Here is a 72,089-nt window from a genome sequence, read left to right as displayed (position 1 = left end):
AAAATTGATACATGAGTATGTAATGTAAAAGTGAAGACTATGGGTAGCTAGGCATGATTTTAGAGTTATATAGAGTATATGTATGTTAGGTGAAAGTTTAGGTTAATTAAAGATTCAATTTATAAAGCTCACTTAGCCATATACATATACCCTTACCCTTACCTTAACCCCATTACAACCTTGAAAAGACCTCATGATGTTTGCATTGGTATATTAAATATTGTTGATTGGTTAGGTGAAAAACAAATTTTAGAAAGCATGACTAGAGAAGAGTAGAGTGATTGACCCTATACACTTGAGAGATTAGAGTGATATACACTACTGATGGTTTCAGTGGCTAAGAGAAGGGGGGTTGAATCTTAGCCCCCTTTTTGCTTAGAAACACTTGCTGGCCTTTGAAATAACTTCAGGAGACTTTTCTGTTTTTATCTCGTCCCTAGCCACAAGACTTTTTAGTTTTGTCTCGTCACTTAGCACGAGATATTTTTGGTTTTAGCTCCTGTGCAGTAGAAACAGAAATGGAGTAGTAGAGAAAGAAGATTACACCCAGATATATCCTGGTTCAGCTGCTAAGTGCAGTGCAGCCTACATCCAGTCTCCATCACAACAATGATGGAATTTCACTATAATCAACTTGATTACAAACTGTAAAGTGCTAACCCAACTTACAAGGGGATTCCCACAGAATCATGAAACACAACATAGATGAACAAAAGAACGCTAAGACATCTATGGCTTTTTCTTTTAATTTTGCACTCTCTGCCTTTTTCCGCTCTATGGCTTTTTCATACAAACCTCACTGTTTGCCTTTTTCCATGAGACTCAAGACATGACAAAATTAAACAGAAAAATTACAAAACTGAATACATTGAAGGAGAAGAGAAAATTGTTAGCTCAGGTAGCTCTGAGAATTCTGTGCCTTGCACTCTCAAACTTTCTCCTTGCTCCAAACAGTGGCTGTTCTCTCTTTTTATAGAAGAGGAAAGCCTCCACCTTTGAAGCCAAAAACCAAGCCAACTTCTTCTTCTCCAAGAAACAGAACCGGTTCGGCCAGAGAGAGAGAAGAGATAATCCATGCAATAACCAACATGCAATTACCTCTAGTCCTTTCTTGGTTATCACTCTTCATCAATCTGAGCTCTCCATCCTTGGCTTGCTCTCCAAGATGGATTTCTGGCCCTTGATGCTTCATGATGATGATGACTTCATCTGCTCCAATCTCTGCCTCTTCTATCACTTCGCCACTCTAGCTACTTCCTGTGGTGGTTGAGCAGAATCAAAGACAAGCCATGCCTCCAAGAATTTCTACCTTGCTGGCCGAATCTTCTTCTCCATTTTTGGTATGGAGAAGCTAAGATCTCATCACAAAATCTTACTACAAGTGATAAGAATCTCAGCCACTATATTTTTTATGTTTTCTTGCCATCGTTGTGATGGTCTTGTAGCTTGCCTTTCCTTATTTTTGATAGCTCAAAGTCTCCATGGTTTGCTGTGTAAGGACCGAAGAGAAGGAAAGAAATGTGAGAGAGAGAGAAGAAAGAGAAATTTGAACATTAACTCTTGGATTTTGATAAAGCAAATTAAATGTTCACTTCCCTTTGTTTCTTGGTGGCGTGCAGCATTAAAGAAGCCATCAAATTAATTGACAATTTCTCTCTCATAGTTCCCAAGGTCTGTAATAACTCTAATTAATAAAATTTGGATTCCATCAAAGGATAAAGGTGATATCCGTTGGAGCATGCAGCAACATAATCAAAGGAATGGGTTTCTTTTGTTGAATGAATAATAACAATATTGTGCCCCATTTCCTTTTAATTTCGGACCAAGCATATTTGGTCTCATACCAAGACTTTTAATTGGGCTTTTATCACAATTGCTGGCCCAATTAATAATACCATTATTTCAGCCACCATGATCTCAATAATTTAACATCAAGGCTGAAAGAAAATTATTCCAATGGGCTTGTTTAAATTTGTTCTTCTCTGTTCGGCCCATAAAGGAAACTGCACAGCAAAATTATTTTAATTAAACATATATTGATCAAGAATAAATTAATAATTTTGCTGTTAATAATGTTTGATCATCATCAATTTAATCAATCTCCCCCTTGATGACAAACATTATTAAAATTGAAATGGAAAGAAATTTAAAGATTTGAGTATAAAGTACTCCCTTTGAAGATTTGAATTTCTCCCCCTTTCTAATTGTCACGTGGCTCCCCCTTAATATATGCTGTTTTTACCAATGGAAGCACTAACCTGTAACAATTTTAATCAAGCCTCAAGTAACAATGTTATTCAACATATTAATTTTGAAAATGTTGAATGCTTGATTTATGAGCAGAATTGGATGATAATCAAAACTCATTTGTTATCAATAAATTGATTTTCTGCTCAAACTATAATCAACCAAAAAGTCTTTTGAAAATAAATTGCTGTTTAAAATATTTTCCATTCAAATAAGAGCAAAGTAATTATGATAAGGAAAATATTTTTAATCAAGCTTGATCCTTTCAAACCATAGCAATTTTCAAACTTCATGTTTATATCACAGTTTAAAGGAACTGCCAAAGACAATTCAAAACAGCAACCTAAACAACAATAATTTTATCAAGGTAAGTCAAATGTCACACAACAAACATTTTACCAATATAAATATTAAATTACAAACTTCAAAGCTTCAAGCATCAACTCAAAACAGCAAGCATCAATCAGATACATTATTAACATCAAACACATAACAAAATATTGAAACTTAAAACGAGAGAGGTCATGAATCCAAACAAAAATTTCATCCATGTTTTGTTAATTTCAATTTTCAGCACTTTCTCCCCCTTTTGGCATCAAGGGGCACTACAAAATAAATGAGAACAACATACAAAAGGCAAAATATTTGTTTTTCACCAAAACACAATGGTCCAGTCAGCACACATGCATTTGAGCAAATGACAATCAAAGCTTAACTCGAAATTAATCCACTAACACAGAGTGTTCAAAACAGAGCCAGATCAGAGCATAAAACAAAGCAAAACAAGTTAATGAAACATAACAGTTTTAATTCAGCCATTTTTCTCTTCTCCTCCTTTTGTCATTAAGGAGGGACCCTGCAAAGCAATGCAATCCATAATAATTCAAGCATAAAACAAAACAGCATCGAGTTAAGTTTGGTACAGTCATCCAAGACACATGAAAATAGTTCCCCCGAGTCAAATACACATAGAGCAAAATAACAGAGCATTCAGCAGCAGCAACAGGTAACCAAAACTCAACATGTTCAAAAATATTTCTTGCCAAATAATTCAATCAAGCAAAAATATCCAGCAACATAAAGTTCAGCCAACATATCAGATCAAATAAAAATTGGCAGGCAATAATCATCAGAAAATTCAGAGTATCATTAGATCAGTCATTCTCTTTTTCTACTATCCTCCCCTATTAAGATATGATGTGATAATCTCCAAAAATTATTATTATTATTATTATTTTTAATAAAAATATAATGAAGAACTCAAACGGGCCAGAGTCATGGAGTGGGTAAAAAAATTTGGTTGGGCCCATGATTATTAATATCAGAATCTGTCTCCCCCTGTATCAATGCCAGTTCATCACGTCCTCAATTTTTTCTCCTGATTTCCTATGAGACAAAAACAAACAGAATCAAAAAATTTACAAATTCTCAACAGAACTTAATTCTATCATTCCCAAACTATTTCTCAAGGTACAGAATCTGTCTTCACAAAGGGGTTTTGTAAAAATATCAGCAATTTGGTCTTCAGATTTTACAAATTGAATATCAATAGTACCCTTTTGCACATGCTCTCTAATAAAATGATATTTTATCTCAATGTGATTGGTTCTTGAGTGCAAAACAGGATTTTTTGAGATGTTTATAGCACTCATGTTATCACAAAATAAGGGAATACTATTGATTTTTAATTTGTAATATTCTAATTGTGTTTTTAACCAAATTAATTGAGAGCAACATGCAGATGCGGATATGTATTCAGCTTTAGCTGTGGATAAAGCCACTGTGGCTTGCTTCTTGCTTGACCACATATTGAGTGAGCTTCTAAGGAAGCAACACATGCCTGATGTGCTCCGTCTATCCACTCTATCTCCTGCATAATCTGCATCACAAAACCCTACTGCACAAAATTCATCAGATTTAGGATACCACAAGCCATAATCACAAGTTCCCTTAATGTATCTAATGATGCGTTTAACAGCCGTAAGATGGGATTCTTTTGGGTGAGATTGAAACCTTGAGCATACACCCACACTTTGAACAATATCCGGTCTAGAGGAGGTAAGGTACATAAGTGAACCTATCATTCCTCTATACCTTGTTTCATCCACATCTTGGCCATCATCATCCTTTTCAAGTTTTGTATTAGGATGCATTGGTGTACCCATTGATTTGGAATTTTCTAGGACAAACTTTTTGATAAGTTCTTTTGCATATTTTCCTTGGTGAATAAAAGTACCACTAGGAGTTTGTTTAATTTGGAGGCCAAGAAAGAAAGTTAGCTCTCCCATTAAACTCATTTCAAACTCGCTAGTCATGAGTTTTTCAAACTCTTCACACAAGGATACATTGGCCGATCCAAATACAATGTCATCAACGTAAACTTGAACAAGGAGTATATCATCATTAGATACTTTAATAAATAAAGTAGTGTCGGTGGTACCCCTTTGAAAATGATTTTCCAACAAGAAGCACTAAGCCTTTCATACCAAGCTCTTGGAGCTTGTCTAAGACCATAAAGAGCCTTAGTTAACTTGAAAACATGATTTGGAAACTTTTTATCCTCAAAACCGGGGGTTGTGCCACATACACTTCTCTATCAATAAAGCCATTAAGGAAAGCACATTTAACATCCATTTGAAACATTTTGAAACCCTTATGGGCAGCATAGGCAAGAAGCAACCTAATTGCTTCCATTCTCGCTACCGAAGCAAAAGACTCATCAAAATCTATACCATCTTCTTGATCGTAACCTTGGGCCACTAATCTAGCCTTGTTATGAACAACTTGTCCATCCTCACCAAGTTTATTTTTAAATACCCACTTAGTACCCGTAACTTTCTTACCATCTGGATGAGGTACTAGTGTCCAAACCTCATTCTTGTCGAATTGAGCAAGCTTTTCTTGCATTGCTTTAACCCATGATGGATCTTCAAGAGCTTGTTTGACATTGTTGGGCTCCATTTGTGACAAGAGAGCAAAATTGCTTGGTTCGGATTGTCTTTTGGTTGAGGATCTTGTTGTTACTCCTTGAGAGGGATCACCAATTATGAAGTCATGAGGATAACCCCTCATAGACTTCCATTCTCTAGGCTTCCGAAGTGGTGTTGAGCTTTGATGAGTTTCTGGTGGTCTCACTGTTTCAGTTTCTCGTGTCTGCTCAGGAGATAAAATGGAAATATCTCCTCCAATCTGACGAGACAAGACTGGACTGGCAGATTCTTCATTTTGAGCAGATTTGAGATTTTCTTCACTTGTTCCAGCCTCTTCACCATCTGAATCATTATCTATCACAGCACTGGGAATTAAGTTAGAATCACAAAAAGTAACATGTATGGATTCCTCTATAGTTCTATATTCCTTGAGATAAACTCTATAGGCCTTGCTTGTGGTGGAATATCCAACAAACATTCCTTCATAAGATTTTGGATCAAATTTTCCAAGGTTTTCTTTATTATTAAGTACAAAGAATTTGTATCCAAAAACATGAAAGTACTTAAGATTTGGAGGGGTTCCTTTCCATAGCTCATAAGGGGTTTTCTTCAACCCTTTTCTAATGATTGTCCTATTCAAAATGTAACAAGCTGTATTCACAGCTTCAGCCCATAAAAATTTAGGAATCTCATTCTCACAAAGCATAGCCCTAGTCATCTCTTGAAGGCTCCTATTCCTTCTTTCAACCACCCCATTTTGTTGGGGGGTTCTAGGGCATGAAAAGTTATGAAAAATTCCTAAGTCATCACAGAATTTTTTAAAGTCTTGGTTTTCAAATTCTCTTCCGTGATCACTTCTTAAATGGGCAATTTTTAAATCCTTTTCATTTTGAATTTTCTTGCAAAGAGTGGAGAAGGCATGAAAGGCATCATTTTTATGAGCAAGGAAAAGTACCCAACCAAATCTAGAGTAATCATCTACCACCACAAGACTATAGTGTTTACCTCCTAAACTTTGAGTTCTTGTTGGTCCAAAAAGATCAATATGTAACATCTCTAATGGCATTTTGGTTGAGATTCCATCTTTAGATTTAAAAGAGGATTTTACTTGTTTGCCCAATTGGCAAGCATCACAAGTAAGATCCTTATCAAATTTGATTTTTGGAATTCCTCTAACCAGATTTTTCTTAACTAGCTTAGAAATTTGGTACATGCTTGCATGACCCAACTTTCTATGCCATAGCCATTTTTCAGAATCAAGAGATGTAATGTTCTTTTAGATCCTCAAGAGTCAATCCATACACATTATTACATCTTTTAGCTTCAAATAAAATATTCCCAGTTTTCTCACAAACAACTAAACAAACAAACTTCCTAAAAATAACCTCAAAGCCTAAATCACACAATTGACTAACACTAAGTAAATTATGTTTCAAACCATGTACAAGAAGAACATTATTTATACAAGATGAAAAATTTTTACCAACTTTCCCAACAGCCACTATTTTTCCTTTTGCATCATCACCGAAAGTGACAAGTCCTCCATCATATTCATCAAGCTTTATGAAGAAGGTTGTCTTTCCGGTCATATGCCTAGAGCATCCGCTATCCATATACCACATATTTTCTTTCCGTTTGGATGCTAGGCACACCTACAAAACAAGCTCAAGTGACCTTAGGTATCCAAATTTTCTTGGATCCTTTCACGTTAAACCATCTCCTATGTCCTAAGCCATTGTAATAAAAAACAACTTTATAAACTTTATCACCAATCATTCTTTCACCAAAAAAATATTGAATAGGAAAGTATCCATTTCGATTGCATAGTCTACAAAATCTTGGAGTTGCTGTTTTGTTAGAGTAGGTGGGGTCTTGAAATCTTGTATCATTAGAAGATGATGCAGAGTTTTCAAAATGAGATTTTTCAGCAGATTTATAAAACCCCAACCCAGCCTTGTCATAAAGAGGCTTTTGACTAGCCAAGATTTGATTCAGATTTTCAGAACTTTGGGTGAATTTGGCTAAGTCTTCCTTAAGCCTTTTAACCTCTTTAAGTAATTCTTCATTTCTTTTAAAACAATCTACATATGCAAGAACGGAATGATCACTTTCACAGCTCTTAATTTGGGCTTTTAACTGCTTATTTTCTTCAACAAGATCACAAGCAGTTTCGGCCTCCCTTACTTTTTCTTTAAGAAAACTGTTTTCAGCTTTAAGAATGGTGATTTGTTGTTCAAGTTCTTGATTTTCCAGCAGAAAGCATCTTATTTTTTCAGAAAGGTGGTCTATCATAAGATGAAGATCTTCAGTGTTAGGAATATGAAAGACTACCTGATCTATGTGATCTTCCATGAGACAAGGTTGTGACTTGGTCTCGGATTCTTCATCATCATCATCTGAGTCATTTTCCAAATCTTCCCATGAAGCCATCAGTCCCTTCTTCTTTCCTCTTTTTGGCTTCTCTTCCTTCTTCAACTTGGGACAATCAGATTTGAAATGCCCCATTTCCTTGCAGTTGTAACAAGTTACTTTGCTAAGGTCTTTCTTCATTTTCCTTGAGCTGCCGCCTTTGCCTTTGAGCTTCACCATTTTTCTGAATTTTTTTACAAACAACACAAATTTATTTTCAGATGAGTTATCACTGGATTCATCATCCAGAGGGTTAGTGACAGAAGAAAAAGCTATTCCTTTCTTTTTTGAATCTTTTTTCAAGTAGGTGTTTTCAAAAGCAAGTAAATTTCCTCTCAAATCATCATAAGTCATAGAGTCAAGACCACTACTCTCAGAGATAATTAAAGCTTTTGTTTCCCACTCTTTTGTGAGACATCTCAACACTCTTCTCACTAGCACAGATTCAGGATACTTGATTCCCATAGCATCCAAGCCAACAATGATGGTGTTGAAGCGTTCAAACATCTCATCAATGGATTCTCCTTCCTTCATTGCAAATATTTCATACTCTCTATTTAACATATCAATCCTGGTCTTTTTCACAATGGTTGTTCCTTTATGAGTAACTAGGAGTTTATCCCAGATTTCCTTTGCTGTTGTGCAACGTGATACCCGTCGGTACTCCTCAAAGCTGATAGCACGGTTGAGCAGATTGATGGCCTTGGCGTTGAGTTCCACCTTTTTTCTATCTTCATCCGTCCAACTTGCTTTAGGTTTAAGAGAAACAACTCCTTCGGCACTTGTAACATTTGGATATTGAGGCCCTTCCAAAATGATCTTCCACAGTCTGTAATCCACTGCTTGCACAAATATCTTCATCCTCTCCTTCCAATAGGTATAATTTTCCCATTGAAAAGAGGAGGTCTGTTGCTTGATTGTCCTTCGGTCAGATTGTAGGACACCACATTTGAGCCACTGTTTTCTGCCATGAGGATCTTTACTCCAAGCTGCAAAGCTTGATCTTTTTGAGACCAAGCTCTGATACCAATTGATGGTTTCAGTGGCTAAGAGAAGGGGGGGGTTGAATCTTAGCCCCCTTTTTGCTTAGAAACACTTGCTGGCCTTTGAAATAACTTCAGGAGACTTTTCTGTTTTTATTTCGTCCCTAGCCACGAGACTTTTTAGTTTTGTCTCGTCACTTGGCACGAGATATTTTTGGTTTTAGCTCCTGTGCAGTAGAAACAGAAATGGAGTATTAGAGAAAGAAGATTACACCCAGATATATCCTGGTTCAGCTGCTAAGTGCAGTGCAGCCTACATCCAGTCTCCATCACAACAATGATAGAATTTCACTATAATCAACTTGATTACAAACTGTAAAGTGCTAACCCAACTTACAAGGGGATTCCCACAGAATCATGAAACACAACATAGATGAACAAAGGAACTCTAAGACATCTATGGCTTTTTCTTTTAATTTTGCACTCTCTGCCTTTTTCCGCTCTATGGATTTTTTCATACAAACCTCACTGTTTGCCTTTTTTCATGAGACTCAAGACATGACAAAATTAAATAGAAAAATTACAAAACTGAATACATTGAAGGAGAAGAGAAAACTGTTAGCTCAGGTAGCTCTGAGAATTCTGTGCCTTGCACTCTCAAACTTTCTCCTTGCTCCAAACAGTGGCTGTTCTCTCTTTTTATAGAAGAGGGAAGCCTCCACCTTTGAAGCCAAAAACCAAGCCAACTTCTTCTTCTCCAAGAAACAGAACCGGTTGGCCAGAGAGAGAGAGAAGAGATAATCCATGCAATAACCAACATGCAATTACCTCTAGTCCTTTTTTGGTCATCACTCTTCATCAATCCGAGCTCTCCATCCTTGGCTTGCTCTCCAAGATGGATTTTTGGCCCTTGATGCTTCATGATGATGATGACTTCATCTGCTCCAATCTCTGCCTCTTCCATCACTTCGCCACTCTAGCTACTTCCTGTGGTGGTTGAGCAGAATCAAAGACAAACCATGCCTCCAAGAATTTCTACCTTGCTGGCCGAATCTTCTTCTCCATTTTTGGTATGGAGAAGCTAAGATCTCATCACAAAATCTTACTACAAGTGATAAGAATCTCAGCCACTATATTTTTTATGTTTTCTTGCCATCGTTGTGATGGTCTTGTAGCTTGCCTTTCCTTCTTTTTGATAGCTCAAAGTCTCCATGGTTTGCTGTGTAAGGACCGAAGAGAAGGAAAGAAATGTGAGAGAGAGAAGAAAGAGAAATTTGAACATTAACTCTTGGATTTTGATAAAGCAAATTAAATGTTCACTTCCCTTTGTTTCTTGGTGGCGTGCAGCATTAAAGAAGCCATCAAATCAATTGACAATTTCTCTCTCATAGTTCCCAAGGTCTGCAATAACTCCAATTAATAAAATTTGGATTTCATCAAAGGATAAAGGTGATATCCGTTGGAGCATGCAGCAACATAATAAAAGGAATGGATTTTTTTTGTTGAATGAATAATAACAATATTGTGCCCCATTTCCTTTTAATTTCGGACCAAGCATATTTGGTCTCATACCAAGACTTTTAATTGGGCTTGTATCACAATTGCTGGCCCAATTAATAATACCATTATTTCAGCCACCATGATCTCAATAATTTAACATCAAGGCTGAAAGAAAATTATTCCAATGGGCTTGTTTAAATTTGTTCTTCTCTGTTCGGCCCATAAAGGAAACTGCACATCAAAATTATTTTAATTAAACATATATTGATCAAGAATAAATTAATAATTTTGCTGTTAATAATGTTTGATCATCATCAATTTAAATTAGAGTTTTCCAAACTCATCAACTACTAGTAAGGGTTCAAGGCTTAATTCTATGTTCCCTGCTTTCATGAGCTATCTTCTTACAAGTTTACTTGCTTTTTATTGTATGATTTGAATTAGTGAAATCTGATTTATGTTTGTCTTGGAGAACTTGTTTGCTTTTAACCAAATAGGTAGAAATATCTTAGCATATAGTTGCATTAGATAGGTTGCATTTCATACATTCTATCATTCCTCTTCATCTTTATAGCTTCTCTTGAGCTTAGCATGAGGACATGCTATTGTTTTAGTGTGGGGAGGTTGATAAACCACTATTTTATGGTTTCTCTTGTGCTCAATTGAGTGGATTTTATCAACTCTTTACCCACTTATTCATACTATTTGCATGGTTTTACAACTCCTTCCTGATTTTGTGCTATGATTAAAAACATGCTTCTTTGATCTTATATTTGCTTATTATTAATCTTCTCTTATTACCATTAGATGCCTTGATATGTGTGTTAAGTGCTTTCAGAGATTATAGGGCAGGAATGACTTGGAGGATGGAAAAGAAGCATGCAAAAGTGGAAGGAGTACAAGAAGTTGAAGAAACTGCAAAGCTGTCAGCCTGACCTCTTCGCATTCAAACAGTCATAACTTGAGCTACAGAGGTTCAAATGACGCGGTTCCAGTTGCGTTGGAAAGCTAACGTCCGGGGCTTCGATTTGATATATAATATGCTATAGTTGCCCTGATGCTAGGCGACGCGACCGCGTGCTCCATGCGGACGCGTCGCAGTGACGGAAATTCAGCATGTTGAATTCGCAACCAGCGAATTCTGGGTTGTTTCTGACCCAGTTCTCGACCCAGAAAACACAGATTAGAGACTATAAAGTGGGAGAATGCATCCATTTATAAACAAGCTTTCAATATTCACAATTTTAGGATTTAGATGTAGTTTTTAGAGAGAGAGGTTCTCTCCTCTCTCTTAGGATTAGGATTTAGGATTTCTCTTAGTTTTATGAGTAGCTCTCAATCCCAGGTTCTTTATTTTTATTTATTTTCCCAATTTAATTTATGAACTCTTCCATGTTACATATAATTTTCTTAATTAATGTTATTTGAGGTATTTCAGATTTAAGATTGCTTTGCTCTGTTTAAGATTACTTTCAATTTAATTTAGATATTTTTCTCCCTTTTTGGCTTTGGTCAAGTGATTGATAGTACTTGAGTTATCAAACTCAGCAAGTGATTGAAATTGGCAGATTCTGCTTGAGTTAGGATTGCTCTAACACTAGTCTCTCCACAGGAGTTGACTAGGACTTGAGAATCAAGCTAATCAGTCCACTTAACCTTCCTTTGTTTAATAAAGGCTGACCAAGTGGGATTAAAACCCAATTCTCTTCACACCTGATAAGGATAACTAGGATAGGAATTCCAATTCTTATACCTTGCCAAGAGATTTTATTATTATTATTTTATTTTACTTGTCATATAACATATTCCCTCCTTACTTCCAAAACCCCAATTTACAAACTCATAACCAATAATAAGAACATACCTCCCTGCAATTCCTTGAGAAGACGACCCGAGATTTGAATACTCGGTTATCAATTTCAAAGGGGTTTGTTACTTGTGACAACCAAAACGTTTGTAAGAAAGGTTGATTGCTTGGTTTAGTAACTATACTTGCAACGAGAGTTTACTATAACCTCTAAACCATCAATCTTCAGTTCTTCATTGCTTCACTGGTTCGCATCTTTTTAGATGATTGATGTATCTTGTATGGCTTTTTTTCATGTTCGTTGTTGTATTTTAGCGAACTTTATTATTATAGTTTGACTATTTATGTTTTGGTTCGTTAGAACTTTATCATGATGTTGTACTTTGAAAACGGCTTTTCAATGCTACTTTCAGTAACTATGTTATTGTCCCCCACATGTATGCATTTAATTTGTAGAATTTTTTTTGCCTTGTGTTTTCAACAGACTTCTCGAATAATTTTTTCTCTTAATCGATCCTCTGTGGTGAACCAACAATACAAAACGTGCACATCCTCACTAATTCGAACTAGCACAATTCGAATTGACCAATGTGTAATTCGAAACACCCCAATTCGAATTACTACTAGTGCCGAAACGTGCATAGTTCGAATCAATGAGATTCGAATTATATAGGATTGCAATCTCATGCTAATTCGAATCAGCCTGTATTGAATTAAGTGAAGCTAATTTGAATTGCACCAATTCGAATTACGTAGAATGCATGGGTCTAAGTAGTTCGAATTGCACTAATTCGAATTACATTTAAATGGAGTTTGAATCGTGGTGATTCGAATTACATAGTAATGCACATTGGTTGATTGCTGAATCAATTTTTCTTTTAGCTTATTCGTGTAATATTAAACCAACCATGACTTATTTTGGTTTTTTACCCTATTTTTTATAAATAACAATAACCTTTTATATTTAGTAAACGATTTATCTATTAGATCTAATTTTTTGCGACAATATTTGAATAAATATTTGAAAAATATATAAAAAAATTCAAAATAAAAAATTTATAAAAGATAAAATTTCAAAAATGAAACGATTTTATTTTTCTAATTATGATTTACAAAAATTTGCATCAAAATTTAATATTTAAAATTATTTTTTAAAATATATACTTAATATCTAGTTTTTTTTATCATTTTTTAAATTTTTTGAGAACTTATTTATCGTTAATATCTTGCAGGATTTGTTTTGTCTGTTATGCGAATTTTTTAGCACCATTTTAATAATTTATTCTAGTATATAAATTGAATAGAAGTGAACTTGTCAAGAATCTTTTATTTAGATAATATAGTATATAGAATGAATTTCTTGAAGTTATGATATCTCAAAATATTTATTTTAAAAATACAAGAATTATATTTTTTTTATTTGAAAAAAAAAATAAATGTGGCTTTAAGTACAGCTGAAGGGTTACATGAATTTCTCGTAACTTTACTTTCTTATTTAATTATGGATAAGATTAAAAGATTAGCAGAATTTATTATTTTTTATTAATAGTTAAACAACAATATTTAAAAGTGTTTATTACAAATATGTTATTAAGCTATTAAAATAAAAATATTAAAATTGTGGTGAGAAATATTGGTCAATATAAAATAAAATTGTTGGCCTTAATATTTTTCTGTTTAATTACTTTTTTAGACATATATTACTATGTGGGGTTTTAGGATGTAACGGTACATATAAAATCAAACAATAAATGTATAAAAAATATTTTAAAATATAAAATATATTAAAAATAAATTAAATAATATATATTTATACATAAATATATGATATTTTTTATTTTACACATATTTTGTTTTTTGAGATGCAAAGTCGAATTAATAAGTGGTAAAATTGGATGGAATGGTAGTAGGGTACCAGATTGTTCTAGGTCCAAGTCAAATTAAGGACACTGAATATAAAAATGAAGCAGCTTTTAAATAATGTTATCCCATGTGTTTAATTAGGATACTTAATTATTAGTGGGTCCATAATTAATTGGATGGATCTAATCTTCACAAAGCCAGCAACTCCTCGTGACATATCACCAGAAAGATGGTTTGTCTCTTGTATTCATCTTGCATAAACCGAAACAGGACATGATTTGATGATGGTGAAATGAAAATGACAAAGGCAACAACCGTGTTAAGCTTTTTGTAGTTTGTGTGTCAATGTGTGTCAATGTTTTGTTGTATGACTGTCACTTGTCAAATAACTTGATTGTTACAAACATCACACACAGCAGTTATAGATTGTTGATAGATCCAGTTTCCACATTCTTAGTATGAGAGAGGCGAAAGAAGATAGCAGTAGCGGTGAGGATGGAAACAAGGAGCTTAGGAAGCCATTCCTCCACAATGGGAGTTGGTACAAGATGTTGGGTTCTAGACAGTCCAGCATCATAGGATCTTCAATTCAGGTGGTGCGAGATTCCTCTGTCTCCATTCTCTTCTGCGTCCTCATCGTTGCTCTGGGTCCCATTCAGTTTGGTTTCACGGTACATAAACATTCACCATCAAATTCTGCTCACTCTTTGGTATACACTCCGTAATGTTCTCCTTTTCGCATTGTACAGTGTGGATATTCTTCCCCCACTCAGGAAAGTATAATTAGTGATCTCAAGCTCTCACTTTCAGAGGTTTGGTTGGTTCTGTTTTCTTCTTAGATTTTATTCGGATCATGAAGACATCTAAACCGTTTTGCTTACTTGTGCTGTGATGGGGCAGTTCTCTTTATTCGGATCATTATCCAATGTGGGGGCGATGGTGGGAGCTATAGTCAGTGGTCAAATGTCTGAATACATTGGTCGCAAAGGGGTAAGAAACTAAATCATTATTCTTCGAGGTTGACTTTATACAGGAATGAATTGTGATGCTTTTGGTATGTTGAATGCAGTCATTGATGATTGCTGCAATCCCAAATATAATAGGATGGCTCGCAATCTCTTTTGCCAAGGTAAGTGTTAATAAGCAACTAAGTACTAACAGATTGGGGTTTAATACTTTAATGGATGTATTAATTTGTTGTTACTGATATAGGACTCGTCTTTTCTGTTTATGGGGAGATTATTGGAAGGTTTCGGCGTTGGTATAATATCTTACGTGGTAATCTTGATGTCCCTTTCACCTTTTTCTTGTTTGGACTTTGATTTCTAAGTGAAATTAGTGTACTATGAGTTTTCCTTTAACTTGTGTTTAGGTTCCTGTTTATATAGCTGAGATATCACCTCAAAACATGAGAGGTACCCTTGGATCGGTCAATCAGGTACCACTTACTTTTGCTTCTCAAAACTTCACTTCTTTTTTCTCACCTCTTACATTTATTATATATTATTATTTGAGATAAAAGTTGTGATATACTTGTTGATCAGCTCTCTATCACAATTGGAATAATGTTGGCATACCTCTTAGGCCTTTTTGTTAACTGGAGAGCACTTGCAGTTCTAGGTAAATTTCTAAAATGAATTCTTTTCTACCTTCTCTAAAATAAAGGATAATTTATTACTTGTAACATATTTAATTATTATTAGATAAAATAGGTTGATTTATCATACTTAATATTAATTCTTAATTTAACCTAAATTATAATAACTTAACCAATTAACCAAAGTATAACCTTTTTTAAACAATTTATAAGAATTATTAGAGAAGCTCCATTTTGTAATTATGACGAGCGATTAAATAAGGTCAAATTTGTTATTCTTTGTGATTATGAATCGAAGATAATAATACAATAGTCGATTAAAAGCTGAGTTTGGTTATTTTGCAACCGAAACAAAATCTGTTCTAGTATTTTACATTTTTTATTCTTCCTCTTGCTCCCCTTAATAAATGCATTTATTCAGTAAATTTTTAAATGTAAAGTCGTTTAAAGTTTAATTTCAACGGCAAAAAAATAGTGATGAGATTCCTAGAGTGAGAAATGCATTTAACTAACATTAGTTATAATTAGTTTATAAGTTCTTTAATTTGATCTTTGGTCGTTATCACTTTTTTTTTTTTAATTACTAAATGTGCATGATATTGCCAAATAAAATCATAGGGAGCTTATGATTTATGTTTAATACTATAGCTATATTTAAAAAAAAATTCAATTATCATAACTTAGGTTAAATTAGGAGTTAATGTTAATTAGGACAAGTCAACTCATTTCATCCAACAATAATTAGACATATCATAAGGGTAATTTATCCTTTATTTTGGAGAGTTTTGAGTAAAATTGACTAATATCTAATTATTTGTCATAATTCCAATCATGCCGAAAACTATGCCTTGTAACAAAGAGCATTTTTTGTTCCATTTTCAATTGCAGGAACTTTGCCTTGTACAGTTTTAATACCCGGATTATTTTTTATACCGGAATCTCCCCGATGGTTGGTATGGATCACATGTTGTCTGTTATACTAATTGAATTTTCGCAATCCTGAAAAAGGAAAGAAGAAGACAGTGTTATGCTCTAGATGAATATATTCATTTATTTTCTTCTGGATTGTTGTGGGAATTTAGGCCAAGATGGGGATGACAGAAGAGTTTGAGACTTCTTTGCAAGTGTTGCGAGGATTTGACACAGATATATCTATTGAAGTACACGAAATTAAGGTATTTTCTTACATCATAAGATTAAGATTCATGTGCATGCGTCACAGTAATAAGAGCATATTCAAAATATGGCTTTAGTCTTTTAGACTCAGTATACTTGAAGAACAAGAATAACTGCTGAACACACTTATATTTGTGTAGAGATCGGTGGCGTCGACCGGAAAGACACATACAATCCGGTTTGCAGATCTCAAGATGAAAAGATATTGGTATCCTTTAATGGTATGCTGTGTTTGTTCCCTTGTTCTGTGTTTGTCCCTTCCCTGAATATTCAAAATCTTATATATACTTGCAGGTAGGGATTGGATTACTAGTACTCCAACAATTGAGTGGTACCAATGGGGTGTTGTTCTATTCAAGTACCATCTTTGCAAACGCAGGTTATGTATCTTCTCTATGTACTCATCATCTCTTATTAATTGTAGGCCTGTTTCCTTCACTATAAAGTATTATTTTGTAACAGGAATTTCATCTAGCAATGCTGCTACAGTTGGACTTGGAGCTATTCAGGTTAGATACTAATTATTCATGTAAATATCAAATAAGAGATACAATTATCATAAATCATTACCAGCTTTGAATTCTCATGTTCATCAGGTCATAGCTACTGGACTGACTACTTGGTTAGTCGACAAAAGTGGCCGGCGGCTGCTTTTAATAGTGAGTAATTAATTGATCCTTCAATATTTTCATACTCTTTATTGTGTTATGATATGCATGATATGTGATTCTATATTTCTATTTCCTTTCTTTTCTTTTCTTCAAGGATATATCTCACATCTGTTATGCTCTGATATGCAGATATCTTCATCTGTAATGACAATTAGCCTTCTTATTGTTTCTATAGCATTCTATCTGGAGGTTGGTACTAGTAACTATATAAGATTGTGATTCGATTTTCATCATTTTATTGGGTATGTTTTTAACTAACTAGTTGATTTTATTGAAATTGTCAGGGGTTCACATCTGTGGATTCTCATCTTTACAGCATTTCAGGAATAGTTTCTGTTGTTGGGTTAGTGGTAAGCATGTTTTGTTGGCTACATTGAACATTTAAATTTATTTTCATTTGATATAATGTGTTTCAGTTTTTATCGGCTTGATCAATCATTTCTTTGTAGACTATGGTGATTGGTTACTCTCTAGGTGTTGGACCTATTCCTTGGCTTATAATGTCTGAGGTACATAGTAGGGTAGCTTAGTAATAATGTAAATAATTCTTTTTTTAAAAAAAAACTTGAGACAGAGAATGTCACATTAATATGTTTAATTATGATTCACTCAGATACTTCCAGTGAATATAAAGGGCCTTGCAGGGAGTATAGCCACTTTGACAAATTGGTTGACTTCCTGGATGATCACAATGACCGCAAACTTGCTTTTGACATGGAACAGTGCAGGTTTGTGACTTATGCATGTTTTAAGGTGTAATTCTCAGTATTAAGGTGTAATTCTCGTATGTATACCGAGGTAGAGCAATTTTCTTCACGCTAATTCATCATCACAAAATAATAAAAAAAAAATATAATAAAAAAAAAATCGTTGTAAAACAATAGAGTATATATTTTATTAATTAAATTACTAATTTTGTGGGTATTAACAAACAGGAACATTCGCAATCTACACCGTGGTAGCTGCTTTTACTGTTGCTTTTTCGGCAATATGGGTTCCTGAGACTAAGGGAAGAACTTTGGAAGAAATTCAGTTTTCTTTTAGATAGTTGGAATAACGTGCCTAGCTTCTTGTTATACTATTTGTTGGGCTACTCGGGTGAACTCTCTATTGGAGAAACTTAAGAAAGAAAGTAAGTGAGAGAACACAAAATGAGAAGACACCATATCTAACTCAAAATCTTAAAATATCAAGTTAATGATTCTCTCGTCTTATAAATTCCTTGTTTCTTTTTGTTTTCTTCCATGTAGAATTAATTTATTATACTTTTCATATTTGCTGCTTAACCGTTTCTATATTTTCTACAAAATTATACGTGATATTTGTAATTTTCAACATAGTTATATAGATCATGAAATGAGAAAACCATACAGGGACATTATTTGAAAAGAGAATTTACTAAACATTAAAAGTACAAAGAAAATGCATTTAGGTAGATTGGAATCCTCCAAAACAATGTTTAAAGTGGTAGCTAGATGCATGAAATATGACAACTTTGGACAAGTGATCTCAATCCCATTTATTTGAACAAGTTTAAAGAATCTCAATGGAATTTATTTAACTGTCTAGCTTGTTCAAGAGCCACTTTAATCTCTAAACATAGATAGAGCCGAAGATAGTTGTGAAATGGAAGATTAATTAGGAGTTGGGAATAAGAGGGAAGAAAGAAAATGGTTGAGAGGTATTGAATGCACAGGATCTCTCCATATGAACCAAGTGACCCGTATTCTTTATGCCTTCAAATGTTGTCTTATTTTCCAGCAGTATGTATGTCATGTCATGTACATACATGTTACCATGTCTTTTCAATCACCAGCTAATGAAGGAGGGTAAAACAATAATAAAAGTATACGCAGGCTCTATGCATATATGATTCTTACTCTTTCATGTTGTGTGCAAGCTCCTTTTTGAAGATCTTATCATTCTCACCCCACAAAAGATGAATTCGCTGCATGCAAAGGAAAGAGAACATGGAATTTATAGAGGGGTTAGGAGAATGAGAAATGAATAAAGAAGATTACCTGAGAAAAAATTGGGATGTTGATGTGTTTGTAGCTAATGAGTAAAGCCTCCAAGAGCTCACATCTTTTTTCCTTGTTGCTGAACATCACTTGCGAATTCATCTTATGTTATGCGTTGTCCTTTTCTTTTTAAGTTTTTCACTTTATATATAAACTTGTTCCGACTTCATTTATACTTAACACTTCTTTTCAACTATATAATTTAACACAAACGGATACATATTAAAATAAAAGAATTATTATTTGCACAATAAATATTTATAAATATATTTATAGTTTAATTTATTTTGAAGATGTATTTTATACTTTAATGTGTATTTTATATGGTTGTATTAAAAAACTAATCAATTTGTCATACACAAATTGTATTGATTTTTTTTAATCGCAGTAGTGATCACTGTTTGCAATTTGGAAGTTGTAAGGTATTAGGAGAGAGAGAGAGAGAGAGAGAGAGAGAGAGAGAGAGAGAGAGAGAGAGAGAGAGAGAGAGAGAGAGAGAGAGAGGACACCACATCTAAATCAAAATTTTAAAATATCAAGTTAATAATTCTCTCGTCTTATAAATTCCTTGTTTCTTTTTGTTTTCTTCCATGTAGAATTAATTTATTATACTTTTCATATTTGCTGCTTAACCGTTTCTATAGTTTCTATAAAATTATACGTGATATTTGTAATTTTCAACATAGTTATATAGATCATGAAATGAGAAGACCATACAGGGACATTGATAGAAAAGAGAATTTACTAAACATTAAAAGTATAAAGGAAATGCATTTAGGTAGATTGGAATCCTCCAAAATAATGTTTAATGTGGTAGCTAGATGCATGAAATATCACCACTTTGGACAAGTTTAAAAGATCTCAATCCCATTTATTTGAACAAGTTTAAAGAATCTCAATGGAATTTATTTAACTGTCTAGCTTGTTCACGAGCCACTTTGATCTCTAAACATAGATAGAGCCGAAGAAGTTGTGAAATGGAAGATTAATTGAGAGTTGGAAATAAGAGAGAAGAAAGAAAATGGTTGAAAGAGGTATTAAATGCACAGGGTCTCTCCATATGAACCAGGTGATCCGTATTCTTTATGCCTTCAAATGTTGTCTTATTTCCCAGCAGTATGTATGTCATGTTATGTACATTCATGTTACCATGTCTTTTCAATCACCAGCTAATGAAGGAGGGTAAAACAGTAAAAGTATACGTAGACTCTATGCATATATGATTCTTACTCTTTCATGTTGTGTGCAAGCTCCTTTTTGAAGATCTTATCATTCTCACCCCACAAAAGATGAATTCGCTGCATGCAAAGGAAAGAGAACATGGAATTTTTGGAGGGGTTAGGAGAATGAGAAACGAATAAAGAAGATTACCTGAGAAAAAATTGGGATGTTGATGTGTTTGTAGCTAATGAGTAAGGCCTCCAAGAGCTCACATCTTTCTTTCCTATTGCTGAACATCACTTGCTAATTCATCTTATGTTATGCGTTGTCCATTTCTTTTTAAGCTTTTCACTTTATATATAATTTAACACAAACTGACACATGTTAAAATAAAAAAATGATTATTTGCACAATAAATATTTATGAATATATTTATAGTTTAATTTATTTCGAAGGTGTATTTTATACTTTAATGTGTATTTTATATGGTTGTATTAAAAAACTAAACAATTTGTCATACACAAATCGTATTGATTTTTTTTTAATCACAGTAGTGATCACTCTTTGCAATTTGGAAGTTGTAAGGTATTAGAAATCGGAGAGAGAGAGAGAAAGAGAGAGAGAGAACACCACATCTAACTCGAAATCTTAAAATATCAAGTTAATGATTCTCTCGTCTTATAAATTTCTTGTTTCTTTTTGTTTTCTTCGATGTAGAATTAATTTATTATACTTTTCATATTTGCTGCTTAACCGTTTCTATATTTTCTACAAAATTATACGTGATATTTGTAATTTTTAACATAATTATATAGATCATGAAATGAGAAGACTATACAGGGACATTCCAGCAACCTGTATGTCATGTCATGTACATATATGTTACCATGTGTTTTCAATCACCAGCTAATAAAGGAGGGTAAAACAGAAAAAGTATGTGCAGACTCTATGCATATATGATTCTTACTCTTTCATGTTGTGTGCAAGCTCCTTTTTGATCTTATCATTCTCACCCACAGAAGATGAATTTGCTGCATGCAAAGGAAAGAGAACATGGAATTTATGGAGGGGTTAGGAGGATGAGAAACGAATAAAGAAGATTACCTGAAAAAAAATTGGGATGTTGATGTGTTTGTAGCTAATGAGTAAGGCCTTCAAGAGCTCACATCTTTCTTTCCTGTTGCTGAACATCACCTGCCAATTCATCTTATGTTATGCATTGTCCTTTTCTTTTTAAGCTTTTCACTTTATATATAAACTTGTTCCGACTTCATTTATACTTAACACTTCTTTTTAACTATATAATTTAACACAAACTGACACATTAAAATAAAAAAAATGATTATTTGCACAATAAATATTTATGAATATATTTTTAGTTTAATTTGTTTCCAAGGTGTATTTTATTCTTTAATGTGTATTTTATACGATTGTATTAAAAAACTAATCAATTTGTCATACACAAATCGTATTGATTTTTTTTAATCGCAGTAGTGATCACTGTTTGCAATTTAGAATTTGTAAGGTATTAGAAATCAGAGAGAGAGAGAGAGAGAGAGAGAGAGAGAGAGAGAGAGAGAGAGAGAGAGAGAGAGAGAGAGAGAGAGAGAGAGAGAGAGAGAACACAAAATGAGAAGACACCACATCTAATTCAAAATCTTAAAATATCAAGTTAATGATTCTCTCGTCTTATAAATTTCTTGTTTCTTTTTGTTTTCTTCGATGTAGAATTAATTTATTATACTTTTCATATTTGCTTCTTAACCGTTTCAATATTTTCTACAAAATTATACGTGATATTTGTAATTTTCAACATAATTATATAGATCATGAAATGAGAAGATCATATAGGGACATTGTTTGAAAAGAGAATTTACTAAACATTAAAAGTACAAAGGAAATACATTTAGGTAGATTGGAATCCTCCAAAAAAATGTTTAAAGTGGTAGCTAGATGCATGAAATATGACCACTTTGGACAAGTTTAAAAGATCTCAATCCCATTTATTTGAATAAGTTTAAAGGATCTCAATTGGATTTATTTAACTGTCTAGCTTGTTCACGAGCCACTATGATCTCTAAACATAGATAGAGCTGAAGATAGTTGTGAAATGGAAGATTAATTGGGAGTTGGGAATAAGAGGGAAGAAAGAAAATGGTTGAGAGAGGTATTGAATGCACAGGGTCTCACCATATGAACCAGGTGACTCGCATTTTTTATGCCTTCAAATGTTGTCTTATTTCCCAGCAACCTGTATGTCATGTCATGTACATATATGTTACCATGTCTTTTCAATCACCAGCTAATGAAGGAGGGTAAAACAGGAAAAGTATGTGCAGACTCTATGCATATATGATTCTTACTCTTTCATGTTGTGTGCAAGCTCCTTTTTGAAGATCTTATCATTCTCACCCCACAGAAGATGAATTTGCTGCATGCAAAGGAAAGAGAACATAGAATTTATGGAGGGGTTAGGAGGATGAGAAACGAATAAAGAAGATTACCTGAGAAAAAATTGGGATGTTGATGTGTTTGTAGCTAATGAGTAAGGCCTCCAAGAGTTAACATCTTTCTTTCCTGTTGCTGAACATCACCTGCCAATTCATCTTATGTTATGCGTTGTCCTTTTCTTTTTAAGCTTTTCACTTTATATATAAACTTGTTCCGACTTCATTTATATTTAATACTTCTTTTCAACTATATAATTTAACACAAACTAACACATTAAAATAAAAAAATGATTATTTTCACAATAAATATTTATGAATATATTTTTAGTTTAATTTGTTTTCAAGGTGTATTTTATTCTTTAATGTGTATTTTATATGGTTGTATTAAAAAACTAATCAATTTGTCATACACAAATCGTATTGATTTTTTTTAATCGCAGTAGTGATCATTGTTTGCAATTTGGAAGTTGTAAGGTATTAGAAATCAGAGAGAGAGAAAGAGAGAGAGAGAGAGAGAGCATCTAACTCAAAATCTTAAAATATCAAGTTAATGATTCTCTCGTCTTATAAATTTCTTGTTTCTTTTTGTTTTCTTCGATGTAGAATTAATTTATTATAATTTTCATATTTGCTTCTTAACCGTTTCTATATTTTCTACAAAATTATACGTGATATTTGTAATTTTCAACATAATTATATAGATCATGAAATGAAAAAATCATACAGGGACATTGTTTGAAAAGAGAATTTACTAAACATTAAAAGTACAAAGGAAATGCATTTAGGTAGATTGGAATCCTCCAAAACAATGTTTAAAGTAGTAGCTAGATGCATGAAATATGACCACTTTGGACAAGTTTAAAAGATCTCAATCCCATTTATTTGAACAAGTTTGAAGGATCTCAATGGGATTTATTTAACTATCTAGCTTGTTCACGAGCCACTTTGATCTCTCAACATAGATAGAGCCGAAGATAGTTGTGAAATAGAAGATTAATTGGGAGTTGGGAATAAGAGGGAAGAAAGAAAATGGTTGAGAGAGGTATTAAATGCACAGGGTCTCTCCATATGAACCAGGTGACCAGCATTCTTTATGCCTTCAAATGTTGTCTTATTTCCCAGCAGCCTGTATGTCATGTCATGTATATATATGTTACCATGTCTTTTCAATCACCAGCTAATGAAGGAGGGTAAAACAGTAAAAGTATACGTAGGCTCTATGCATATATGATTCTTACTCTTTCATATTGTGTGCAAGCTCCTTTTTGAAAATCTTATCATTCTCACCCCACAGAAGATGAATTCGCTGCATGCAAAGGAAAGAGAACATAGAATTTATGGAGGGGTTAGGAGAATGAGAAACGAATAAAGAAGATTACCTGAGAAAAAATTGAAATGTTGATGTGTTTGTAGCTAATGTGTAAGGCCTCCAAGAGCTCACATCTTTCTTTCCTGTTGCTGAACATCACCTGTCAATTCAACTTATGTTATGCGTTGTGATGAGTTTGGAAAACTCTAAATTAATATGTGTGATGACTAAACATTATTAAAATTAATTAATTGCAAAATTATTTGATCTGAATTTTTATTCAATACATTGATGATTATAATTTTGCTGCAGGTTTAATCATGGGCCGGAAACAAATGTATTGTGCTAAGCCCAATTTACACTCAGCCTTGGTTTTAATAACAAAAATAAATGTGGCTGTTTTAATGTTACTTGGGCCCAAATAATTTTCTGCTCTAAGCCCAAGTGGGTTACATGCTTTCCACTTGCTTTATGCATGTTCCAAATTTTATCAGGAAAGCAAATGTTATTAATGGGCCAAGATCAAATATTGTTGCTACCAAGCCCAATGTTGATGAATGTTTCCATGCCTTATTCGAATCCATGAAGCAAATGAAATGCCTAAATGCTTCCAACGGATTCCACTTCATTATTTTGAAGGATTTCAAATTTAATTAATACATTGGAAACATAAGAAAGAGAGAGAAGATTGATTTGATAGCTATTATGACACTACACGCTACTCAACAAAGGGAAGTGGGAAACTTGAATTAACTTTTACATTCTCTCTCTTTGTTCATTGATTATTGTTCAAACCCATTGAATATTTTCTCTTTCTTCTCTCTCACAACTCTTTCTCTCTTCGGTCTTTACTCAGAAAATATTGGCAGCCATGGAAGCAAAAGTAAGCTACCGAGATGAAGAGAAAGCAAGCCTAAAGACCATCACAATGATGGCAAGAAAACATACTAAAATAAAAATGAGCTGTGGCTAAGATATTCACCAAATGTGGTTAGATTTGGTGAGGTTATCTTGAGTCTTTCATGCTCAAAATGGAAGAAGAAGATTCGGCCAGCTGGAGGAGATTCTTGAAGCATGGCTTGTCTTCGATTCTGCTCAACCACCACAGGAAGTAGCTAGAGTGGCGAAGTGATGGTTGAAGGCAGAGATTGAAGCAGATGAAGTCATCATCATCATGAAGCATCAAGGGCCAGAATTCCATCTTGGAGAGCAAGCCAAGGATGGAGAGCTCGGATTGATGAAGGGTGATGATCAAGAAAGGACTAGAGGTAATTGCATGTTGGTTAATGCATGGTTATCTCTTCTCTCTCTATGTGGCCGAACCGGTTTTGTTGAAGGAAGAAGAAGTTGGTTCAGTTTTGGCTTCAATAAGTGGAGGCTCCCCTCTTCTATATTAAGGGTGGACAGCCACTGTTTGAAGCAAGGAGAAAATTTGAGAGTGCAAGGCACAGAGTTCTCAGAGCTACCTGAGCTAACAGTTTTCTCTTCTCCTTCAATGTATTCAGTTTTGTATTTTTCTGTTTAATTTTGTCATGTCTTGAGTCTCATGGTAAAAGGCAAACAGTGAGGTTTGTAATGAAAAAGCCATAGAGCGGAAAAAGGCAGAGAGTGCAAAATTAAAAGAAAAAAGCCATAGATGTCTTAGAGTTCCTTTGTTCATCTATGTTGTGTTTCATGATTCTGTGGGAATCCCCTTGTAAGTTGGGTTAGCACTTTACAAGTTGTAATCTGTTTGATTATAGTGAAATTCCATCATTGTTGTGATGGAGACTGGATGTAGGCTGCACTGTACTTAGCAGCCGAACCAGGATATATCTTGGTGTAATTTTCTTCCTCTCCTACCCCACTTCTGTTTTCTACTGCACAGGAGCAAAAACCAAAAATGTCTCGTGCCAAGTGACGAGACAAAATGAAAATGTCTCGTGGCTAGGGACGAGCTAAAAACGAAAAAGTCTCCTCTGAATCCATCAAGTGTTAACAAACAAAAAGGGGCTAAGATTCAACCCCCCCCTTCTCTTAGCCACTGAAACCATCAATTGGTATCAGAGCTTGGTCTCAAAGAGATCAAGCTTTGCAGCTTGGAGTAAAGATCCTCATGGCAGAAAACAGTGGCGCAAATGTGGTGTCTTATAATCTAACTGAAGGACAATCAAGCAACAGACCCCCTCTTTTCAATGGGAAAAACTATACCTATTGGAAGGAGAGGATGAAGATATTCGTACAAGCAGTGGATTACAGACTTTGGAAGATTATCCTCGAAGGGCCTAAATTTCCAACTACCACAAGTGCAGAAGGAGTTGTTTCTATCAAACCAGAAGCAAGATGGACCGAGGAAGATAGGAAGAAGGTGGAGTTAAATGCCAAGGCAATAAATCTGCTCAATTGTGCTATCAGCTTTGAGGAGTACCGACGGGTATCAAGATGCACAACGGCAAAGGAAATCTGGGACAAATTGCAAATCACCCATGAAGGAACCACCATTGTCAAGAAGACTCGGGCAGATATGCTAAACAGAGAATATGAAACGTTTGCAATGAAGGAAGGAGAGTCCATTGATGAAATGTTTGAACGTTTCAATGCTATCATTGTTGGCTTAGATGCTCTGGGAATTACACATTCTGATTCTGTGCTAGTGAGAAGAGTGTTGAGATGTCTCACAAAAGAGTGGGAAACTAAAGCCTTAATTATTTCTGAGAGCAGTAGCTTAGACTCTATGACTCTTGATGATTTGAGAGGAAATCTTCTTGCTTTTGAAAATACCTATTTAAAAAATGATACAAAAAAGAAAGGAATTGCATTTTCTTCTGTGACTAACCCCCTGGATGATGAATCCAGTGATAACTCTTCTGAAAATGAGTTTGTTTTATTTGCAAAAAAATTCAGGAAAATGGCTAAGCTCAGAGGCAAAGGCAGCAGCACAAGGAAAGTGAAGAAAGACCTCAGCAAGGTAACTTGCTACAATTGCAAGGAAATGGGGCATTTCAAATCTGATTGTCCCAAGCTGAAGAAGGAGGAAAAGCCAAAAAAGGGAAAGAAGAAAGGACTGATGGCCACATGGGAAGACTTGGAGAATGATTCTAATGATGATGATGAAGAAACCGAGACCAAGTCACAAACATGTCTCATGGCAGACCACATAGATCAGGTGTGCCTAGCATCCAAAAGGAAGGAAAATGTGTGGTATATGGACAGCGGATGCTCTAGGCATATGACCGGAAAGGCAACCTTCTTCATAAAGCTTGATGACTATGATGGAGGACTTGTCACTTTCGGTGATGATGCAAAAGGAAAAATTGTGGCTGTTGGGAAAGTTGGTAAAAACTTTTCTTCTTGTATAAATGATGTTCTCCTTGTACATGGCTTGAAACATAATTTGCTTAGTGTTAGTCAACTTTGTGATTTGGGTTTTGAAGTTATTTTTAAGAAATCTGTTTGTTTAGTTGTGTGTAAACTGGGAATGTTCTTTTTGAAGCTAAAAGATGCAACAATGTGTATGGATTAACTCTTGAGGATTTAAAGGAACAAAATGTAACATGCTTCACATCTTTTGAATCTGAAAAATGGCTTTGGCATAGAAAGTTGGGACATGCTAGCATGTATCAAATCTCTAAGCTAGTTAAAAGAAATTTGGTTAGAGGGATTCCAAACATCAAGTTTGATAAGGATCTTACTTGTGACGCTTGTCAATTGGGCAAACAAGTAAAATCCTCTTTTAAATCAAAAGATGGAATATCAACCAAACGGCCATTGGAAATGTTACATATTGATCTTTTTGGTCCTACTAGAACTCAAAGTTTAGGAGGTAAACATTATGGTCTTGTGGTGGTAGATGATTACTCTAGATTTGGTTGGGTACTTTTCCTTGCTCATAAGAATGATGCCTTTTATGCTTTTTCCACCCTTTGTAAGAAAATTCAAAATGAAAAGGATTTGAAAATTGCCCATTTAAGAAGTGATCATGGAAGAGAATTTGAAAATCAAGATTTTGAAAAATTCTGTGATGACTTAGGGATTTCTCACAATTTTTCATGTCCTAGAACCCCCCAACAAAATGGAGTGGTTGAAAGAAGGAATAGAAGCCTTCAAGAAATGACTAGGGCTATGTTGTGTGAGAGTGAAATTCCTAAATTCTTATGGGCTGAAGCTGTGAACACAGCATGTTATATTTTGAATAGAACAATCATTAGAAAAGGGTTAAAGAAAACACCTTATGAGCTATGGAAAGGAACCCCTCCAAATCTTAAGTATTTTCATGTTTTTGGATGCAAATGTTTTGTGCTTAATAATAAAGAAAACCTTGGAAAGTTTGATCCAAAATCCTATGAAGGAATGTTTGTTGGATATTCCACCACAAGCAAGGCCTATAGAGTTTATCTCAAGGAGCATAGGACAATAGAGGAATCCATACATGTTACCTTTTGTGATTCTAACTTAATTCCCAGTATTGTGAAGGATATTGATTCAGATTGTGAAGAGGCTGGAACAAGTAAAGAAAATCCCAAATCTGTTCAAATTGAAGAATCTGTCAGTCCGGTTTTGTCTCGTCAGATTGGAGGAGACATTTCCATTTTGTCTCCTGAACAGGCACGAGCAACTGAAACAGTGAGACAACCAGAAGTTAATCAAAGCTCTACACCTGTCCGAAAGCCTAGAGAATGGAAGTCTATGAGAGGTTACCCTCATGATTTCATCATTGGTGATCCTTCTCATGGCGTAACTACAAGATCCTCCACCAAAAGGCAAACCGAACCTAGCAATCTTGCTCTCCTGTCACAAATAGAGCCCAACAATGTCAAACAAGCTCTTGAGGATCCATCATGGGTTAAAGCAATGCAAGAAGAGCTTGCTCAATTTGACAAGAATGAGGTTTGGACACTAGTACCTCATCCGGATGGTAAGAAAGTTACTGGTACTAAGTGGGTATTTAAAAATAAACTTGGTGAGGATGGACAAGTTGTTCGTAACAAGGCTAGATTAGTGGCCCAAGGTTACGATCAAGAAGAGGGTATAGATTTTGATGAGTCTTTTGTTCCGGTAGCTAGAATGGAAGCAATTAGATTGCTTCTTGCCTATGCCGCCCATAAAGGTTTCAAAATGTTTCAAATGGATGTTAAGTGTGCTTTCCTTAATGGCTTTATTGATAGAGAAGTGTATGTGGCACAACCCCCCGGTTTTGAACAAAAGGAGTTTCCAAATCATGTTTTCAAATTAACTAAGGCTCTTTATGGTCTTAGACAAGCTCCAAGAGCTTGGTATGAAAGGCTTAGTGCCTTCTTGTTGGAAAATCAATTTCAAAGGGGTACCACCGACACTACTTTATTTATTAAAGCATCTAATGATGACATACTTCTTGTTCAAGTTTATGTTGATGACATTGTATTTGGATCGGCCAACATTTCCTTGTGTGAAGAGTTTGGAAAACTCATGACTAGTGAGTTTGAAATGAGTTTAATGGGAGAGCTTACCTTCTTTCTTGGCCTCCAAATTAAACAAACTCCTAGTGGTACTTTTATTTACCAAGGAAAGTATGCAAAAGAACTTATCAAAAAGTTTGGCCTAGAAAATTCCAAAGCAATGAGTACACCAATGCATCCCAACACAAAACTTGAAAAGGATGATGATGGTCAAGATGTGGATGAAACAAGGTATAGAGGAATGATAGGTTCACTCATGTACCTTACCTCCTCTAGACCGGATATTGTTCAAAGTGTGGGTGTATGTTCAAGATTTCAATCTCACCCAAAAGAATCCCATCTTACGGCTGTTAAACGCATCATTAGATACATTAAGGGAACTTGTGATTATGGCTTGTGGTATCCTAAATCTGATGAATTTTGTGCAGTAAGGTTTTGTGATGCAGATTATGCGGGAGATAGAGTGGATAGAAGAAGCACGTCCGGCATGTGTTGCTTCTTTGGAAGCTCACTCAACATGTGGTCAAGCAAGAAACAAGCCACAGTGGCTCTATCCACAGCTGAAGCTGAATACATTTCCGCATCTGCATGTTGCACTCAATTAATTTGGTTAAAAACACAATTAGAAGATTACAAATTAAAAATCAATAGTATTCCTTTATTTTGTGACAATATGAGTGCCATAAACATTTCAAAGAATCCTGTTCTGCACTCAAGAACAAAGCACATTGAGATAAAATATCATTTTATTAGGGAACATGTGCAAAAGGGTACTATTGATATTCAATTTGTAAAATCTGAAGACCAAATTGCTGATATTTTTACAAAACCTCTCTGTGAAGACAGATTCTGCACCTTAAGAAAAAGTTTGGGAATGTTTGATTTAAGTTTCATTGAAAATTTGTGAATATGTGACTCTGTTCAGTTTTGCTCGTAGGTTTGGACGAGATAAAAACGCAAGCTTGATAGAGGAGCTCTGTTCAAGGGGGAGGCAACACAAATTTAAATTCTCCTGGGCCCCACCTAATAAATTCTGACCCCACCATGGCAGTTTAGTTAGTTATTCCTTGAAAAATAAAAATCACAAAATCTCTTAGATTGTCTTTTCAAATCTAGTTGGAAGATACATGTTGTCAAATCATATCTTTTCCTTCCAACTAAATCCCTTGATTCAAGGAAAAACTCCCTCTTTATCACTTTTTGAAACTCCCATTTGGATAATAACCGTGCCATTATGGTCATTAACCTCCCATCATCTCTCTCCAATCCTCATTTATTGCACCTCTAACCTCCTTTCATCCTCCTCTCATTCGGCCCTCACCCCTTCATATTCAACCCCTCATTCATCCACCATGAAAAAGAAAACCGCTGTTAGGCGAAGTAGCCGAAGCCCCATTCCAAAAAACCCACCTTTCTCATCACCTCCAACCCATACACATATCCATCTCCATTCTACCTCATCCTCTACTCAGTCACCTCCCTCCAAGAAAACCGAAACCATGCGCCGAAAGGTTATTGCTCAGAAAACTTCAGGGAGAGGCAAGACAGGGAAGAACAAGCAACCAAGTGTTGAAGAAGATGAAGAAACATCACATACTACTCCACCTCCATCACCACCAAAAAGAACTACCCCTCATGCAAAAAGCTCCCAAAAGAAACAGAAAACCTTTGCTCTGCATGACACAAGCGAACCCCCCAATCTGGAATCTCTAGAGTTCAAAAACAAATTCCACAAAACTCATTCACATTTTGATCCTTCTCGCTTCCACTCATGTGCATTCTATGAATTTCACAAAGATGTTCTTCTGCAGCGCAATCTCTGCCCCTCTTACTTGGTGAACCTTCCAAATCTTGCCACCAAAGGAATGAACTTTTCGTCTCTGTTTGATGCTCTGAAATGGACTCCTCTGACTCACATTCAGAAATTGGTATACCCGGGGCTGGTCCGGGAATTTTATGCAAACATGCGCTTGATTGGTGGGTCAATCCACTCTTATGTCAAGCGTGTTTACATAACACTCACTCCTCAAACCATTGGTGCTGCCCTTGGGTATGAAGATGAGGGACCAAAGGTTTATATGGTTGATAAATGGGATGATCAAGTGGGAGTTACTCAACAAACTGTAATGCGACACATCTGTGCCAACCTGTCCGGGCTTGATGGATTAATCCCAACTCACAAATCCCTCGGCCCAGAGAACTCTCTGTTACACCGTATCATCACTCATATCATCACTCCTCAAAGTGGTTCTCATCATAGAGTAACAGTTTCTGACTCTATCATCCTCTTTGCTCTTATTACTTCCACTCCAATTTCATTTGCTTATATTATGACACGTCATATGTGGGAAGCAGTAAGAAGCACAAAAAAAGGCTAATCTTCCTTACGGCATGTTTCTTACATGTATATTCGAATATTTTAAGGTTGATTTGTCTAATGAATCTGTTGAGAACAAAGTGTCACAGATTAAAGGAGGAGGAGTTTCGAACAAGAAAAGCAAGCAGTCTGTTGCCTCCGAACCTTCTCTAAGCGATTTGGAAAGCCACCCTGAACCCTCAAAGGTCACGGCATCCATCAGGGAGGCTCTCAGTGAATTCCGCAATATGTCCAAATTGATGCTAAAGTCAAGCAAGGCTGCCCGAAAATTGGCATATGCAAATGAGAAAGCCTGGACGAAGTGCTATGAAAGGGTCGGTTTCATGATTCAAACCTTTGATGATGAAATGGGAACAGGAGATTCTGAAGATGATTCTGGTTCTGAGTTCAATGTTTCTGATAATTAGTGACTATTCCTCTACTTTTATTTGATATTGGCAACAATAGGCTCAATCCTTCTTTTGTTTTTTGTAAAGGCATGACTTGATACTCCCTGCCGTATGATACTCTGAACAATTACTGCTTTGTTATAAATATTATGTGTTGCTCATGTCTCTTGTTGCAGGTTTTTATGCCCCTTGATGCCAAAAGGGGGAGGAAATTTAGATTCCAAAATTGAAATTGGAATAAAACAGGGGCTGGAAAAACAGGGGACAAGGGTTGAAATTTTCAAATTGAAAATTCATGACTATCCTTGTTCAAAGAATGCATTTGTTCTATTATGATCCTTGATGTATGAACTGCATTTGGTGTTTGATTTATGGTGATGCCTGGCTGATGGTTCATATTTGACAAACTTGTTGGTTTGAAAATTTATTTTTGGCAGTTCCTTTAAACTGTGTTATCTAACATCTGCCATGCTTTGATGTGCTATTATGTGTTTCAAAAATATTTTCCTTATTTTGAATGACATTGCTCTGATATCTGGACTGGAAAATATTTGGAAATTTTCTGAACAACACTGGTTTGTGTTCTGTTGATATGTGTATGTTTGAGCAGAAAATCAAATTATTGATAACAAATGAGTTTTGATTATCATCCAACTCTGCTCATAAATCAAGCATTTAGCATCATGTAATAAATATGCTAAATAACATTGTTATTAGCTTGATTAAAATTGTTACAGGTTAATGCTTCCCTTGGTAAAAACAGCATATATTAAGGGGGAGCAATGTGACAATTTGAAAGGGGGAGAAATACAAATTTAAAGGGAGTACTCTTACTCAATTTTAAATTTCTTTCCATTTCAATTTTAATATTGTTTGTCATCAAGGGGGAGATTGATGAGTTTGGAAAACTCTAAATTAATATGTGTGATGACTAAACATTATTAAAATTAATTAATTGCAAAATTATTTGATCTGAATTTTTATTCAATACATTGATGATTATAATTTTGCTGCAGGTTTAATCATGGGCCGGAAACAAATGTATTGTGCTAAGCCCAATTTACACTCAGCCTTGGTTTTAATAACAAAAATAAATGTGGCTGTTTTAATGTTACTTGGGCCCAAATAATTTTCTGCTCTAAGCCCAAGTGGGTTACATGCTTTCCACTTGCTTTATGCATGTTCCAAATTTTATCAGGAAAGCAAATGTTATTAATGGGCCAAGATCAAATATTGTTGCTACCAAGCCCAATGTTGATGAATGTTTCCATGCCTTATTCGAATCCATGAAGCAAATGAAATGCCTAAATGCTTCCAACGGATTCCACTTCATTATTTTGAAGGATTTCAAATTTAATTAATACATTGGAAACATAAGAAAGAGAGAGAAGATTGATTTGATAGCTATTATGACACTACACGCTACTCAACAAAGGGAAGTGGGAAACTTGAATTAACTTTTACATTCTCTCTCTTTGTTCATTGATTATTGTTCAAACCCATTGAATATTTTCTCTTTCTTCTCTCTCACAACTCTTTCTCTCTTCGGTCTTTACTCAGAAAATATTGGCAGCCATGGAAGCAAAAGTAAGCTACCGAGATGAAGAGAAAGCAAGCCTAAAGACCATCACAATGATGGCAAGAAAACATACTAAAATAAAAATGAGCTGTGGCTAAGATATTCACCAAATGTGGTTAGATTTGGTGAGGTTATCTTGAGTCTTTCATGCTCAAAATGGAAGAAGAAGATTCGGCCAGCTGGAGGAGATTCTTGAAGCATGGCTTGTCTTCGATTCTGCTCAACCACCACAGGAAGTAGCTAGAGTGGCGAAGTGATGGTTGAAGGCAGAGATTGAAGCAGATGAAGTCATCATCATCATGAAGCATCAAGGGCCAGAATTCCATCTTGGAGAGCAAGCCAAGGATGGAGAGCTCGGATTGATGAAGGGTGATGATCAAGAAAGGACTAGAGGTAATTGCATGTTGGTTAATGCATGGTTATCTCTTCTCTCTCTATGTGGCCGAACCGGTTTTGTTGAAGGAAGAAGAAGTTGGTTCAGTTTTGGCTTCAATAAGTGGAGGCTCCCCTCTTCTATATTAAGGGTGGACAGCCACTGTTTGAAGCAAGGAGAAAATTTGAGAGTGCAAGGCACAGAGTTCTCAGAGCTACCTGAGCTAACAGTTTTCTCTTCTCCTTCAATGTATTCAGTTTTGTATTTTTCTGTTTAATTTTGTCATGTCTTGAGTCTCATGGTAAAAGGCAAACAGTGAGGTTTGTAATGAAAAAGCCATAGAGCGGAAAAAGGCAGAGAGTGCAAAATTAAAAGAAAAAAGCCATAGATGTCTTAGAGTTCCTTTGTTCATCTATGTTGTGTTTCATGATTCTGTGGGAATCCCCTTGTAAGTTGGGTTAGCACTTTACAAGTTGTAATCTGTTTGATTATAGTGAAATTCCATCATTGTTGTGATGGAGACTGGATGTAGGCTGCACTGTACTTAGCAGCCGAACCAGGATATATCTTGGTGTAATTTTCTTCCTCTCCTACCCCACTTCTGTTTTCTACTGCACAGGAGCAAAAACCAAAAATGTCTCGTGCCAAGTGACGAGACAAAATGAAAATGTCTCGTGGCTAGGGACGAGCTAAAAACGAAAAAGTCTCCTCTGAATCCATCAAGTGTTAACAAACAAAAAGGGGCTAAGATTCAACCCCCCCCCCCTTCTCTTAGCCACTGAAACCATCACGTTGTCCTTTTTTTTTAAGCTTTTCACTTTATATATAAACTTGTTCCAGACTTCATTTATACTTAACACTTTTTTCCAACTATATAATTTAACACAAACTGACACATATTAAAATAAAAAAAATGATTATTTGCATAATTAATATTTATGAATATATTTTTAGTTTAATTTGTTTCGAAGGTGTATTTTATACTTTAATGTGTATTTTATATGGTTGTGTTAAAAAACTAATCAATTTGTCATGCACAAATCGTATTGATTTTTTTTAAATCACAGTAGTGATCACTGTTTGCAATTTGGAAGTTGTAAGGTATTAGAAACCAGAGAGAGAACATCTAACTCAAAATCTTAAAATATCAAGTTAATGATTCTCTCATCTTATAAATTTCTTGTTTCTTTTTGTTTTCTTCGATGTAGAATTAATTTATTATAATTTTCATATTTGCTTCTTAACCGTTTCTATATTTTCTACAAAATTATACGTGATATTTGTAATTTTCAACATAATTATATAGATCATGAAATGAAAAAATCATACAGGGACATTGTTTGAAAAGAGAATTTACTAAACATTAAAAGTACAAAGGAAATGCATTTAGGTAGATTGGAATCCTCCAAAACAATGTTTAAAGTGGTAGCTAGATGCATGAAATATGACCACTTTGGACAAGTTTAAAAGATCTCAATTCCATTTATTTGAACAAGTTTGAAGGATCTCAATGGGATTTATTTAACTGTCTAGCTTGTTCACGAGCCACTTTGATCTCTCAACATAGATAGAGCCGAAGATAGTTGTGAAATGGAAGATTAATTGGGAGTTGGGAATAAGAGGGAAGAAAGAAAATGGTTGAGAGAGGTATTAAATGCACATGGTCTCTCCATATGAACCAGGTGACCCGCATTTTTTATGCCTTCAAATGTTGTCTTATTTCCCAGCAGCCTGTATGTCATGTCATGTATATATATGTTACCATGTCTTTTCAATCACCAGCTAATGAAGGAGGGTAAAACAATAAAAGTATACGTAGGCTCTATGCATATATGATTCTTACTCTTTCATATTGTGTGCAAGCTCCTTTTTGAAAATCTTATCATTCTCACCCCACAGAAGATGAATTCGCTGCATGTAAAGGAAAGAGAACATAGAATTTATGGAGGGGTTAGGAGAATGAGAAACGAATAAAGAAGATTACCTGAGAAAAAATTGGAATGTTGATGTGTTTGTAGCTAATGTGTAAGGCCTCCAAAAGCTCACATCTTTCTTTCCTGTTGCTGAACATCACCTGCCAATTCAACTTATGTTATGCGTTGTCCTTTTTTTTTTTAAGCTTTTCACTTTATATATAAACTTGTTCCGACTTCATTTATACTTAACACTTTTTTCCAACTATATAATTTAACACAAACTGACACATATTAAAATAAAAAAAATGATTATTTGCATAATAAATATTTATGAATATATTTATAGTTTAATTTGTTTCGAAGGTGTATTTTATACTTTAATGTGTATTTTATATGGTTGTGTTAAAAAACTAATCAATTTGTCATGCACAAATCGTATTGATTTTAAATCACAGTAGTGATCACTGAGAGAGAGAGAGAGAGAGAGAGAGAGAGAGAGAAGAGAGAGAGAGAGAGAGAGAGAGAGAGAGAGAAGAGAAGAGAGAGAGAGAGAGAGAGAGAGAGAGAGAGAGAGAGAGAGAGAGAGAGAGAGAGAGAGAGAGAGAGAGAGAGAGAGAGAGAGGAGAGAGAGAGAGAGAGAAAGAGAGAGAGAGAGAGAGAGAGAGAGAGAGAGATTTCAGTTTTTCATTCACACACATTGAGATTTATTTGTACAAGATATTTATACTCATTTTCAGCTTTTAGTTTTACTGAGCGCGAGAGTTAGTTATAGGAAGTTTACACTCTTCTAATTTTTAACTACTCCTTGTTTCTAACTGCTTTGCTGAGTTAGTTTTTGATGTATTCTTATATTCTTCTCTAACTACACCTACATCAACCCTGCTGCTTCATGATTTTCATTTTGCTTTGGAGGTGTACTTACATTAACCCTGCTAATGTGGTCTCTTTTAGCTACTCTGATTTTGGCTCTGAGCCTTAGAAAATTTGATGCTGAGAGTGGCTCTATTAGCATGTCAGAAATCTGATCTTGGGATAGAATATGCTGGATGGTGATTTTCTTTTGCGTAACATAGTCTCTGATAAAATGTTGATTTAGTTCAAAGTGCTTGCTTTTGTTGTGCAGTACAGGATTAGCAACCAGTAGTACAACACTTTGGCTGTTGTTATAGAGACTCAATTTAACCATACAACATGCATTTCAATCAGGAGGTTCTGAATCCAAATAATTTTCGTGAGCCCTGCTGCAAGGCCTCTGTACTCTACTTATATTGAACTCTTTGAGACCGTTGTTTTCTTTTGGCTAGACCAATAGACAAAGTTCTCTCTTAGTACACACAAAATCCACTAGTTGATTTCTTATCATCCATATCACTTCTCCAGTCGGAGTCACAAAATCCGTAGAGTCTATAATCTGTTGACTTATGGAATCGGAGACCATGATGAATAGTCCTGGAAAGATATCGCAATATTTGCTTTACTGCCTTTCAATGGCTCTCAAGGGGATACTGCATGAACTGGGAGGCTTTGTTGACAACATTGGAGATCTCAGGGCGGGTGATTATAGCTTACTGAAGTCAACCTACAATTGATCGATACAAGGCTGGTTTGGGGAAGGGTTCTCCTTCATGAGCTGAGAGTTTCAAGTCAGAGGTCATGGGGGTAGGCATAGGTTTTGCAATGGACATCTCAGCTTTATGGAGAAGATCTTTGATATATTTGGTTTGTAAAATGTGAATTTCTGCTTCATTGTGTCTCACGACCTCTATTGCCCAAAAAGTAGCTCATTTCACTAAGGTCTTTGAGAGAGAAGGTGGAGTGTAACTACTTGAATTTCAGAGTCAGAGGAGACAGTGACCAGAATGTCATCAACATACACATGGATGAATGTGGCTAAGGTGGCTGTAAACTTGGTGAAGACGATGGTAGTGTCTAATCTGGTGTTGTGGAAGCCAAACAAGTGAAGGGTGTATTGTAATTTGGTAAACCAGACTCTTAGGGCCTGCTTTAAGCCATAGAGGGATCTCTGGAGTTGGCAAACATGTTGAGGATGAGCAGACGAAGTGAATCCCTTAGGCTGGGTATAAAGACCTCTTCCTCTAGATCACTGTTGAGGAACGCGTTATTGAAGTCATACTAGCGAACTTTCCATCCTTTTGCAAGTGCAACACTTAACACGACCTTGACAGTGGCTAGTTTAGCCATGGGGTTGAAGACCTGATCAAAGTTGATGCCTTCTTTCTGATGGAATCCATTCGCGCCAAGTCTTGCCTTGTACTTCTGCACCATGCCGTCAGGATACTTCTCGATGTGGAATACCCACTTACAGCCAATGACAGGGGCTGTGTGAGTGGGCCTGCCTGTGAGCCACCATGTATTCTTATGAATTAGGGCTTTATATTCCTCTTGCATCGCCTCACGCCAGTGGGAACTGCTCAATGACTCAGCCATGGAGTTAGTCAACCACCACCACAAGAGCACGATCACAAACCCGAGTGCACGAGTAAGAGTCTGCGTCTGCTGTCGCTATAGGAGCACGATCGCACCGGCCAAAATCGCCAGTCGCCGTAGTCACAAGAGCCAGAGTGCACAGAACCCAAGTTCCCAGACTAGAATTGGCATCAACCACTACCATAGAAGCATGATTACGCAGGTGAATCCCCTCTCTAACTACTGTAACATATGTTTTTGGCTTAAAGATCCCTGATTTGCTCTTGGTTTGCATTGAGTGGACATTTGATGTAGGGACTTCCACAGACGATTATGGCAGCAGCACTTCGACAGACAGTAGTGGCAACGGTTCCTACAAAGATCTCAATTCAACACTTGCAAGGGAGTTCTAATAAGGGGAAACATCAACAATAGTATCAGAAAATGCAGGATAAGACACAGACGCAAGAAGTAATGACTCAGGTATGCAATTAACAATATTGGAAGCATTATATAATGGATGTATGGAATTAGGTGTTCGATTGTGGGGTGGGGAACAGGTAGGGTGGGTCGAGGGCTGTTGTGTAGGTGTTGAGGTTGTGGGAAGATGGGAGTGATGGTCAAGGGAGAGGCTAAAAGGCTGAGTTGAGGACTGCTGTGCTTGTTGCACAACTGAGGATATAGTGAGGGTGGTATTAGAAGGGAAAGTAAGAGAGGATTTTGGTTGGATTGGGCTATAGATGGTGATGACGGGGAGTGATAGAAGGTATTGAAGAAGTGGGGATATGGGAATTCGAATTCGTTGAAGATGATGTTTCTGGATGTGAATTCCTTTCTTGATGGAGATAAACATTTATACTCTTTCTGATTTCCTGTGTACCAAATGAATATGCATTGGTGAGACTTGTGGTTGAATTTGTGAGGGTTGTAGTGTTTGAGTAGGGGGTAGCAGGCACAACCAAATGGTTTAAGGAACGAGTTGTTAGGTTTGCAGCCAATGAGAAGCTCGAGAGGTGATTTGTAGGAGAGTGTTTGGCTAGGCAGTCGTGATGAGATAGATCGCAAAGAGGGTGGCATCTCCCTAGAAAGATAGAGGCAGAGAAGCTTGGGCCATTAGTGTGAGGGTGATTTCAGTGATGTGGCAGTGTTTTCTTTCAACAGTACTATTTTGTTGGTGGGATTATGGGCAGGTTAGTCTGTGATGGAGTATTGGAGTCGAGATAGGCTTTGAATGTGGCTGAGAGATATTCACAAGCATTGTCTATTTGGAGGGATTTGATCTTCAGACTTATCCTATTTTCAATGAGCGCTTTAAATTTCACAAAAGCATCAAAGGCTTGGTCTTTTGTCTCTAACAGATAGGTATAGGTACATCTGGTACTTGAATCAGCGAAACAAATATAGTATTTGTGGCCAAGTCTACTGTGAACAGGGGCTGGTCCCCAAATATCTGAGAATACTAATACAGCATGCATGACAAAGAGTAGGAATGCAATTTTCTTTATTTATTGATTCATGAAGAATATTACATTCTTTTGTGACAAGGCTTACTATTTTGTCACCTGGGTGACCAAGCTTTTGGTGCCACAGCTGCATAGCAAGGTCATTACTTTTACATGTAATGTTTGCATGTACATTTTGAGTGTTTTGTGTTCAGGGTAGGTTTCTATAGAGATACTGTTATTTAGACTTTTATCCTCATTTGTGATTGCTGCAGTGTTGGAAACACTTTGCACAACCATGCGTTTAGCATCAAATTCAGAAGTGACAACAATATGTTATGGGAGCTCAGAGGTCACAGGGGAAGGTATGGCTATATTGCTATTTTTTGTAGGTGAAGGCGGTTCTTGAGTAGTGGTGTTCAAACATGTTGGTATATAGAGAGGTGGAGGGTTGGTGTATGTTGTGTTGTGTCTTGCATTTACTGAAATTCCTTCAAACTTGTAGAGACCATCCTTAAGAAGTCCTTGCAATAGTCTTCCTGGTTATCTAACATTGCACATTGTATATATAAGGCCAAAATTCAAAGAAAACGCAATTGTTCAGGGTAAATTTAGCTACACTTATTAGATTCTTGGAAATGTTGGGAACATGGAGTAGGTTTTGTAGCTCAAAAGGTCTATTTGATGGAATGCATGCATTATAGAGCTTCCAATATGTGTAATTTTCATACCTTGGCCATTACCTCCATACACTTTTTGATCCATTATAGTTTGTCCTGCGTTGAGGTTGTTCTAATCGAAGGTGATGTGATGCGCCAGAGTCTGGGTACCATCCTATCTCTGGGATTGCAGAAGGCAAGGCAAGCGTGAAGGCTCTGAGCAACAGATGGATGCGAGCTGGATTGTTGTGAGCTTTGTGGTGCTTGTCTAGTGTTGTGAAATTCCATAGAGGGAAGAGGTGCTACATTTAGTGATTGCTGTTGTGGATTAGTGAAGTTCTGGTTGAAACGGTGGTAGTATTGAAGTGCAATGTGCCCTATCTTTCCACCCACTTTGGCATTGGGGCCTGTTTTCTTGCCACCACGAAGATCTACCACCTCTTCCTCTAAAACCTCTGGTACGTCCACCTCTAAAGCCTCCTCTGAAGGTTTATGAACTATTGCAATTTTCATAGTTTTCTCCTTGCCTTGTGTTGTTTGGTGCATCGTTCTTTTGAGTGAGGTTTGCTTGGATAGATCTAAGCTCTACTTTTCTGAACCTCTCAATTAATTTTTCTTGTGTTTGCAGCTATGATTCGAATTCACTTTCATATATTTGATCTATTCTTGCATTAGTTATGGTGATGAAGGCACTGCACTCCTCATCCAAACCTCCAAGCGCTGCCTCAATGTATTCCTCCTTTGATAGTGGTACTCCAGGAACGTTTAGAGAATATGCAACTTGGTTTATCTTTGCCATATACTCTGACACTGAGGAGCCGAGCTTCTTGAATGCCTTCAATTGTGCTTTTAGTTGCTTAATTTTTTACTTTACACATGCAGCAAAGTAATCTTCAAGAACATTCTAGATCTGGTAAGAAAACTCACACTCTACCACACGATTGACAAAGGTTGCTTCCATGGATGACGTGAGCCATGCTACTAAGCATTGATCCTGCACTTCCCAGGCAACATATGCTTGATTTTCTGTTTTGGTAAGTTCAGCTTCTGAGTTGAATCTTGAATGAGTTTTTCATGGATCTAAGTGATTTTGCAGTTTATTAACTTTGATGCATGCTAGGGCTTGCTTCCTCCAAGCTTTGAAATTGTGTTTTGAGTTTAATTGATGAGAACGTAGCAAAGGTGTTTTGGATGAAGAGAGTCGTTGGAGTTCGTGGAGTAGCACTTTCATGGCTTCAGATAGGGCTGAAATCAGGTTCTATGGATCAAATAGCTCTGACACCATATAAGGCATCAAAAACTGTTGGAGAGAGAGAGAGAGAGAGAGAGAAGAGAGATGAGAGAAAATGATGGAGAATTCTGTTAAGAGATTTCAGTTTTTCATTCACACACATTGAATTCTATTTGTACAAGATAATTTAGCTTTGCTGAGCTGGAGAGTTAGTTACAGAATATTTCTACACTCTTCTAATCTCTAACTATTCCTTGTTTCTATCTGTTTTACTGAGTCAGCTTTTGGTGATTCTTACATTCTTCTCTAATTACACTTATACGAGTAAAAATTTATTACAAAATAAATAATAATAAAAAATTTCATATGTAAAATACATATTATACCACGAAACTTTCCATTTTGAATAATAACAAAATAAAAAAATCTATAAAAAGATTCTTATAAAAATATAATTTATTTTTAAAAATTATATATTTTTTAAATAAATATTTAATTATCTATAAAAAATTTATTTTCATCACTTTTTCACTCTCCCATGCACTTTTTTTCATAACTACCTGTTCATATCCTAACCCAATAATAAAACCAAGTCCAAAGTATATAACCCCAATGCACAAAAGAAAGGCCCACAAACCTTTCTTCATCTGGCCAACCTACACGAGAAATGGATCCATTGATCCGTCATAATCTTAACTACACCAATAGATCCGCCCAACAATTCAAATATGAGACTTTAATAACCCCTAGATAAAACATAAAAGGAAGAAATAACTACCCACCAGAGTAGGAAGGGAAGTTACAAGAGTGATGATAAATCCATAATTCTCACTATATAAATACTGCTCAAATCTCAGGTATCTCTGAATCCCAATCTACTAAAAATCTGCCTAAACCTTGCTAACTTAAGCATCAGAGTACCTTGTAGGTACCACTCCCATTCTCACTCGTAGACCTCAGATGACTTCGCCCCATTGAAGGAGACGTCAACACCACCACAAAAAGCGTATGAATCTCACGTTTAGACCCAAATTACCAATTTCAGGTAATCCTTAGAACATTGGCACCATGCCGGAGCCTAGAGTCAACACCCAATCATGGCAGACAACTACTTAGAAGACAGACGAATGACATCTGAATTAGAACCCCAAAAAGAAGAACAGATTAACGATGACCAAGTAATTGTTCTACCTCCTCCTCACCAAGAGGTATGGGGACTAATAAAGGAAGAGATTGAAACGACCCAAGAAAAATAGGATCAAAAGTCCATAGACCTAGAACTTCAGGAGACAGAAACACAACGAAATTAATGAGGTTGGTTCAAGGACATCAAGATCGGTTGGAACAACTCGAGATTGAGCTGGAACGACAACGTGAGTCTGAAAGATCCCTATGACATGAAGTACAACGACGAAGGGAATTGAAAGAAAAACTAGAAAGGTTGGAATCCAACCTCATGGGTAGGAGATCCTGAATTGATCGAGAAACTATGCCTTTAGGGAGTGAAGATCCATTCTCAAAAGAAATCATGCGAGCTAAAGTTTCTAGAAACTTTAAAAGTCCAGATATAGACATCTACAATGGAATGAGAGACCCACAACACCACCTAAGTGTAAGACCCTGGATTTCTAAAAAAAAATAAAAAATATAAATTTATTTATAATTTATTATATTTAATTAAGATTATATTTTTAAGAGATTTTATATATAAATTAAGTAATTTCTTATTTATGATTTAAAACTTTAATAATTGAATAATAACAAGGATTTTATATACCTTAAGTTGAATAATTAGATTTTTAACTTTATTTTATGATTATAAAGAAAATTGATTTTTATTATTTTTAATAATTGAATTAGAGTATTTATTTGAAAATAAATAAAGTTGATAATTAAATAGTACTTTTATAGGTATTATTATTGAATTAAGATTGGTTTTTAATTATTCTATTACCCTTAATTCTATTAAAATTACCTAAACTACCAAAAAATTTCCAAATTGAAAATCCTAACCCTAATCCTTTTACCCCACCACCTCACCCAGTGCCATCCCACCCCCATTTCTCCCTCTCAGCTACAACACACACACACAAAACCAAGGATGCGAGAACCGGATCAATCAATAAACCAATGAGGTGACTGGTTTACTGGTTCAATGGTTCGACCGGAGTTCAACCGGTTTAATTAAATATTAAATAAAATTATTAAAAATTTAATATATAATTTTAAATATTTAAATTTCAATAAAATTTAACCTAATAAAATTTAAAATTTTAATTTATAACCTAATAATAAAAAATAACAAACAAATCAATAATAACCACTAACCATTGAGTCTGCAAACATAATCATAATTTAAATTTGGAACAAACATAATCATAATTTGGAACAAACAAACAGAATTACAAAAATATATGAAATCAAACAAACAGACTATGAAATCAAATTGCAGTAACAAATTAAAAACAGAAAAAAACATAATTTAAAACTTACAAAAACAGAATAAAAAAACCTGATTAATTCATTTAATTAACAAAATAAAAAAAAGCTAAAAAGCAGAAGACAGTAGCACTCAACATAAATTAAATGCAGAAGACAGCAATGAAAAAACAACAATTAACCCAGACAAACAAGCAACAATTAACATAATCAAATCCAAAAACCAGCAATTAACTCCCAAAAATGAAAACTGAAGCAGGATAGGGATCTGCTTACAAACACAGAAATTCATAAACTCAAGCTAAGCAGAAATCAGCAAACTCAAAATCAGAAATCAGAAACCAAATAAAAGTACAATAAAACAAGCAAAAGTAAATTGACGATCGACGGCGAATGAGGAATCTAAGTGACGGCGATGGAAGAGGGAAAGTGAGCTCGGGCACAGAGGGGATTGAAGACAGGCTTGACGCGCGAGAGAGAGGGATTGACGATGAGGACGGACCGATGGAGATACGATTTCAAGGTGGCCAACGACGACATAGACAGAGGCAGTGACATCAACAGCGAGCATACCAAGCGACGCGAGGTGAAGTGATCCAGGAGAAGAGAATCACGACGGCGGGGCTCGATGCTGGTTGAGGAGAAGAGTTCGTCAGTGACGGCGGCACTGGTCGCTGGCTGCTGCTACTGGAGATCTGGGAGAAAGAGAGCAGCGCCGGCTAGGGTTTTGTGTGGAGATCAGAGACAGAGAGAGAAAGAGAGGGGTTGGGTGGTGACTGGGTTAGTGGGTTGTGGGTGTGTGCGAGAGAGAAGGGAGGGGGTTTTATACTTTTATATATATTTTATTATTATTTTTTTGAATTAAAAACTGGTAAAAAACCGTCCGGTTCAAGTAGTTCATCGGTTAACCACCAGTTTGACCGGTTTTTCACCGGTTTTTTGTCAGACGATTTATCACTTCAACCGAACTGACTATAGGACCGGTTCCCGATTAATCTGGTTGAACCGGCCGGTCTAGTTTGATTTTCAGAACACTGCACAAAATAAAAGAAAAAGGGAGAAAACAAATGGAATAGGGAAAAAGACATGAGAGACAGCAGAAGAGAGATGGAGATCAAGGGAGTGAGGAAACATAGGAGAACCAGAGAAGACACAGCGCCGACGAGGAACCCGCGCCGCCACCGCACCGCGTCACGCCCTGGAGCCCACCGTCAAACCCGTCATCGCTGCTGAGCCACCGTTGGAAACAGGACTGTGAAGAGAGCCGTCAAGGCGCAGGTGAGAGATGCGGTGAGAGAGATAGCTCGCGTTTCCTGCGCCGTCATCAAGGTCTTCAATGTCGTCGTCAATGGAGGTCTGTTGCTGAGGAGAAAAACGCGACGAAGAAGGGAGACTGAAGCTGATGCACGCGGAGGAGGGAAAACAGCATCGCGGATTGGAGCTGGATCTTTCTGCCACCGTTTCGTCACTACCGCGACTGGGTTGCCGCCGCCATCGCTGTTGGGTCTGACCAGAGAGAGAGGTGACGGTGGTGGATGTTGGTGCTGTTGCATGTTAGAAGGAAGGGCTGGTACATTGTCTCAAAGCCACTGCGTCACCACCAAAGTTTCCTGCTGCCGTTCCACCTGCCGAATGTCATCACCGGAGTTGCAGCCGTTTTGTTCTTTGAGTTCTTCTCCGAATACAGTAGGTTGTCTTACTCTGAAACCTTTATAGTCATCGTTTTGTTATATATTACTGAGGTTTTCGTGACATTAAATGTCTCAGGGTTGAGTTACTATTGTTGTATGGTGCTTCTATGGCTACCACCGTTACGGAAAACTGTCGATTTGATGTCGTTGATTTCGGGCTAAGAGAAAAGGGTTTTTAGACCCGTTTGGCTTTGTGGTTTTCGACTGTTTGAGGTAGGGATTTTTATTAAAATCTATTTTATATTACCGAATTGTTATAAATAGATATGGACATGAAAAATGTATTTCTATGATTATATTTGTCTTATGGATGTGATTGTTCGCTTAATTGAATTACTGACTGCTTGAGTGGTGTGCGGTTGTGGATGAGAAATTGATACTGAAACTAGATCGGCATTGAAAATGATTTTATTTTGGAAGTGATTTGATTTTGAATTGGCTTGATTTTATAAATAATTTAATATTGGAGCTGGCTGATTTTGAAAAACACCTATTATTAGAATAGGTTGAATTTTGGTAAATGATTGAGATTTGAAAATAAATTTGATTTATTGGAAATAAACTGAATTAGAGAAATAAATTGATTTTGAAATAGTTTGACATCGAACCTGATCTGATATTAAAACTGGTTTAAAAATTAGAAAGGATTTGATATTTGATAATTGTTTGATATTGAAGTTGTTTGAGAACAGGTTGAAAAATGTGGTTTTGATGGGACCCGTAAGGATGGCATAGTCCGAATTTTACAGAAGATGTTACCTAAATTTTTATAAAAATTGGAGATTTCTTTTAAAGTGGCTATTTAAAAAGATTAAGATTTAAGGATTATATGACTTGTTTCGGAGTTATTAGGAAAAAGATTATGTTTTGAGTTTGAATTCTTAATGAACGGAATGGGAGGAATGATGAGGATTGAATTTAAAAGAAGAATTATGAGATTTGATTTTAAAAGTATGATTTTTTTAATGAATTGAATGATATTGAGAAATGGATTTGAAAATGAAATTGAATTTGATTAAGAGTTGAGACCCCAGGTAAGAGGCAGTGGCGTTGTCCACTTGCTCCGGGAAAGAGATGAGAAATAAGAATGCAGAAAACTGTGTTTGATTATAAAATTGAATGAATATGGTAAATGAGACATGGTTGAGGATGATTGATGACAAGTATATCTTTATTTTCTCTCTGGTTGTAAGAGTGATAGGGCACCTATTTTCTCTAATAGTGACAGGATACATAATCCCTCTAATGGTGACAGGGCACATATTCCCTCTAATGGTGACAGGGCACGTATTCCCTCTAATGATATTAATGCACAACAGAGAGACAGTGTCCAGGTTAGTTACCGGACATGTCAGGTTTGGCTATATAACCGACAAATGAGCTCATCAGCCATAGAGTAGACATGCATCATATGTATTTGCATGCTTTGTTTGGGTTTGAATTTGTTTTGGTTTGCCTAACTGTTTAACTGTCTTTAACTGCTATCCGAGCTACTTGCTGTAACTGCTATCTATACCTGTGTTTTCTTTGTCTATTTTGTCTGTGTTTATTCTGGTGTGGCGCTTTTGAGATTGAGTTTTGGTGCTGAATTGATGATAGTGTTGGTTGATTGCATGATTGGTTTCTGATTGAGGTTTAGTAAAGTATGAAATATCAAGCTGGTTCAGCATAGGTTTAATGAACCTATGTTTGGAACAGGTTGGTCATTCATACAGTTAGAAAACTTTTAAGATTCTTTTATAAGAAAAGTGAGTTTTGGATCTAGATACTTAACTGATTTCTTTTAAAAAGGCTTTGAATTTTTGAGTAGTTAAACCGTCGATTTTTAAAAGATTCACAAGACATCGATAATCACTGAGTTTGAAAAAATAGATTTCCCTTTAAATATCTTCTTATGACATTCTAAAACTCCGTGGTGAGACCGTGTGGTTAGGTTCTCATCCCCTATAGCTTTATCTTTTCAGGAGACGAATGACAAGGCTCACGAAGAGTTTTATTGCGTTTTGCTTATTTGATGTTGTTGTTTTAGTTGTTATTTATTTATCCCTCACCATCAATATTTTATTTTGTAAGAGGGATATGAATTGTATGTTTTGTATGTATACTAAATTCATAAGCTACTTATGTAAACAGTGTTGTATATATGTACGTGTTTGTTGGTTTGCAAGATAAAATATTTTTTTAATTTTTTTCAAAGAAAACAGCGATACAGTTTCGAGTCAAAGGCTCTTATTTATTATTAAGTATATGAAGTCGTCGTAATACTTCTTGCTATCAGAGTGGCACAGCCAAAAGCGTGACATTCTGATAGTGAGGATGTTACACTAAGCAATTTCAAAAGTTGCATGTATTTGGTCGATGCCTCTGATGAAACTCAGTGCAAAGCCTTCCAACCACTAGGGGTGTGCATGGCCCAGCCCGGCCCAAAGACCCGGCCTGACCCCAAACACTTTATGGGCTAATTTGGTGTGATTTCACCGGGTCTAGGGCCAGATAAGCGTCTCAAAAATAGACCTGGTCATTATTTTGGGTCGGGTCCGGACCATAGTTCAGGTCACCCAAACTCGGCCCAGTGGCCCAGTCATCATACACAATTAATATTTTGTGTTATTAGTGATGGATGATGATTATTCTTATGTGGAATTTAAGTATTGTAAACCTTAATATTTTGTGTTATTAGTCATTATAAGACTATAAGTTAATGTTTTATGTTTAAAATGCATAAGACTTTAGAGTAATGCATAATATTGTGTTATTTGTATTGATTTAAATATTTAGTGTTATTAGACAATATTAGTATTGATTATGGTTATGCTTTAATTTTAGAGAAAAGTTGGTTCTTGTTATATTTTTATAAGTGAATATTTTCCATGTCAAATAATGGTTAAAGTCTTGGAAATTTGGATATTTTCACATGCTAGCTTACAAGAAGGTATCAAGGTAATGTAATGTAATGTTAATGGCCCAATTTTCACCCGGTATAATCGTGGCCCGAAAGTGTATAGGTTTCATCGGGTCTAGGGCCAGGTTCAGGTCTAACAAATAGGCCCGATATATATTTCGGGTCGGGTCTAGGTCACATCAAACCTGGTTTCACCCGGCCCATGCATACCCCTACCAACCACATTGACCAAGGCAACAATGAAGTGATTCGATAGTTTTCCACCAAGGTCGGTCACTTGCTTCGATGACTTGGCCAAGAGTTTCCTCACTTAATTCTCCATTCAAATTGATAAAGCTAAACATACTCCAAGCCTCATATGTGTCAAACAAGAGGTTAGAGAATCCCTCAGGTCCTACATAGAAAGGTTCAACAAATCATGTTTGGAGATTCAAAACTTGTCCACTAAAATAGCTATCGTGGGGATCGTTAATGGCCGTAGAGAAGGTCCCTTCTCAAATTCCATATCAAAAAGGCACATGAATTCTTTGTACGAGGTTCGAGAATGAGCTAAGGAATACATTAACCTGTAAGAAACCACTCAATTGAGGAGGCCTGCTTCAGGACTAAACAACCAATACCAACCTCGAGATAAAGAAAAGGAGCCAAAAAAGAAATAAGAATACAACTTAAAGACCTCGGAGATATCACTCTTACACTCCATTGCGAGTCTCCTTGGTTCACGTCTATAGAGAAATATGCCATACTGAAAAGATATCACCTCCCAATTTCATTTGAAGCAAGAAAGCAAAAAATCGGTCTGAAAACTGTGAATACCATAATATTTAAGGCCATTCAACCAATGACTCCTACGACTTAAAGAACATGATAGAAAAACTAGCCAGAGAAGGGCAACTGGATAAATATCTCGCTGGGAAGATGGATGAAACCAATAAAAGAAAAAAATACAATGAAGACAGGGAAAGGTGAGAAAGACCAGCAAGAACACCTGAAAGGCACATTTACATGATTGTTGGTGGATTTGCAGGAGGAGGAACAATTAAGTCCTCCTATAAAAGGCACTTGAAGGAAGTCTACCAAGTTGAGGAGAATGAGAAAATACCTAACCCTCCTACGGCAACTTCCTTCAAAGAAGACACTAGGGGAATTATGCCCAGACATGATGATCCAATGGTTATAACCGTGATCCTAACTAATGCTAATCTCCATAGGACCTTGGTGGATCAAAGAAGTTTAGTTGATATCTATTTAAACAAATCTTTGATAAATTAGGGCTGGAGGAAAAAGATTTGAAAGCATTCCCAGACTCTCTTTTTGGGTTAACTGATTCACCTATCCAACTTCTGGGGTACATCACATTGTACATTAATTTTGGTAAAGGTTTAAAATCACATACCATAAATGTTGATTTCATTGTAGTAGACATGTCATCATCATATAATGCCTTGTTAGATCATACAATCTTGAAATTGACTTGTTATTGTAGTTTCAACTCCTCATCTTTGCATGAAATTTCTGACTCCGAAGGGGATAGCTACTATAATAGGAGATTAGAAACTGGCCAGAAGATGCTATAATGAAATCCTAAATCTATGGGGTTGCCCAAAGGGAAAGGAAATAAACTTAATAGAGCTCGGCGGTATCCGCGTTCGAGAAGATTTGAGACCCCAACCTAAAGGGAGGACATAACAAGTGAAAATAGGCGACAAAGTTGGAAAAACTACTAATGTGGGGACCAATTTAAATCAAAACATGAAAGGTGATCTCATCAAGCACTTACAAGGTAATTCTGACCACTTCGCATGGAAAGTCTCTGACATGCCCGGCATCCATCCCGGCCTCATGTCCCACAAAATTGCCATATACCCAAGCTTACCACCTATGCAACAACGACGACGAAAGGTCACTCCCGAGTGAGCACAAGTCATGGAGGATCAAGTTCTAGCACTCCTGAAAGCTAGATTCATAAGGGAACTAAAATACTCCTTATAGCTAGCCAATGTAGTGTTCGTTAAGAAGCAAAATGAGAAATGAAGGATGTGCATAGATTGTACCTACCTCAATAAAGCTTGTCCTAAAGATCCTTACCCTCTGCCCAACATTAATATTTTAGTCGATTTAGCCTCAGGGTAGAAGTTTCTTTCCTTCATGGATACCTACTAAGGATATAATCAAATCCTGATATACGAGCCTGACCAAGAGAAGACATCCTTTATTACGCCTAGGGCCAACTATTGTTATGTAGTTATGCCCTTTGGGTTGAAAAATATTGGAGCAACATACCTGTGACTGATGAATAAGGTATTCCAACCTCACTTGGGAAAGCTAATGGAACTCTACGTAGATGATATATTTGTCAAAACCAAGGAAAAACTAGCTTATTATCCTACTTATCAGAAGTATTCCACACTATAAGATATCACATGATTAGATTAAATCCCACTAAGTACACCTTCGCAGTAGAAGCAGAAAAATTCCTTGGGTTCATGCTTACCCAAAGGGGCATTGAAGCTAACCTAAACAAATAGACAATCTTGGAGATGAAAAGTCCAAACTGCTTGAAAAAAGTCTAGCAGTTGAATGGCAAATTGGCGCTCTGTCCAAGTTCTTGGCTAGCTCCGACCTAAGATCACTGCCACTATTTGCGATCAACAAAAAGGGGCACAATTTTCAAAGGACTCAAGAATGTGAACAAGCTTTTCAAAAATTTGAAAAATTCTTGAGCTAGCCACTGAGGAGGGAGAATAACTTGTGCTATATCTAGCCGTTGCTATCTGGGCTCAAAAAAAGACTACAAGAAGTAAAAGGAGCATGGGCTAAAGAACAACTATAAGTACTATAGGCATATTGGACCACTCCAGAGTCCAAAACTGGAGAATCTCCCTTCTGACTTGCCTATAGAATGGAGGCTATGATCCCCATTAAAGCCAAAGAAAAAATTCCAAGGATGAGATTTTACAATGAAATCGGTAATGTTCAAGCCCCAAATGAAGAACTCGACCTCCTTCCAAAAGTCTGAGAACAAGCTCGGATAAGAGAGGAAGCGTTAAAGCAAAGAATGGCTACAAGGTATACAAGAAATTTATAAGGAGGAACTTTGCCATGAACAACCTCATCTTGATAAAAAAAATGACATTGGAGCACAGAAGTCGGACGAGGGAAAGCTGACAACAAATTGAAAGGACCTTACAAGATTGCTGAAGTCTTAGAAAATGGTTACAATAAAGTGTCCGACCTAAAGGGTGACGCGATATTATAGCTAAGAAAGCGCACCTTGCTCCCTGATGTACTCTTTTTCCTGACTTCATGGTTTTGTCCCAAAAGATTTTTCTGTAGAGGGTTTTAACGAGACATCATAGCAAGGACTAAAAGTTAGAGTTATAAAAACTCTTGGTAGCAACTAGCAAATACATTTGTAATATATTTTATTAATAATATGTTCTTTACCAAATTATTCACACCAATTCATGCTCCAAAAAACACGAAAATCATGATCGGCCTCAAAGTGGTCGGCTAGATAAAACGACGAGGTCCGAGTTAGTGTGTGATTCATGCAAGCGAATTACCTTTAAAATAGCTTGGATGTAAATGAGTTGTGCAGATAATGCCAAAGTAAATCACAAAAATGTCTTAGCATGATAAAGCGTTATTATGAAAATGATGCAAATCATAAAAATAGTAAGGAGACAAAGAAATTAGCAAAAATCAAACATTCAAAAAGCCCAAAATAGGCCAACAAGTGTTCAATACTACAAAAAATTATATTGTAAAATAAATTAAAATAAAAGAAAAGCTAACCCTTAGGGAAAGCTTTGATACCAACAGCTCGAGAGACCTCCTCGGAAGAAGCAAGCTGAGAAACCTCAAAGACAGGGGCAGCTTGTACGACCTATTCAACAGGAGCAGCCTGTACAACCTCTCCGACAGAGGCAGTCAATTGGATAACTTCAATAGGGACAACAGAAGCTTTGAGGATCTCGGAAGGAATGGCATCCTTGTCATCCTCAGGAATGAGAAATATCTCGCCATCCACCACAAATTTATCAGGATCGATGGGAGAAATATCCACCTTAAGAGCAAGAACCTTGAACTGGGCTTTCAATTTTGCCACAGTATCATCCAAGTCCTTCACAACAGCACGCTCCAATTTCTCGTGCTCCTGTTTGAACTCCTCAAAGTTGGCCCTCCAAGTCGAGCCTCTCCCCAAAGACCCAAACATAGCTCTCTCCCACTTTATTTCTTATGGCCTTCTCTTTGTCTGCCCTCTCATTGGGCTGTTTCACCATATTCCGAAGAAAAGCAGCATCCAACTTCAAAGTAGTCCTCTCAGCCTCCAACTTGGATTTGGCCCTCTTAAGCTCATCCACCTCCATGCTAAGGTCGGATACTTCCTTTTGAGTGGCATTAAGTGGAATTTGGCGAAGCTTTTTGAGAAGGGTCGTGCACACCCCAGCAGTTCGGATACCTCCCTTTGTCAGATCCTCTAAATTCTTCTCTATGGTAGTATCATCCATATCAATGGAGCTACTAGGCATAATATACTTTTTAGCAAAAGCAATAGCGTCAAAGCCCTACTCGTAGACGCTACCATATTTGATGGAAGGAGTTTTTCATTTCTGAGAAGATCTATAGGCCGACAACTTAAGAGGCACTACGGGAACTACTGGGGCAGAAAGAGGGCATTGTTTGAGAGGAGAAGGCTACGTAGACTTTTTTATTGATAATAGGTCGAACCAGTTTTTAGAGAAGGGGTTGAGCTACCGCCTAACTTCTTAGCCTTCTTAACTTGGCTTATCGAGCATCCTCGTTCTTCTTTGCTTGTTTAAGTTGTTATAGGCAGTTGAGCCACTAGTAATTTTGACTATAATAAAAAGAAATATGGACCTAGTAATTACAAGACATGCATATGGAAAGTTATCTACAAAATAAAAGCTATTTGCCTAACTCAGTTAGTAGATAGCTCGACTTTGCTACCAAAAATTTCTTTGTGTCTAGATAGGGAGATCAACCCCAACATTCATGGAATAAGGTTACTATATCTTGCTCCTCCTCGTCAAGTTCCACAAAACTATACTTCACGACTACAAACACCTCATCCCAATACAAACAAAACATATAATCATTTTGCTCATTCTGATAAAAAGGTCGGACACCCTTGATAGATCGAACCTTAAAATAGTAGTTCTTAAAGTCATGGAAGAATTCCTCAAAAATGGAAAAAATTCTCCGATCTTGAGTAAATCAGAAAGAAGTCCATTGTTCTTTCTTAGAGCTAAAGGGTTTGTTTAATTGAAAAGAATAAAAGAAAACCTCTAGGGACAAAGGCAGGTCAAGTTCTTGACAAATCAATTAGTAAACTTTTAAGAAACCCCACGAGTTTGGGTAAAGTTGGGTAGGAGCGACTCTAAAAGCAAAAAGGACACCCTACTCAAAGTTGGTGAAAGGACTCTTCACACCTAGCCTAATAAAGAGACACTCATACATGAAGAGAAACTGCTCTTCCAACCTGTTATATCGGGCATAGAAAATCCTCTTCTTGGGATCAGGGGCCTTTAACACATACTTCTCAACTTCTTCGTGTTCCTTACAAATCCTATGTTTAAGTAAAAAATTTTCTAACATCTCACTATCTACTACAGACACAGCAACTAGGACTATGCTATCTACCCAGTCTAGGTCAGAAGGAATATTAGAAGGCATAACTTGTACTACTGAATGAGACATACAGAAAATATACCTACAAAAAGAAATGCAACTAAGTTACTACAAAATCGGACAAGCAATAAGTTGGACAACATAGGAAAAATATCCAAGCAACCCTGACCGTTCTCGACAATAACAGATGCCAAATGTATGGCCTTAGTTCGTAGAGTTTCAAATGGCACCATCATCAAAAGCAGCAACGGTGCCATTTAGGGGAAAGATAAAATCCCAAAAATCACATATTACAAAGATCAACCAAAAACATCAAGCATGCTATCACAAGAAAACAAAGATTCAAAGAAAAATGTATCCAACAAAAGGCTCAACGAAAATAATATCTTTTATCATCACAAGTAGACGCATCAAGATTTTAAAAGATATTTTTTTAGAAGTTTCAAAAATCACATTTTGCAGAAATGACAAATCGTAACTATTAAATATCTCAAAAACTCAGACACATCATGCAAAAAGAAATTTATAACCACATACTCGAACAAGCAAAACCATAAAAAAATAATGAAGAAAAAGGAAGTGCCAACTTGGATAAGAGAGAAGGGATAACAAAGAAGCACACACACACACCACATGACTCAGAGAGATGACAGACCCACAAAATTGCAAGAAACAACTCGTCAGAGGGAAAGATACCAACAGAAAAGAAATTGAAAAGAAAAATGGTGCCTCAAGAACGTGATAGAGAAAATGAAGGGGTTTTGTGAAAAGGAAATGAAAAGCGAAAAAGAAGAAGGAGGAGAAGAGATGAGGTTATATAGCTTCGAATAGGGACAAATTATCCAATTCACCCTGTTTTAAAAAAGCTTTTAATACTCTGCACAATTACCAAGGTAACTGAAAAGACGCGCAAATGGTTACAAACATATGAAATGTCACATCAATTCAAAATCATGTTGAGATAGCCGACCTCTTCATATGAGATTGCGTCGAGAAAGCCGACCTAACCAACTTGTGCAAATAACAATAGTGACTCAAGAAGCAACTCGGCTGAATGGCCGACACTGACTTGAACAAACTCAACATCGAGCAGTGGCACTATTCATACCCTGACCCAATAATAAAACCAGGCCCAAAGTAGACAAGCCCAACAGACAAAAGAAAGGTCCAGAAAACCATTCTTCATCTGTCTGACCTACACGGGAGCGGATCCACTGGGCCTTATGTCTGACCCACGAGTAGAATCTTAACTGCTCCAACAAATCCGCCAACAATTCAAATATGAGACCTTAACAACCCCTAGATAAAAAGAAAAAATAACTTCCTACCAGAGTAGGAAGGGGAGTTACAAGAGTGAAGATAAAGCCATCATTCCCACTATATAAATACCACCTCAGAACTCATGTATCTCTGAATCCCAATTTACTAAAAATCTGCCTAAAATCCTTACTAACTTTAAGCATCATAGTATCTTGCAAGTACCATCCCATTCTCACTCGAAGACCTCGAATAGCTTTGCTCCATTAGAGGAGACGTCGACACCACCACCAAAAAGCGTTTGCATCTCACGTTCAGACCCAAATCACCAGTTTCAAGTAACCCTCGAAACACCACTGTTTATTTCCTTTTTCTTTTTCTTTTGTAGGAATGATAAGTGAATGATCACTTTATTTCACATATATACAAAAAAAAGTAGAAAATCCATAAAAAAAAAATTAACTATCCTATTGTTTGCTTGATGTTTTGCCCAGGTTGGCTGTAGGTGGGACTATGGGTGTGTTTGGTTTAGCAATAGAACGAACGATATAAAATACGTTCAATCTTCTTGAACATTAGAAGCAACAAATTGTAGCTTTTGCGTTCAATTGTTAATTTGGAGAAGTAATTGAAGAAATTTATTTTTTTCTGCCAATTTTATCATTCAATCTCATTTGTTAGAGGAGATACCAAGAACAATCATCAATCATCAAAATTTTTGTATTTTTTTTCATGGTTATGCTTTACAAATAATTTTTTTATGCTATCATTTTTAGTACTTTTTTTAAGTTTCAACTTTTTTATTAATTTATTTTTTTTTTTTCATAATATGGATATTTTTGTTTAGAACTTTTTTTTGATGTTCTCTAATGAATATTGTTGTATTTTTTAATAAAATTTTTAATATTTATTATTCATATAATTTTTTTAATTATTTTTGTTGATACATATTTTGTATGAAATTTTGTTATTTTTATAATATAAATTATTAATTTTATTAGAAAGACCAAATTAAATACTAAAATAAATACTAAAAAATTATGATCAAGAGAGTACTAAATTTCAATCCATAAATTTAAGTTCTTTCAAAAAAATAGCCAAAAGGGTTAAAAAAATATTATTTTAGATGATATAAATTCATGTTTTTTTAATAATTTTTATCTAAACGTGATTTTGAACAGAGAAATGTTAGGAGGTCATCAAACTTTATTATTATTTTTTGCCATCACTTAATTATTAACTCAATTCTTTTAGTCTAGTTCTTTTAGTTTAGTAATCTAACAATATACTTTATCACATACTTTTAAACATTGATGACTAATTGATGGCCAAAAATAATAAATTCTGATGGCCTCATTCCTTTTTTAAATAATGAAATACAAATAACATTTATTTTACTATAATTCATTTTGATACAAAATTACCAAACATAAATTATATAACACCAACTCACTTTTTATCAAAATCAAATTTGTAAAATCAATTTGATGCAGATTCTTATTTATAAACTTTAATCTGTCAAATTGATGATTGAGCAGTATTGAGCAAGTTTACTGCTTCAAATAAAATGTAACAAAAGTAAATAAAAGTAAATAATATTATTGTTGAATAACTTGAGCACAAACCTTGAGAAAGTCGTTGTGAAATCGATTAGGGAATGAAATGTTTTTGTGAATCCCTAAAGAGAGAAGGCCCTTGACTCCATCAACAGTGGATGGCATTAACATCTCTGAACACGAAGAAAATCCAACACCGTTCACTATCTCCATAATGATGGACTCTTTGATGGCCACAACGGCGCCAGAGATGACCATGCCATGCACCATATCAGGATACATTTCCGCCATCTTAAAGGCCACCATCCCACCATAGCTGAACCCAACCAGCACGCACTTCTCCACCCTGAGCTTCCCCAATCCCACGGCTAAACACTCCGCTTGAAACTCTAGCGATCGGTTAGGACTGTCGGTGAAGGAGCCGCCAAAAAAGAGAAAGTCTGGTACGTAAACAGCATAGTGTTTGGATAAGGATGCAACTTGGAATTGCCAGGTCATGATTCCATCTCCGCAGAAGCCGTGGAGGAGAACTACTACTGGCTTCTTGGACTTGGAAACGAGGTTAGGACTAGAGATGGCATATGAAGGAACCCAGAATCTCATGTGTGTTTCCGGGTGTATCTCTACTGTGTAGGGTTTCACCCCGGCCGTGATTTTCATGAGCCATTGCAGAAAAGAACAGTGAGCGGCTACCAGGTTCACCATTTGATCTTCTAACTAGTACATAGAAAATACTAAAAATAGCACAATAGATTTATTAGCAGAATTTTAAACTATTTCTTATCAACAACAGCTTTTTACAATAGAAAAAGTACAATAGAAAATAAGAAATCAAATAATACTAAGAAAATGGTTTTTGTAGTGCTTAAAAATTTGATGTCTAATTACCAAAAAAATAAAAAATTAATATTTAATTTAAAATGATAAAATTTAATAAATTTAAAATATTTAAAATTTATTATATAAAATAAATTAAAAAAATTAGACTCCAATAATAAACACCATGAAATTTTTGGATTTTTTTCTATTATAAAATAAAAAAAATATTTTCAAAAATAAATTACACTAGCATTAATGTTTGGAATCTGTGTCCTTTTTTTTTAGTTTTTCAAAATCTTAGGCGAACTTATAAAAACTACTCAAAAGTCAAAAGTTCGTCTAAGTCTAAGGTGACTTTTTTTTTACAGTACATTTTCTGGTTATATTCATCTTTATTTTTTCATTTATAAAATAAAGATTCATTACACTATAACATATTAATGAGTACAATAAAATAATTACTTATTAATATTGGTATATTAATACTCATTAACATGCTTATTGATTAAATCTTTTATATAGATTTAATAAATTCACATATCAGTGTATATTGATACATTAGTAATTAAATTTAAAATAAAAAATATTTATTATATTATAAAAATATTAATAAGTACTCTAAAAAATATTAAATAAGTAATTATTTTATTATGTTTATTAATATTTTTATAGTATAATGAATATTTAAATATGGTATAAATGAAAAATAAGGATAAACATAATGAAAAAATAATTAATAATAACGTGAAAAAAATTTATAGTTCATATTGGTCAATAATACATAAAGAAAACGAAAAAATTTTATTATAAATATCCGATTGAAATAGATGATTTTTTTTCTTTATAAAAGGTACTATATAGTGTGTATTTATTATAGATATTTTATTATTCATAATGTAATTATTTTATTGTACTCGTTAATATTTTTATAGTATAATGAATATTTAATTATAGTGTAAAATAAAAAAATAAAGATAAATATAATAAAAAAATATATGTTAAAAGGAAGTTTGTGTAAAATTTAGATAAACTTAGTGTAATTTTTAAAAATCCGTCTAAGGCTTAGGCAAATTTTGTGTAATTTTCGGAAATTTGTCTGCGACTTTGGCGAACTTTAGAAAAAAAAAAAAAAAAACGGATTCCAACAAATGATATTAGTTTAATTTATTTTTAAAAACAAAATATTTTTTTATTTTATAATAAAAAAAAATCTAAAATTGGCCCACAGAAATAAGAGAGGAGAAAGAGAGTCACCCATCACTATATATAATTATATAGTGTCCCTACCTTTCCCTTTCCTAAAGCTTTTTGTATCATCATCATTCCCTTACAAAATAAGAATATTATATACATTTTTTTTTGTATATTTTTTAGTTTTGATATTAAAAATAATTAATAAAAATAACAAATATATTTTGTATCATAAAAAATATAAAAAATAATACAAATTATTATTTTTTATAATAAAATATATTTTTTATTTTAATTTTATCTCTGAAATTTTAATCAACATCAAATATATTTCTAACAATTAAATTTTTAAAAAATTTAAGATCAATCTAATAATAATACATAACAACTATATTTGATTTATTTATGTTAAAAAAATTTTTTGTAAAAGTATTACTGAATTAATCCTATTTTTTTTTAAAAATTAACTATTAAAAATATATTTAATAATAATAAAATTTTAAAATAAAATTAAAATAAAATAAAATTTATAAATATTTTTAAAAATTTTAATAAATTTTAAAAATAAAAAATATACTTTACCCATTTTTGATCCCCTAGTACCCTACTATATATATATATATATATATATATATATACCCATGTGTTGCACATGCATCTGTCCCGAATATGTCCTTACATTGCAACTTTAACCCCCACTCAAATTCATTTAATTGAGTGTTAGGAGAGCAATGTGGTCTATAAATTTTCAATTTTTATATATATTTAAAAAGAATAAAAAATATTTCAAAATGAATTCTTTTGATTTCTCTTTTCATTTGCCAATGAGTTACAAATACTCCAGTAAGGCCTATCTCAACATTTAATAGTAATGCTAAAAAATAACACCGTTATAAGGTTCATTTTTCTCATATTCCATTTTTATTACATCAATTAATGGCAATAATAAAATGTGAATTTAAAAATTTTGTACGTGTTATTTGAATTATTTACAATTAAATCAATTTAATAACTTAGTTTATTTTAATTTTTAGATTTAAGTATGTAGCTTTAAGAATTTGGATGTGTAATTTTTAAAATTTAGATGTTCAGTTTTGTAATTTTTAATGTGTAATTTTTATATTTTTAATTTTTATATTTTATCTCCATTGTGTAGGTTTCACCCCAGGCGAGATCTTCATGAGCCATTGCAAAATTGAACAAGTGAGCGGCCACCATTTGAATAAATAGTAGTTCTCAATCTTGGCAGCAATATGGTTAATTAGTAGTTTTTTTAAGGGTTAAGTGTAGTTTTTGGTTTTTAAGGTATTTTTTTTGTTTTTATTCTTTTTCTGCGTATAAAATCGTCCCTAAAATTTAAAATTAAGTTTTAAAATTATCCTTTTTACTTAAATCTTAAAATTTTGGATTAAATTATATATAACAAAAAAATTTATAAAATAAAAAAAAAAGAAAAAAAAAGAAAAAGAGAGTATTTTTGTTCTTGCAAAGGGAGAAGGAAAAAAAAAGAAAAAAAAAGAAGAAGTTATCTACGATTTACCTATGCCTTTACTTCCGCCACTATTTCTGTACGATTTTGGTCCCTAAAGTAAGAACGATTTTAAGATTAAGTTAAAGTTTAGGGACGATTTTGTATGTAAAAAAAGATTGAGAACAAAAAAATTTTCAACCTATACCTTAACAACTAAAATCATACTTAACTCTTTTTTTTAACTTTGTAACCAAACCATCTCCCTTTTTTTACTGATTTCTCAAATTAAGTGGAATAAATGCTGTTGGAAAATTGAGATTCAAAGAAGAACTTTTCTAACACGGAAAAGTGCTAAAATTTTTTTTTTTATAGTTTGTGCAATTAAAATAGACTACTTTAAAAATATTCCAAACAACAAATATAATGATAAAAATTAAATAATCAAATATTAAAATTTCTATCATAAAAAAATTCCTAAAAAAAGAGACAAAGAAACCCACAAGACTTAATTCAATAAAATCTTTTACTATTAAAATAATAGATATCCAATCAATCTTCTTAATAACACTAGAACATCTCAACAATCAATAAAATACATTATTAAAATTGATGAAAATAACATAAATCTTTCACAAAATAGATATCTCAAATTAAACAAAAAAAAAAAAAAATCATACAACTAATAAATTATATTCTAATATTTTTTTCTTTATATAAAAAATAATATACTAAAATTTTATATAAAAAAATAAATTTATTAATTTAATAAAAGCACATTAAAATTACCTTTTTTTTCTCATTTTTTTTCTTCTCCTTCGTGGATCTCTTCTCCCTCACTCTCTCGATTTTCTTTTTCCTTTTGTTTCAAAATATGAAAGACATTCTCTCCCTTCTTTTCTTGAATTCTTGGCATATAGCCACTTTTCTTTCTTTCTCTTATTTATTTATTTTTTTTGGGTTTAAGTTGTGATCCCAGTATCCCACTTGAGTTAAGGACCGCCAACAAATGCTTTGCGACAAAGAATTATTATTACTAAGTAATCAAAATGAGAACGTCATATGTAGTGGTGGAGTATATTTGATTTTTTTAAAAGTAAAAATTGTGAGAACCAAATGAAACAACTAATTTTTAAAAAAATAAAATAAATTTATCAATGACAGGAAAGCTCAATCTACATAATTCCAAAACTGATTTAAATTTAATTTAATTTTATTTGATTTTAAAAAATTGGTCGGTTCATTTTGTTTATTTATTTTTTGTTCAACAAAAACAATTATGGTCATATTCTTATTACTTAGTTATTAGTTATTACTGAACCATAGTACTTTATTAAAAAGGTATTTTTGCTCTATTTTATTAAAGCATCCTCCTGTTTTTGGGTCGATTATATATGAACTACCGATAAAAATAGTAATAATAATAATACAAACGATTTTTTTTATTTTCACATATTTTGAGTGTAAATCTGTTTTATAGTGAAAAATAAATTATTTTATATTAAAAAAAGTATAAAAACTAATTTTTAGTTCGTTCATATTAGTCAATTTTTAGAGATTATAATTTAGGATCTAAAATTAAATTTTTATGATTTAGTGTTTAAATTTTAAAATAAATAATAATTTTAATGGATATTAATTGAAAAATTGACTTCTTAAAAATATTTATTTATATTTTATCTTAATTTTTACTTTATATATGAAAAAAAACGTATATACAAAAATATTTATTTTTAAATATTTTTTATTAAATAAAGAGTGTTATAATTTTTGCCAACTAAATAAATTATAGCCCCTAATTTATTAAATTTTATATTTAAGTTTAAATTTAAATTTTTTAGTTTAAAATTTATAATTTATAATTTAAAATTTAAAATTTAAAATTTGTACGAGCGTTTATTTTTATTTTATTTAGAGAATATTACGATAAAAAATAATGTATAAAACATTTTTTAAGGAAAAGAAAATGTAAAAAAATATTTTATATGGTGGAACACGGACTACACAAACACTGAATGCCACTTGCTAAATAATTGAAGTGAATTAATTTCTCTTGTACTTGGTCCGTGAGTTCTGAGTGTCTGACAGATAACCGATCAGCCGTGAACGAAGTGCCTCAACCGTTGCTATGTAAATATGCCCCACAACAAATTGACTGGAAAGGAGATAAGACTATATAGCTGTATTTGACTATGAGAATAAGATAAAATATTAAAAAACAAATACAAAAAATAAAGATATAAAAATTAATATTTTTGTATTTTATTTAATAATAAATTAAAATAAATTATAAAAATTTAATTAATTTTTTTATACAAAAAATTTAAAAAAATATAAAATATAATTATAAAAATAATAAAAAATAAAATATATTTTTTATTAATATTTTTTTATTTATCTTATTCGTTAAATATAATTTTATATTTTTATATTTTTGTCTAAATATTTGTATATGTAAACAAACACAATTTAAAAATTAAGAGGTAATAGATTGTGCAATATACCCTAAGAAAATGGGATTAAAGAAAAGAGAAAGAGAGAGGGGGTGGCTGATGGATTTGAATTTCGACAAAATCATGAATTGATCATACTTAAAATCTCAATTGGGATCCGATTAGATATAGACATTTTCTTAAATCCAAATTCTACCATTTTTTTATATATAGTGTTCTGATGACGGTAATTTTTTTTATGTGTAGTTCGTGGATGATGTGATTCGCCAAAACTCTTTATAATTTGATTGGACAATTTTTTGTCGAAAACTCTTTAATTATTGTGGTTTGAGTTGAACCAAAAATAGGTGAAAGTATACTTGCAAAAAATGTTCTGATACTCAAATAATAAATGTTTAAGAGTTGTAATAATTTTATAAATATAAAATATTAGAAATATGAGTATATATAAAAATATAAAATATGATATTAGTTTGTAGAAATTTATGAATCTCCCTTTGTTAAAAGACAAAAAGTGTTTTATATAAATATTAAGTTGATGAAATATATTAATGTTACGACCGTTAGTTATTAAATCGGTAATAATAACTAACAAAATTATGTACAAATTAAAGATAAATTATAATTAAGGTAGAATTATAACTCATTATGAATAATTAAATAAAGTTATAATTCTTATTAAATAAGAGATCATAACTCTTAAGTTTTGTCTACTAATTTTATAATTCATGATCTATATTATTAAGTTTAAAAAATAAAATGAATTATAACTCGATTAGAAGATAACACTAATAATAATAATAATAATAATATGGTGAGTTCTAAACTTAGTCACATTCTTATGTTAATACTCATTTATAAAATATTTGACTGATAAGAATTATTCAATAAAAAATGTGTTTATATTTTATAACACATGTATATAATTTTTGATTGTGTGAACTAAAAAATCCAGAAATATATATTCATTTACAGAATTGATTATATGATTCGAAAATATATATGTATATGTGCGTGTTAAAAAATTTTCCTACTCACAATAATTTATCGAGGAATTTCCGATTTAAAACAAATCTTTAATGAATATTTGCTTCATAATAAAGTCTTATAATTATAATATTATAATATAAATTGATAATAAATATTCATAAAATATATACCAATATAAAGTATAAAAGTTGCTATATTGTGTTATAAAATTATGGCACCGGTGAGCTTGCGATGATTATTTAATTAATGATTGATATTTAGTATAAGATAATAGGGATATTATTCAGAATGAATAACGTATTTAGTGAGTATTAAGTGTTTTTTATTTATAGGGTGAATTTGCTTATAAGTAATTACTGATATTTGCTTGTTTTCCTGACTTTGTGGTAGCCGCCGTTGATATTTTTTGGATTGATCCATTAAGTGAGGGAATCACGTCCCTTTAGTACAGAATGTGCTTATTTTATGTCTTCTAGATTACGAGTTATAAGAGTGACTGATCCGGATTTTAGATAGGATCACAGCCCCCAAACTTGACCTGTAGTATTCCTCGTGATGTGGAGCATAAACTTCGGCCCAAACAAACACGACGGCTACCAAGATAGCTAGGAATTAAGTAACAAATCACTCAACAACAGAAGAAAGATTCTAAAAACCAACGACAACGAGAGCTGCAGAAAAGTCCGAAATATTGGGTACTTGGCACAACGGCTTTCCTATCTATTTAAACAACATCGGATTGACAGAAGGAACACACAAGCACTATACAGTATCACTACTTTTTCCTTCTTTTACTTTATCTGTGATTCATTTGAAATACTTTTTCTGACTTAAGCGTCAGAGATTCTTTTGCAGGTGCTCCATCCATGGTGTTTAAAGGCCAGCCGACCTATACCTCGCCTCGACAAATAGCAGCACCACATATCTAAAGTTGCTCAAAGCTCGGATCGCATATAGATCAGCATGTGTAACCCGGGCGGAACATTTGGCGCCCACCATGGGCCCGAAAATAAAAACCCCACTAAGCTTAAGCCTCTTTTTTTAGCTTTGTGCTCTCTTTTTTTTTTCAAGATTTCACAAATCTCGAAGGATGGCCGACAACGGAGTCCAGCAACCTACGCAAGCTGAGCTCTTAGCCCAGATTGCCGAGCTTCAGGCGGAAGTCCGAAGGATAGCCGAGTTGTCGTCCAACAACCGAGCCGGAAAACATGGCGAAGGAGACCCCAAGAGCTCAAACCAGAATGACACGGAATCCCAAAAGCTCACCCCGCCAAAAGAGAAACTGACTATAGACAACCCCTTCTCGGAAGACATCATGAAATTTCAAATGCCAAAAAATTTTGTGCTGCCTACTGCCCTTGAACCATACAAGGGGTTCGGTGATCCTCGCGTTCACATTAGGAAATTTCAATCTATGATGTTCTTTAATGGTGCCTCTGAGCCCATATTCTGTCGAGCTTTTCCTACTTATTTATATGGTTCTGCATTACTCTGGTTCTCTACGTTGTTTGCAGGTTCAATCTCTTCTTTTGAAGAACTGGCGAGATCCTTCATCGATTACTTCACTGCATCAAGAATATATGTGCATGGGACAGACTATCTAAGCACCATCAAGCAAGGGCAGCACGAGAGCTTAAAGGACTACATGACGCGGTTTACTGAGGCAACCATGGAGATTCCAGATCTGAGCCCAGAAGTTCACCTACACGCCCTCAAAAGTGGCCTCAAACCTAGCAAGTTCCAAGAGACGATTGCAGTATCAAAATAAAAAATATTGGACGAATTTCGAGAAAAAGCCGCTGGCCAAATGGAGATCGAAGAGCTTCGGGAAGCTCGAAAGACAGACAAATAACAACCTAGAAGGGAGGAAGAAAAGACCTTCAGATCACCAAGCAACAAAGAGCTGAAGAAACCTTTCGAACTTAACCCCAAGTTCGATAACTATACCTGGTTCAACACGAAGAGAGAAGACATTATAAAAGAAATCCTTCATGCCAAGATGATCAAACCTCCGAATAGGGCCGGTAATTATCAGGATCAGAGGTTCGCTGACAGAACAAAGCATTGCGCCTTCCATCAGAAATTCGGCCACACAACAGACGACTGTGTGGCGGCAAAAGACCTACTAGAACAGTTGGCAAGGCAAGGACTCTTAGACAAATATTTTGACGGAAGGAAGGATAAAGGAGGAACCAAGACACCGGAGACAATTAGTCAAGGAAAAGAGGAGAATGACAAGAGACAGTGGGCAAACCCAAGCCAGCCGCGAGGAGTCATAAATTGCATCTCAGGTGGCTTCGCCAGTGGAGGTACAACAAGTTCAGCCCAGAAGCGAAGCTACCGAGCAATGTTGGCAATCGAGGGGACGACCTTCTTACCCAAAGATGCACCCACGGGAGAAATCACTTTCACAATCTCAGATTGCAAATCAGTAAGTCCAAACCTCGACGATCCCGTTGTCATCTCAGTACAAGTAGGAGACCTGTTGGTAAGAAAGGTCTTGCTAGACCCAGGTAGTAGTGCCGATGTTCTATTTTACTCCACTTTTCAAAAAATGAACTTATCTGATAAGGCCATTCAACCCTACTCCGGAGATCTGGTGGGATTCTCAGGAGAAAGGGTACAGGTAATGGGACTTATTTGGTTAAGAACTCTTTTGGGAAAACCCCCCCTCACAAAAACGGTTGATATTCAATACATCATAGTAGATTGCATAAGCCCATACAACATCATTTTAGGTAGACCAGCTTTAAATACTTTAGGTGCAATTGTATCCACTTTACATCTATGTGTTAAGTTTTCAGTACAGGACGGGCTCATCGCTACAGTGCATGCTGACCACAAAGATGCACGGCAATGTTACCATGCTAGCTTAAAACAACAAGTAATGAGCAAAGCAATTCCAGCACAAGTACAAGCCGTGTACAGCTCGGACGACCTCCCTCTCCTCAATGAGCTCGATCCAAGAGAGGAATTCCGAGAAAGACCTCAAGTACTAGACGAGCTTGAGAAGGAAATGTTTTATGGAAACCCTAACAAGTTTACATACATCAGTAATGCACTTTCAGGTAAGGAAAAAGCTCGGCTAATAGAGCTCTTCCAAGATAACGCCGATCTTTTTGCGTGGACTCCAGTAGATATGCCAAGCATCAACTCTAGCATTATATGCCATAAGCTAGTTGTAGACCCGTCAGTCAAGCCCATGGCTCAAAAGAAATGCATCCTGGGAGAGGAAAGACGACAAGCATCGTTAGATGAAACCAAAAAGCTGTTGTTAGCAGGTTTTATCAAAGAAGTAAGGTTCACAACATGGCTATTGAATGTTGTAATGGTAAGAAAGAATACAAGTAAATGGCACATGTGCGTCGACTTCATAAACCTTAACAAGGTATGCCCCAAGGATGCATATCCACTACCTTGTATTGACAAGTTGGTAGACAGCGCATCCGGTTTTAATTGTCTGAGCTTCATGGATGCATATTCTGGATATAACCAGATTCTAATGCATCCTGACAACTAACATAAGATTGCATTTATAACAGAATTCGGCAATTTTTGTTACACGGTAATGCCTTTTGGCCTTAAGAATGCAGGTGTAACATACCAGCGACTAATGGATAAAATGTTCAGAAAATAAATTGGGAGAAATACCGAGGTCTATGTCGACGATATGGTGGCCAAAATGCCACAAGGGAACTCACATTGCGAAGACTTGGCCGAGGTCTTTGGCCAAATTCGAGCATATAACATGAGGCTAAACCTTGAAAAATGCACTTTCAGTATACAAGGTGGCAAATTTCTGGGTTTCATATTGACCTCCAGGGGAATCGAAGCAAATCCTAAGAAATGTGATGCAATCCTTAACATGACCTCACCGAGGACTATGAAGGAAGTACAAAAGCTCACGGGAAGAATAGCAGCTCTGTCATGGTTCCTGCTAGCAATAGTAAACAGATCTTATTATTTTTTCCAAGCAATATCGAAACATAAATAGTTCACTTGGACAAATGCCTGTGAAGAATCTTTCACGAAGTTGAAAACCATGCTGGCATCTCCCCAGATACTACAGAGTCCGGAGGCTGGTAAACCATTATATTTGTATTTATCTGTATCTAATCATGCTATAAGTTCGGCTCTTGTACTTGAAACAGGAAAAATACAAAAACCAGTATACTTCGTCAGCAAGGTCCTGCAGCCAACCAAGAAAAGATACCCAAGGGTAGAACAATTAGCTCTGGCCCTGATCACCACGTCTAAAAGGCTCAGACATTACTTCCAAAGCCACACCATTATCATGTGGACAGATCAACCCCTCCGGCAGATATTAGCAAAACCGGAAGTGGCAGGAAAGTTGATCAAATGGTCCATCGAATTATCTGAATTTGATATTCAGTATCAACCCAGGCCATCTCTAAAGTCACAAATCTTGGCCGACTTCATTGCTGAGTTCACTTGCCCACATAACATCACCAAACTGGGCACAGGGATGATGTATGTTGACAGAGCATCAAACAATGAAGGAAGCGGAGCAGGAATCATACTTGAATATGAGGACACAATAGTAGGACAGTCCGTAAGATTCTCTTTTGAAGCTAGCAACAATCAAGCGGAATACGAAGCTCTACTAGCTAGATTAAACCTTGCCATCAAACTATAGATACCGAGGATCGTCGTACATTGTGATTCGCTGTTAATAGTACAACATGTGAACGAATCTTTCCAGGTAAAAGACCCCTTATTGGAACGATACTGGAATATGGTAAGAGATCTTATCTCGACATTCGATAATTTCAAAATTATTCATGTTCCAAGGGGAAATAATTAACGAGCTGACATACTATCCAAGTTGGCAACAAGAAGGAGAGGCACTTCGCCCAAACTGTCACAACTAACGCTAAAAAAACCTAACGTGAACCTAACATATGTTTTAAGCATGTCACAGGAGCCAGATTGGAGAACACCCATCATAGATTACATCCGCCATGGAACAATACCTATCAGTGAGACAAATCCAAAACTATTTCGAAGACAAGCAAGCTTCTATACATTGGTCGGTGTCGAGCTATACAGGAGAGGATTTTCACAACCACTCCTCAAATGCCTAAGCAAAAAGGAATCGACAGAAGCCATGGACGAAGTCCACAAAGGAGTTTGAGGCAATCACATAGGGGGAAGAAGCCTTGTAGCAAAGCTACTCAGAGCAGGTTATTACTGGCCGACTATACGAAAAGATTGCATAAACAAAGTAAAAAGGTGTGATCATTGTCAAAAACACGCTACAATAATGCATAACCCTACCGAGGTGTTGCATAGTACGGAAGTAAGTTGGCCATTTTTCAGATGGAAAATGGACATCTTAGGACCATTCCCAACAGCACCAGGTTAGGTAAAATTTCTCTTGGTATGTATATATTACTTTTCTAAATGGATTGAAGCACAGCCACTAGCACGAATCACCATAGAAAAAGTACAATCTTTCCTTTGGGAAAACATCATTTTTAGATACGGAATTCCAGGTGAGATCATTACTGATAATGAAAGACAATTCACTGATTCAAAACTTGCTTCTTTTCTACAGAACTTCTATATTAAACATTATTTTAGCTCTGTAGAACACCCTCAAACAATTGAGCAAGCAGAAGCAGCTAACCAAATTGTTTTGATGGCTTTAAAGAAAAAGCTCGGAGAGGCAAAAGGCCAGTGGGTAGATCTAGTGCCCGAGGTGCTATGGAGTTATAACACCACCATCCATTCGGCTACGGGAGAAACCCCTTTCAAACTAGTATACGGGGCAGAAGCAATGATTCCAGTAGAGATCGCCACTCCCACAATCAGAGTCGAACACCATACACAAAGAAGAAATCAGAAACGAGGCTTCCCTGAAGTAAAAGGCTATACAACAATTGATGCAAAGACAATATAACAGAAAGGTGATCCCCCAAGCTTTCCAAAAAGGAGACCTAGTCTTGCAAAAGACAGAGGAAGCACGACGAACTCAAGGACACGGCAAGCTCGCAGTTGCTTGGGACGGACCATATCGAGTTGACAAAGTACTCGGCATGGGGGCTTATGCGCTGCAAACACTAATAGGAAGCACAATCCCTGGAACCTGGAATGTTTCATCTTTAAAGTTGTACATACCATAGTCATAAAGGTGTATGATGGTACTCTTTTTCCTACTCATGAGCTTTTTTCCTAAATTGGGTTTTTGCTCAGAGAAGGTTTTAATGAGGCCGGACACCCACATCAAACTTTGTACGTCTTTTACAATAAAGAAATGCAAAAAGTCATAAAACATACATAATTCAAATCCTACCAGTTTACAAAATACAGTCAAATAAAACCGAGCTTCATACTCGGTACACAGTCATCGAACTAAACCAACCGATGATGATAAATCGGAAGTGAACGTTCAAAAGTTCAAAAACAAAATACAAGCAAAACCAAGAATAACATATTCAATCATCTTTCTCTCCGATACTGGAATCTTCTACCAATTCTTCAGCCGGAGTCTCATCATCAACTAACTTTCCACCAATGACAATCTTAGTAGCATCTAGTTTCTCTACATCAACTTCAAGAAACAATACTTTAACCTGGGCTACCGATCTTTCAAAACCTTGAGCAAACAACTCATACACCTCTGTCTCCAACTCTCCCACACGAGCTGCCAATTGGTCATTACGAGTCTTCAGATCTTTTATTTCCTTTTCAAAGGATTCTTGCTGGTTTCGAAGATTCTCAACCTCAGCCCTTTTGACTTCAAAGAAGAGGAAAGTTCCTTCACCAACTTTTCCTTTTCCTCTATGGTTCTTGTTAGTTCAGTTACAATGGTGACAGTCTTCTTTTCTGCTTCTAAAGTAACCTCTTGTGTCCGCCCAATAGACACGAGCCGAGCCCCAATTACTTGCAAGCAAAGCATACACAAAAACATATGAAAACCTGAGGGAAAGAAAATAAACAATAAGAAAAAGCAATTCAATTTACTTGTAAAAAGCGGCTAACACTAGCTGGACCAACCCTGTTGATCATCTCAACATCAACAGGGAATTGACCAAACTGGTCGAAAAGAGTAACAAACGAAAACAGCTTGCTCCACAAAGACTTGGCGTGATCATCAACACAGTATCCATAAAGTTCTTCCTGCTACTTATACGAAGATTCTACCAACTCAAAATTCAATTCGCCATCACCCTTTAAGATACCCAGGTTAGTCCCTTTAGTCGGCCCTGCTCTTTTCCTTTTCACTCTAGGTTGAAGTTCTGATTGAATAGCACCACCTCCAACCTTTTTATCAGCATTAGTGGTCGAACTCTCTTTTTTAGCCTTTTTCCTTTGACTAAAGAACATCTTCAAACCAGCTGTAGTAACAGTAGGAACTTTTTCACCTAACAAAATACAATAACAGAATATATTCAAAAACATAACAAATAGAACAGGAAGCTATCTCCCATTTTTATGAAAAAATTTTACCTAGGTAGTCCAACACTGCTTGTTCATCAGAATCCCATTTGAATAGTTCAGTAATAGATAATAATTCTTTATATTCGATTTCACTAACTAAAAACTCTAAGATGTCATTGTCACTAGGGAACCGATCTTCTACATATAAAACCTGCGTCGGTTCCGAACACCACGAAAGAGGAAACCTCTCCTCCAGTGTCTCATTAACAAAAAATGTAAATTTCTCAGGGACACTCCTAATTTTAATGAACATCTTCTTTAAATCTTTAAAAG

At 35.1% G+C, this 72,089-nt stretch overlaps 2 protein-coding genes and 1 long non-coding RNA gene across 3 annotated transcripts; 1 reads left to right on the top strand and 2 right to left on the bottom strand.

The window, feature by feature from the left end:
- Nucleotides 1–13,948: 13,948 nt before the first annotated feature.
- On the top strand, nucleotides 13,949–18,401 carry LOC112749214 (sugar transporter ERD6-like 6). The gene is made up of 18 exons (XM_025797475.3): nucleotides 13,949–14,410; nucleotides 14,489–14,551; nucleotides 14,640–14,729; nucleotides 14,809–14,868; nucleotides 14,952–15,017; nucleotides 15,112–15,177; nucleotides 15,284–15,359; nucleotides 16,225–16,289; nucleotides 16,419–16,511; nucleotides 16,653–16,733; nucleotides 16,807–16,891; nucleotides 16,975–17,021; nucleotides 17,109–17,171; nucleotides 17,313–17,372; nucleotides 17,468–17,533; nucleotides 17,633–17,692; nucleotides 17,797–17,911; nucleotides 18,119–18,401. The coding sequence occupies exons 1-18, from the start codon at nucleotides 14,198–14,200 to the stop codon at nucleotides 18,229–18,231; spliced, it is 1,482 nt and encodes a 493-aa protein (XP_025653260.1). The 5' UTR covers nucleotides 13,949–14,197; the 3' UTR covers nucleotides 18,232–18,401.
- Nucleotides 18,402–35,592: 17,191 nt separating this feature from the next.
- On the bottom strand, nucleotides 35,593–58,271 carry LOC112749206 (uncharacterized). Its single transcript, XM_025797468.2, has 4 exons — nucleotides 57,501–58,271; nucleotides 36,241–36,330; nucleotides 36,100–36,167; nucleotides 35,593–35,987 (listed from the first exon to the last, which is right to left on the bottom strand). Exons 1-4 carry the CDS (start codon nucleotides 58,134–58,136, stop codon nucleotides 35,855–35,857), a joined length of 927 nt encoding a protein of 308 aa, XP_025653253.1. The 5' UTR covers nucleotides 58,137–58,271; the 3' UTR covers nucleotides 35,593–35,854.
- Nucleotides 36,837–42,092, bottom strand: LOC140173189 (uncharacterized). Its single transcript, XR_011873145.1, has 2 exons — nucleotides 40,773–42,092; nucleotides 36,837–40,588 (listed from the first exon to the last, which is right to left on the bottom strand). It is a non-coding gene; the product is annotated as an uncharacterized lncRNA (long non-coding RNA).
- Nucleotides 58,272–72,089: the final 13,818 nt, after the last annotated feature.

Source organism: Arachis hypogaea, chromosome 15 (genome assembly GCF_003086295.3).
Source record: "Arachis hypogaea cultivar Tifrunner chromosome 15, arahy.Tifrunner.gnm2.J5K5, whole genome shotgun sequence".
Lineage (NCBI taxonomy): Eukaryota > Viridiplantae > Streptophyta > Magnoliopsida > Fabales > Fabaceae > Arachis > Arachis hypogaea.
Note: the sequence above shows the minus strand (reverse complement) of the source record. Positions and strands in the feature narration are given on the sequence as shown.

Excerpts from the sequence above, each read along its gene's own strand:
- LOC112749214 (XM_025797475.3), top strand. The coding sequence starts at position 14,198 with ATGAGAGAGGCGAAAGAAGATAGCAGTAGCGGTGAGGATGGAAACAAG. Across the intron at positions 14,411-14,488 it reads CCATTCAGTTTGGTTTCACG|TGTGGATATTCTTCCCCCAC; the intron begins GTACATAAACAT and ends CGCATTGTACAG. Across the intron at positions 14,730-14,808 it reads AATACATTGGTCGCAAAGGG|TCATTGATGATTGCTGCAAT; the intron begins GTAAGAAACTAA and ends TGTTGAATGCAG.
- LOC112749206 (XM_025797468.2), bottom strand. The coding sequence starts at position 58,136 with ATGGTGAACCTGGTAGCCGCTCACTGTTCTTTTCTGCAATGGCTCATG. Across the intron at positions 36,168-36,240 it reads ACATTCCAATTTTTTCTCAG|CGAATTCATCTTCTGTGGGG; the intron begins GTAATCTTCTTT and ends CTTTACATGCAG. Across the intron at positions 35,988-36,099 it reads CTTGCACACAATATGAAAGA|GCTGCTGGGAAATAAGACAA; the intron begins GTAAGAATCATA and ends CATGACATACAG.